The sequence below is a fragment of the Ochotona curzoniae genome, unplaced genomic scaffold (genome assembly GCF_017591425.1).
Source record: "Ochotona curzoniae isolate NIBS_2020 unplaced genomic scaffold, NIBS_Ocur_1.0 contig_1274, whole genome shotgun sequence".
In the NCBI taxonomy this organism is placed as follows: Eukaryota; Metazoa; Chordata; class Mammalia; order Lagomorpha; family Ochotonidae; genus Ochotona; species Ochotona curzoniae.
Genome location: NW_024465023.1, coordinates 760,687 through 813,826, shown reverse-complemented (window position 1 = coordinate 813,826; position 53,140 = coordinate 760,687). Strand labels below are relative to the sequence as shown.

General features: G+C 45.2%; 1 protein-coding gene across 4 annotated transcripts; it reads right to left on the bottom strand.

Moving 5' to 3' along the window:
• Positions 1-10,480: 10,480 nt before the first annotated feature.
• CA5B (carbonic anhydrase 5B) lies at positions 10,481-46,958 on the bottom strand. 4 transcript variants are annotated; one of them, XM_040997460.1, is made up of 9 exons: positions 45,621-45,710; positions 45,244-45,375; positions 32,621-32,806; positions 22,518-22,715; positions 19,310-19,428; positions 18,071-18,166; positions 16,583-16,645; positions 15,493-15,648; positions 10,481-11,015 (listed from the first exon to the last, which is right to left on the bottom strand). In XM_040997460.1, the coding sequence occupies exons 3-9, from the start codon at positions 32,760-32,762 to the stop codon at positions 10,833-10,835; spliced, it is 957 nt and encodes a 318-aa protein (XP_040853394.1). In that variant the 5' UTR covers positions 32,763-32,806; positions 45,244-45,375; positions 45,621-45,710; the 3' UTR covers positions 10,481-10,832. The 4 variants fall into 4 exon arrangements, with proteins under 4 accessions (XP_040853394.1, XP_040853412.1, XP_040853403.1 ...); XM_040997478.1 differs by lacking the exons at positions 45,244-45,375; positions 45,621-45,710 and adding an exon at positions 46,816-46,958; XM_040997469.1 differs by lacking the exon at positions 45,244-45,375 and having other exon boundaries at positions 45,621-45,706.
• Between the last annotated feature and the right edge of the window lie 6,182 nt (positions 46,959-53,140).

Below are 53,140 nucleotides of genomic sequence, written 5' to 3'. Positions count from 1 at the left end.
CAGATCAGACAAAAAGCAAAGGCACTGGGTGGTAAAATTCAGATAAGCTGACAATAGCAAGTTTTTTGTTTTTTTTTTTTTTAACCAGGTTGAATTCACTTTATTTTTCTTGTGTAAAAATCCCGGTTATAGCCAACGCTGCAGCCTGGGTCCTATTCACACACACTCAATTCCTGCTAGGAAGACTTACTGAATTCTCTCTTTCCAGAGGCCAGGGGTCAGATAACTGTAGGTCTTGGAGATGGCATAGATGGTGGCCTTGGGAGCCCAGCACAGTAGCCTAGTGGCTAAAGTCCTTACCTTGCATGCACAAGGATCCCATATGGATGCCAGTTCATATCCTGGCTGCTCCACTTCCCATCCAGCTCCCTGCCTGTGGTCTGGGAAAGCAGTCGAGAATGGCCCAAAGCCCTGGGACCCTGCACCCATGTGGAAGACCCAGAGGAAGCTGCTGGCTCCTGGCTTCAGATCAGTTGAATTCCAGCTGTTGTGGTCATTTGGGGAGTCAATGGAAGATCTTTCTGTATCTCCTCCTCTCTGTAAATCTGCCTTTCCAACTAAAATAAATAAATCTTACCAACAACAACAAAAAAAGGTGGCCTTGAAAAAAAGTTATCCAGTGTGGCAGTACGGGGCTGAGGTGTAGTGGTCATCAATAGCAACAGAAACAATTTCTGACAATGAATCCAATATAAAAATGCAAATACTGACTATCAGGAAATAAGTCAGTAGAGCTAGTTTGGGGCGAGGTGTGGAGGAGAGGCTGGTGTGCCACCCTGCAGCATTTAGGCTTGTTTTGTGTGTGGTGAATCCTGGATCCTTTCAAGTAGTGCCCTGTTGTGACCCCATTGTGTTTTGGGTAAATCACTGTGGTTTATAATGTAAAGGATTAAAAGATAAAGGTGCAATACACTATGACAACAATCAAAGTGCAGGGCGGTAACTAATTGTAACAGTGAGAGTGGGGCCTGAGAAAGTGAAATCAGCCCTGCTGTAATCGGACTGTGATGTTGACATACAAAGCCATGTGTAAGGCCAAGAAAAATGTTTCTCTCAAGGACACATTACAGCTACAAAATGACTATCAGCTCCCTTCTTTCAAGTGATTAAGTAACTTCCTTGGCTTAACTTTGTTCCCCTCTCCTTCAAATTGAAATTGTTGCGATACCTAATTACTAACTGCCTCAATGAATGCTCCCCCTATTTCCTCTTCTTGAAACATTTAGAGTAATACACGTTCTCCTTCATCTTCAGGTTGAATTTGTCCTGCTCAGTGTGTCAGTAATATTATAGAGATAAGTGTTCCTGTAGAATGCGTTGGGAATTGAGTATGCAGGATCGTAAGTCTAGTCCTTAAATCTACTTGTCAGTTTTCTCATCTGTAAAAATGAAGATAGTAGGCAGTTCCCATCTTTTGTTTCTTTTCATTTGATGTGAAAGGCAGAGAGAGACGATGGGGAGGGAGGAGACAAAGCTAAGTCTTAGATCTGCTGGTTTACTTCCCAAATGCCCACAAAGCTAGGGGTGTGGAACTCCAGCTGGGTCTCCTAAATAGGTAGCAGGGGCATCTTCTGTCTGCCAGGGTGCTTTAGGAGGGAGCTGCATCAGAAGCAGAGCAGCTGGGACTCCAACTGGGCACTCTGATATGGAGTACGGTCCCAGGCTGTGTCTTAGCCACTGCACCAAATGCCTGTCACCAGTTTCACATCTTGTGAGGCTTTTGTAGTGAAGACTGAATAACATGACTCATGCTATATGTTGACATAGTGGGTATTTCCACAACTGCCTGTTAACAGCGTTATCAGCATCACTGTGAAAACTTTCTTTATGTACTCCTACTATTTGCTTTTTAAATTTATTTGAAACAGTTATATAGAAAGAGGTCTTCTACCCATTGTGTCCCTCCCCAATGACCTCAATAACCAGGATTGGCCAGGTTGAAGTCACAAGCCAGGGACTTCATCTGGGTCTCCCAGGAGGGCGCAGGAGTCCATGTTCTGGGACAGTCATCCGCTGCTTTCCCAGGTGCATGAACAGGGATCTAGGTCAAAGATGGAGTAGCTGGGGCTCAAACCAGCACCCATATGTAGTGCTAGCATCACAGACAGCAGTTCAAGGTGCTGTGCCAAGCACCAGCCCCAATCATTTCATTTTTATAGTATCTACCACAATGTATTGCTCTATCTTGCCTTCTTTTGCTTACTTCTTGCACCAAATCTGAAATAATTTGAAGGTGGAAATTTGGTAATTGCATTCCCAAACTAGATAATGCTGTGGTGGCATGGAATTTTGGCGTCATCAATTTTGCTGGGGGTTTTTTTGGTTTTTTGTTTGTTTGTTTGTTTGTTTGTTTTGCTGACAACTGCTGCCATTCTGAATGTATCAGTATTTCATTTGCTGTTTCATTTCTTACAAATTTTGCCAGACTTTCATTTAAAAACAGTGAGTAAGAGTATCTTCTGAGAAGGCACTCTTAATTATAAAATGATACAGATGTAGATTTGTTATGATTTATAAATAAATGTAAATCTCTTTTAACAGTTAACCGTTGAGTTCATTTTTATGAACAAGATTGAATTGCTCAAGTTAATTTCATTACAGAAGCAATGCTTAAAACCAATTCCATTTTCAAATGATAATTACCATCATTTGAGTTCAATAGGAAAAGATATCTTCCTATATTTACTTGAGTGGATGCCTGCTTTCAAAATAGGTGCATGACAGTCAGCTGCAGCCTTACAGTAGCCCGGTTCTCCTCCCCTTTTTTCCTTGCACTCCTCAAGCATAACTAGGGGCTGGCATCGTGCTACAGCAGATAAAGCTGCCACACCAATCGGTGCTGCTTTAAATCTTGGCTGCTACAGTTCTTTTTTTTTTTTTTTTTAAGATTTATTTTTATTGGAAAGTCAAATATACAAAGAGGAGGAGAGACAGAAAGGAAGATCTTCCATCCAAAGATTCACTCCCCACGTGGCCGCAACAGCTGGAACTGAGCCAGTCCGAAGCCAGGAGCCAGGAATCTCTGGGTCTCCCACGCGGGTCCAGGGTCCCAAGGCCTTTGGCTATCCTCAACTGCTTTCCCAGGCCACAAGCAGGGAGCTGGAAGGAAAGCAGGGCCCCTGGGACATGAACCAGCATCCATATATGATCCTGATGCGTGCAAGGCAAGAACCCCAGTCACTAGGCTATTGCTCCAGGCCCAGCTGCTACAGTTCTAATCCAACTCCCTGCTAGTAGCCTGGGAAAGCAGTGAAAGATGGTCCAACTGCTGGGCCCAGTGCTAGGGACATGGGTAACTTGGATGAAGCTTCTGGCTCCTGGCTTCAGCCTGGCTTAGTCCTGGCCATTGCTGTCACTCGTGCGTACACACATGGGTTGGGGAGCTAACCAGTAGGTAGAAGATCTCCCTCTGTAGATCTAACTTTCACATCAGTAATCTTTAAAAAAAAAAACTGTGCAGTGCATGGGGACTGAACACTATCTGCAGACTAGGGAAAACGCCTGGAAGAGCCAGGGCTTTGTCCCCGCTGCTCCTGGGGAAGAGAACATTCTCGAATTAGGGAGGAACTGGCCAGCTGAAGCTTTCCCATTTGGGAAGCAGTGGGGATTCTGTAGCAATTCCTCCAACCAGTTTTGGGGTGTTCTACATCAAAACAAATGAAGAATTGTAAGAACCTCCCAAATTATGCAGAAAGCCAATTGCTTATATCAGGGAGGTAGAGAAAAGGCCTTTATTGCAAAGCTCAGAGCAAGAAGCCAGGCAGCTGTCGCTTAATTCTCAAGCTCACTGAGGGGTTACAGGTCGGAGTTCTTATAAGTTGGGGCAGAGAGGCGTATAGTCAGCTCCTGTCCAGGTTCCTGGTCTGCAGTACTTGTGGCCCTCCTTTGATGGGTCAGCAATATTGTGTCCTTTAGGGAATTTTGATGATGGCAGAGTGAGCTCTAGTCAGTATGGGGGCTTTGTGCAGGTGGTAGTTACTGCGGTTCTTGGAAAAGAGAGTCCTCCAGACCACACTGAGCATCAGGACCTTGTCCATAGGGAAGATAAATGACCTCCTGAGCCTGATGATCAGGGACCTTGTAGGGTAGCAACTACCACGCCCTCCACGAGCCAGCTGATTTTTATAAGAAGTTGATTCAGAGTCATAAAAGTGTTACTAGAGACTGTTAGGTTAGAGGTCCTTTTCTTCCCAAAAGAAAAGAATTTCAGCTGTGAGACAGAGCTAGCCAACTTTAATGCAGTAGTATGTCCAATGGGCCGTTTGAGCAGTTCTTCAGATTAGTCTGAGATTGCCCAGTCTCCATTGAGATTGGAGTCTATACAGGGTCTGCTGTCTCCTACCATTTCTTCTTCTTCTCGATACAGGGCTTCCTGGGTGAGAAATTTTTCCCAAGGTTTCATTACCCAACATTACCAGACCAAGAAGCTCCAGAGACACCAGGCCAGGAAGATTCTGCTGGATCATTAAGAAGTGGATCTGGGACCATCTGCAAAATTTTCTGGGCAAGACTGGGATGTGTAAATGCTACACTTTTCCCAAGGCATTCTAAGTCATCTACGTTCCTTCATTCCTTCCATAAGAACATTTTTTTAAAAATTCTTTTATTTTGGTAATCTTTACATAGTTGAATAGGGCACAAAGGGTCAAGGGCTACAGGAAAGTAGGTAAGACCATAGTTTCCACATTAATATGATTTTTTTTTTTCTGTATCTGGGGTAAGGGAAGAAATAAAGGGAAAAAACCCACCTAGCCTCCCACCCATCCCAGGTCCCTGACGTGGGGCATGCTCTGAGGGTCCTGCTCAACAGGTCTAATTTGCTGCCAATCTCGCCATTCCAAGCATGATGAAATCTATTCCGAATCCACTGGCTGACATAGTCTCTTCATGGTTGGGGTTCTGAGATCAGCAGTTCAGTTGGAGAGATCCCCAGAGAAACCTCGTCTGAGGTGATCCCAGACCTGATTCTTGTGTGTGTTTGCCAGTACAGGGTCCGGCACAGTCCATCACCCCAATCAGCTCATGCACATGCTGGTCGTTGCAATTGCTGGGTCAGTTCTGTTTCCAGGCCTGTCTTCCACGCGAACTAATGGCTATTGCAGTCCAGCCTGATCCTGCCCATTTCATACTTGGCCCTCAAGCAAACCAGTGGGAACTGCAGCCTAGTTGGGGCGACTCCGCATAACTCCCACCAGGCCTGCCCCCTACCCTGGTTCCCATGCTTGCAAGTATGTTCCACAGACTTGTTCCGTCTGTCCCGCATCCCATGGACATTGAAGCCTAGTTCAACCCAACCTGCTCTATTATCCAGCCCATACTCATACTGAAAGATGCTGTTCTGTCCAGCCACCCCTGCACAATCCTGGCCTTCATGCTCTCCAGTGGGAGTGGTAACCCAAGAGGGAGGTGCCCACGATTTCTCTCCTAGTCCACTCCCACTCCCAGATTATGCAGTCTCCAGATGGTTCTGTGGTTTAACTTGACAGAATTAGCCCCCAGTACCAGCCTGTGCCAGCTGATGCTGCAGCAAAGCCCAACCAACCCTCACCCACTCTAACTTATGCTTATGCTAGTAGGAACAATCAGCCAAGCCTGGCTTTTCCCTGATCTAGCTCTCATGAGGCCCACAGGTATTGTAACTCTGCCTGGTCTGGTCTACCCCCATCCCAACTCACGCTCTCCAGTGAGAGTGGCTGTCCAGCAGGGGAGCCCACATTCCCCCTGCTGGCTTTGCCCCTTTCCTCCCTGGCTTGCATGTGTGCTGGTTGGATGCTGTGGCCCAGTCTGGTATAGCCCACCTCACCTTGGCATTTCCCAGTGGGTGTTGTAGCCTGGCCCGGCCCATCCCACCCCCAATTCCAGCTGACGCTGGTGAGGGTTATAGCCTAAACCAGCCCAGCCCAGCAGGCATCCAATCCCAGCCATAATGTTCACTGGTATGTGCTGCAACCGAGCCTGGCCCGACCCATGCTCTGTTCTGGTGCTCAGATTCCCCAGCAGTTGATATGAACTAGTTCAGCCTGGTCTACCCCCAACCAATGCCAAATGTAGGCTAGTGGGTATATCTCCCTGGTCTTGTCTGGGGTGCTCTCTATCGTGGTTCTTGCATTCACCTGCAGGGACTGTGTCCTGCCAGAGGAGTTGCCCAGGCTTCTCCATTAGAACCTCTCCCAATGCCAGATCTCATGCATACCGGCGGGCCTGTGAGCCAGTCCTGCTTAGTCCATCTTCTGTCCTAGCAGGAACAGTGGCCTGGCCTTCAACCCATTCCGGTTCTTACTGTTGGATGTTTCAGCCCAGCCAAAGCTCGTTCATACCCAGACATGGCTCATTCATGGCTCAGTAGGGCAGAGACCTAGCTTAGTCCATCCTACGTCTACCCTGGTTCTCCAGAGCACGAGATGGTGCTGAAGTCTAGCCCAGCCTGATGCATCCAATCCCAGTTGACGCTTGTGCCAAGGGAGACTGCAGCCATGTCCAGACCAAAACGCAGTCCCCATTCCAGCTCCCACACTCACCAGTGGGAGCCCCAACCCAGTTAGGGTGTCTTCTAATCTCCCCAATTGGGCCTGTTCCCAACCATAGATCGCATGCATGACAGTGGTTGCTCTGACCCAGCTTGGCATAGCCTCTCACCTGTCTTGGCCTTTGCCTTCGATGCTGTGGCCTAGCATCCCTGGCTCATGCAGACCAGTTGGTGTAAGAGCCTAGCTTGGCATGAACTGTGCTCCATCCTGATTTCTGTTCTTCCTTGTGAGTTAAGGTTTGCTCATCCCTGCCCAGTCCACCCCCTTCCAGTTGCAGCTTGGCCTACTCCACATTCTGTTTTAGGATGCACATTTAGGTGCTGCTGCCTTGACCTGCCCAGACTGTTGTTGGTTCCTTTACCTAGAGGTGATGGCAGTTTCCATGGTCAGACCTAGCTCAGCCCATCACCACCCCAACTCACAAGCTAACCAGTGGGACTTAAATCTCTGCAGTGTTGGGCCCACACTTCCCCCACAGAATCTACTCCCGGATCTGGTTCTCTTGCGTGTTGGTTAGTGTCTTGACCCTGCCAAGTGTGACCTGTCACTGTTCCACCAATCAGTCAGGTACTGGTACCTAGCCTTGCCAGACAGGCACCCATCCATAGCTTTGGTGTGGACTGGTGTGTGGCAGTCAGTGATGCTCTGTGCTAGCAGCCCATCTCAGGATTTTCATGTGGCTTAATGAATTAGTTTGGCCCAAATAGAGCTTATGGACTCTCCCCTCCAAACCCTCAGATCTCAGTCCCCATGCTTGCAAGCAAGTTCCGTGGCCCCATCGCTAGGAATCACATAGAATTCATCTCTCACCTACATTCACACTAGCCTTATCCCTGGATGTCCCTGGGCAGCAATTACATACCCTAAAAACCCTAGAGGTTGCTGCCAGGTGGCCAACAGGCAGAGCCTGGCACCCTATGGATGCACTGGCAGCCCAAGGTTTAGGATTCAGTCACAGTGTGGTGACGGTGCCCATGGGCCAAGTCCTGGGCATTGGGTCCAACCTGGGCCGGGTACTTTCCGCAAGCAGATCACCACCACTGCAGAGGGCCACTGTCACTGGAGCCACCAAGGTCGAACTCCCCATAGGAAATTTTTGTCTTTTTCCCTTCTCCCTTTTGCTAATGTCTACCTTCTTACTAACAAAAGCTGGTTAAGGAAATCTTAAGCTAAGGAAAGGAACCTGTATTCAAAGCAATCTTTGGGGTCCTAGTTTCCCTTTCTGATCTACATGTTAAAAGATATCTTGATAATTTTTCAGATCCCTTCATTTTCAAGACAACAAAAAGGAAAAGATAGTCACCAACCATTAATATTGTAAAGAAATTTATTAATCTAGCATTATCTAATGAAGATGAGCAGCTATGTAAATACAAATTTCTTTCTTCACACCTTTGACAGACTTAAGGCCACTTTCTGCCTTCGAGCAATTGTAAGTTGTTCTAAATCCATTTACAAGGGATAAAGGATGACAGAAGGGGAAGGAGATAGGGGAGTGAACCAGTTGATGGCTACAAATGAAACCAACAACATGATATTTCACATTTGCCAAAACCTTGACTTACACTGCCACAGCCACCACTGTACCCACAGCAGCTGGTTTCCACACACATTTTCCAGACTGTTAGCCCTAGCCAATCCAGAAGTGGTGATGACTTCTATGGCCTGCCTTCTACGCCAAAGCTCTCCCTGCTTTGCCGTATCCCTCTAGCTATAACCAGTGTGGGTTCAATGGAAACAAAATCGGCTTTCCTGACCCCACATTTCAGTCCTAAAAATACTCTTAGCTATGAGTCCAGCAGACTTTTTTTACCAACAGCCATCTAGCCTTGTTGCTTGAAATTGTGGGAATTTTTTCCCAAAATCTAACCCTTTCTCTGGCTAACATGTGTGACAGTTTAGTAAATCCTTTTGAGTATTTCAGAAATCCACCAGTGTCAAGTTCTGGCTTAACACTGCCATTATGACAAGGAAAAGGAAGTTACAGGTTAAGGCACTGCTCGGGGCACCCGCATTCCATATCCAAGTGCCAGTTCAACTCATGGCTACTGCACTTCTACTGATGTATCTTGAGAGGCAAGAAGTGATAGCTAAGTTCTTGGGCCATGACTGCCCATGTGGGAGACCTAGCTGGAGTTTCTGGCTCCTCCCATTTGGGAAGTGAACCAAGCAAGCAGCGTGTCTGTCTGCTTCTGTGTGTCTCTTTCTCTCTCCTCCCTTGCCTCTTCCTCTATCACTCAGCCTTTCAAATATCTGAACTAAAAACATAGAATGTTTCTTGATAAGGGCTATGAGGATTGAGGGGATCTACAGGGCCCCTTGGTGTGACAGAAGGAACCACAACCTCAAGGCACTTTCCGTAACTTCTACAGGGAAGGTGACCACGAGTTCATCATGCAAACTAGGACATGGTTGAGAGTGAAAGTGCTGTTCCAATTAAAGCACAACTCCAGGTATCTGCAAATTACAAGTGTTGTATTAAGATACAGTTACCCCATAATGACTTCCTTTCTATCTGTAAGATAGAAGGGCAAATCGGACATCCAGTATATTGATACTTGTTCTAATTTTGAAGATTCACTTCCAAAGGAACTAGGAGTGTATGAGAGAGTTAGGAGGAACACTCTTATGTATTTACCCTTTTAGTTAACTAATTTTAAACAGATAAACTGCATAAAGGCAACATAAACTTTTTTGTCATACTTATCTTTTTAAGAATTGTATGCATTTCCCAAGGCATACATGGAAGAACCTTTACTCTCCCTATTTTAAAGAAGATATTTCACCCAAATTTGCACACACAGTTCAAGTCCTATCTTTTTTTTTTCTGCTGAATTTTCTATTTAATTGTGGTAAAATATCATCTTAATTCTTTGCAATTCAGCATATTAACCATCTTAAGTGTGTTAAATACATTCATATTAGCAATCTCTAGAACTTTTTTAGTACATAATACTGAAACTGTACCAACTAAACATCATATCCTCATAGGAATGGAATCATACAGTTTATGTCCTTCTGCAATAAGCTTGTTACTTAAAGGACAATGTTTTCAAGGTGTATCCACATTGTACCTTTGATAGGGCTTCCTTTTTAAGGACCACATGATATTCCTATGTGGATATGCATATGTGTGTAGACATTTTTCTTTATCCATTCATTTGCAAATGGACATTGTGGTTACTTATACCTCTTTTAAAAAAACATTTGTTTACTTTATTGGAAAGAGATTTACAGAGAGAAGGAGAGACAGAAGGATCTTCCATCTGCTGGTTCACTTTCCAAGTGGCCGCAACAGCTGTAGCTGAGCTGATCCAAAGCCAGGAGCCAGGAGCTTCTTCCAGGTCTCCCACGCAGGTACAGGGTCCCAAGGCTTTGGCCATGGTCTACTGGTTTCCCAGGTCATAAGCAGGGAGCTGGATGGGAAGTGGAGCAGCTAGGATATGTACCAGCGGTCATATGGGATCCTGGTGCATGCAAGGTAAGGACTTTAGCCACTAGACTACTATGCTGGGCCCACTTCTACCTCTTAACTGTATAAATAATTCTGCTATGATCATAGGCATACAAGTATTTCTTCAAGTTCTTGCTTTGAATTGTTTTGGATATATACCTAAAAGTGGGATTGCTGAATCAAATGGTAATTCAACTTTTACTTTTTTATGGAACCTCTATTTTGTTTGCATCATGTTCACACCATTTTACATTCACACCCTGAAGTGCAGAAGAGTTTCAATTTCTCTGTTTCACTTGGTAATTTTTGTTCTTCTGATGGTGCATCATGATGATATCATACTGTGGTTTTGATTTGCCTTTTCATAACAATTATTATTATCAAGGAACTTTTCATTTGTCCCTTGTACATCTTCTTTGAAGAAATGTTTAACAGCTGCCTTGCGCATTGCTTTGGACTAAGCTCTGGACTAGGTCCCAGGAGACCAGGCGAAAAACAAAATGGAGTAACATACACTAAAGTGCTTCACCAAGCTGAGAGTAAGTTATTCATCTGTTCTTCAGAGAAGTTAAGATTTAGAGAGATAACAGCGAAAGGTTCCAATGGGCATGATAATGAACTTCCCCTTGTCTTAAGCTTTTCACCTCCCACAAAAAAGCAACCTAAAGGTAATCTGATGTAAACCAGTCAGTCTTCTATTGTTCTGTCTTCTGTCTCCCTTACCTAAAATCAGATGGAAAATAACTTTGAAATGGCAAAAAAAGTATTTCTGGAAATACTAAATGCAGGCATTTAAAATGGTCTCCTTGGGGAGTTTTTAAAAGCTAGTATGTCCTAAAGCCAAATGCTGCCTACATATGAACATCGGAGGGGGTCTCTCGGCTTGCTCTTGCCTTTCTGTTCAGCACATAATCATGACGGAAGGATGAGCGAACAGTACGATTCATTAGAGGCTGAAGGGGGCGGAAGTTGTCCACCATTCGTTTCTCTTTTTCCCCCTCAGAGGTGAAAAGCAGGGTCCGAAATTGCTCAAGCTAGAAACAGGAAGAGAAAGCATTAATAATTTCGGTAGAAAACCAGTTCATGAACAAGCTGCTTTCAGTTTTACAATTCTGAAATGCACATCTCAAATTGAATGCAGACGATTCAGTTCTAAGTAGACAAGGCAGTATCATAGTGTTACCAATTTTTCACATGTTGCTAAGCCATTTCTTACGCCTGTGTCCCATTCCTGGAGTGCTGCTTCTAGCTCTGACGCAGCCTCCTGCTACTGCGCCTGAGAAGGCAGCACAAGATGGCCCCGGACTTGGCCTTGCCACCGGCAGCAAGGATAGGGTGGAATTCTGGGCTCCTAGTTTCACTCTTGTCCAACGTTGGCCACTGTGGCCATTTGTGGTATGAACCAGCAATTGAAGGTCTCTTTCTCTCTCCCTCTCTGTCACTACACCTTCATCTGTTTAAATTTCTGGACTTTTATTTTTAAATGAACAAAATAGCCAGGTTAGAGTATAATAAAGGAATGACACGATGGACACAGTAACCATGCAAACAATTTTAACTAATGAATTCATTAACATAGTAAATGTATCATCTTAAAATCTATTTTTATTTATTTTAAAGAGCGACTGACACAAGACCTTCCATTTGCTGCTTCCCCTCCCAGATTGCCACACCAGCCAAGCTACACCAGGCCAATGCACAGAACCTGGAACTCGGCCTGAGCTTCCGGTGTGGGTTATGTGGGGAACAGGAGCACTTGACCATCACCTGCTGCCTCCCAGGGAGCTCGTAGCCGGAAGCCGGAAGCCGGAAGCCGGAAGCCGGAGTGGGGCTGGAACCACGCACTAAGTGGGGGAAGCAGGTGTCCCAGGCAGTGTCAAGGACTGCAAGGAAATGCTCACCTCTGTTACTTTTTAATAAGTTCTTGACCGCAGAACCTTTTGCACTTTTGTTCGTGTATTTTTATTTATCTGAAGTAAGTTGAAATAAAAAGAAAAAGATCTTTGATTCACTGGTTCACTCCACAAATAATCCAACAGCTAGGCCAAACAAAAGCCAGGAATTTGGAACTGTGGATAACAAGAAATTACTGTATTTACTTTTAAACTGAGGTCAATCCCTCAATGTTAAAGAAACAACCACCTCGGGCCCGGCACGGTAACGTAGTGGTTAAAGTCCTTGCCTTGCACTCGCTGGGATCCCATATGGGCGCTGGTTCTAATCCCGGTTGCCCCACTTCCCATCCAGCTCCCTGCTTGTGGCCTGGGAAAACAGTCAAGGAAAGCCCAAAACCTTGGGACCCTGCACCCACGTGGGAGACCCAGAAGAGCTCCAGGCCCCTGGCTTCAGATTGGCTCAGCCCCAGCTGTTGTGTTGTGGCCACTTGGGGAGTGAATCATCGGATAGAAAATCTTCCTCTCTGTCTCTCCTCCTCTCTAATATATCTGCCTTTACAGTAAAAATAAATAAAATAAAATTTAGAAAAAAAGAAATCTCCCTTTTATTAAGCATTGGTTAAATGTCTGAATGATGAATTTTAAAGTTTTAAGAATCTGTAGAGGGCCTAGCGCAGTAGCCTAGCTATAGGTCTGAAAAACACAAAAGCACAAAAGTGCTACAAAATTAGAAAAAAATGGGAGTATAACCCCACACACTGCATTAAGCAGCAATTATCAAATCAAGAATGGCTCATTATTAAAAATGACAGTAGTGTACTGTGTCAGTCTAAACACAGAAATGATATTTCCTTTTCCACAGATACTTTTTTTTTTATTGGAAAGTCATATATACAGAGAGGAAGAGAGACAGGAAGATCTTCTGTCCACTGATTCACTCCCCAAGTGGCCACAACAGCCAGAGCTGAGCCAATCCAAAGCCAGGAGCCAGGAGCCTCTTCCGGGTCTTCCACACAGGTGCAGAGTCCCTAGACTTTGGGCCATCCTCGACTGCTTTCCCAGGCCACAAGCAGGGAGCTGGATGGGAAGTGGAGCTGCCAGGATTAGATCCCGCACCTATAGGTGATCTTGATGTGTGCAAGGCAAGGACTTTAGCCGTTGGGCTACCACGCTGGGCCCTCCCTGAAGGGTTTCAAACAATTCTCTTTGTTCTTTGCCTTTTAAAAGGGTCTGGTATATGTGAGTCTAAGCTGACCGTTTCCCATCTAGTTCTAAGCTTTCCTTTTTGGTCTCTGTCTATCTGATCTAATTTTTGGGATCGGTGGCTCCAGCGTGACCCTGATGGTCATTGCAAGAAAAGGTGGGGATCCAAAGTTGGAACTAAGTAAGGACCCGAGAAAGCTCCCCTCCCGAGTCCTGAAGGAAGATTACTGTTCTTCTGTTTCTGAGGACGACTCAGGGCTCCTGGCTGTTGTTCCGATGACATTAGATCCTGTGAGGAAGGATCTGGGCTTCTTCCATCCCGTATGGGAGATCTGACAGGGAATGGATGACCTCAGAGTTCTCAGCCTACGAGGGTACTCCAATTCCCCGTGGTCTCCTTGGCAATTGGGATGTAGTCCTTGGTGCCCACACTGATAGTCCTAGGTGAGGATCCGGGAGTCTCCAGGGTTGGGATACAAGTCTCCTACTGTCCTCCTGCTCCACTCTGGGGTTCCCCCCCGCCCCGCTCTGTGCACATGACCTCCTGTGAAGAGGCTGTCAGGATTGCTCTTGGATCCCACTGTATGTCTTTACAGTTTTGCTAATGTCTAATGCTGATTTGAGTCTGTTGTCTATAAGTTACCTGTTATATTGTGGATGGATTATACTTAACATCTTCCTCACACATTCTAAGAAGGTGGAAGATTTCTCTGCTCTCCCAACCCGTTACAGAAAAACATAGGGCATTAAAAGTATATTAGCTTTGTCAGTTCTTTGATGTAGATCACAAGCAGTCTGCCATACATTGCTTGTTGGTTCATTCGTTACATCACAGTACTTATTGCATGTGATACAGTTCCCCCTCCTAAAACTGCTCTGTGCCTCAGTTGTTAACATATGCCTTGGTAAGGAGTTATAAGCCGGTTTGGACTATCCTAAAATTCGCCAAGTTGAGTAAAAATATGATTCAATACTATAAACGGCTAAATGTAAAAATGAAAATAGACATAGGACAGCCAAATAGTACACTATAACCATTTTAAGGTTTATAGCAAATGATTGTGTATAAACTAAATTGAAATGTCAATGAAGTAGTCACAGGATGTGGTTAAGAACTTGCATTTTCTAACATATTGGTCACTCAATACCATGTCAATTAACTCCATAATGTTATAAATTGTTGTTGATGTTATGTTGTAGCTTTTTGTTGAACGGTATGATATTCTGCCAGCTCTACTTTCAGACCAGGGATGGTCTCCCCAAGAAACTGTTGAATTTATCTGGACAATAGATGCTGGACTCTATGCATGGTACATGCTTGCAATGCAGGAATCATGACTGGACATGAACTATAATACTGCAACAATGTGGAGGAATCCACCACGGGGGGAGGGCTTTTTGGAGGGTTGGAGGAATCCCAGAGCCTATGAAACTGTGTCATAAAATGAAATAAAATAAATTTTTAAAAATCTGGATTTTATATAGAAATCCATAGCTATAAATAAAATACATAGATTAAATATATGCAACTGACAGATACAGAAGTAAAAAAGTTATGATCTATGTTTTTAACCACTTTCTAATTTGAAGAATTCCAAAATTTATGCGCAAACTTAGATGTGATGTCAGCACATTGTTTTTTCATATTTTATTTTGCTTTGTAATATACTTCCATAGGTTCTACAGTTGCCCATGCCCTTCCCCAAGGCCCAATATTGGTTTCCTCCCTATTTTTTTATTATTATCATTTTATGATACAGTTCCATAGGCCCTGGGATTTCCCTTACCCATTTGCCAATCCCCCCCACCACTGAGTTCCCCTATATCGTTACTAAAGTGTAGTTCTTCATACACAGTCACATGTCCATCATTGCAGGCATGGACAATGGCAGAGAGTCCAGCATCCTATTGTCAAGATAGAGTAAATAGCTTCGTTGGGAGTCCATCTTATTCTGGAAGTAGAGATGCATATTGCATTGTATCCTCACATCTGGATATGACAGTCTCCATTACACAGTTACTATATACCTCCCCCAAGTGAAAAGCCACAAAACAAAATCACCAACAGCAAAAAAAAAAAAAATTACAACACCATGAAGTTAAATAACATGCTACTGAATGACTAATGTATTGCTGAAGAAATGAAAAAGAAAATCAAGAGCCTTCTTGAAAAAAATGGTGCTACTATGCGATCTATGAACAGTGAAGAACTTAAAATGAGAAAAGTAAAGTGTTTTGAAGAGATGAAACCCATAAAAAAAAATCAAAATCCATGAGATACAGTTTCCACTGATCTTTTTGGTGAGATAGGTCTCCTGTGGGGAACAAAGCTGAACTAGAGGCCGGAGGGTGAACCTTGCCTTGTTTTACTGGGCGCAAGGCTGCCCCCAGCTGGAACATTTGTAGAACATACCTGACTGCGATCAACCTCCACTGGCTGCTTCTTAATGATCCAGATGACAGACTCAGAGAGGGGTGGTGTGGTCAGAGACCCAGAGTAGGTCCAGTAATCTGGGCAGCTGGGCATCAGGCAGGTAGGGTCAAACGAGCCAAATTCCAGCAGGGTGTCCTAGCCAACAGAACAGGTCACAGAGCCTTAGAGGAGAGAACCACTCCGGAACCAGGTGACAAGGCAGCCATCATACCAAGGGCTGACAAGGCCTGGTGCTCAGGGCTGGAGAGGCCTGGAGGACCAGGGCTCTCTGGAGACCGGGCCTGGGGGCGCTCCAGGGACCCCAGGCAGCCTGCTGGACAATCTCTGACCAGGCCTCATTTCAACAGCTGGCTGCATCTTTCTCATACCCTCAGGAGGAACATGGTCAACACCAGCCGCCTCCAAGCCTAGTGAGTTTCCAGCAGGTGGGCGTGAGTGCTGTGGGTGGCTCAGGGAGTGGCCGGTGCAGAAACAGGCGGCTGCTTCTCTTGTTCCCAAGAGGCCGCCTGCCTGAGGAGTCTCCTTTCTGAAACGCCCTGCACATTAGCAGGAGCCAGGATGCTGGGCCGAGGAGGGTGCGGGGAAGGAGGGAGGAGGGGAAGAGAGAGAAGGAGGCAGGAGGTGGGACGCAGAGAAGGCGAGGGAGAATACGTGGCCTGCCAGAGAGCAGCCCCTGAGGGATGCTGAATCTTGAAGGGCTCATCCCCGGGCCTGCCCGGAGGTTCCACCCCAAGGCCACTGGGAACTATTCACAGCAGAACTATGGGAAGGGGCCAGAGAAGAGAGGAGCGCCCCGAGTGTCTGCACGAGGCCTCAGGAGCTGGCACAGGGTCCAGTGGGCTCCTGAGAGCCTGGGGCCCCTGCAGCACACCCAGCTCTGGACCAGTGACCCAGGGCCGGGGCTCTCTGAATCACAAGCACCGGGAGCGAGACAACGCTCCTTTAACGCCACGTTCCAGGGGCACCTGGACACTCGCAGGCCACTACACTTCCCCAAAGTGCCTGGCTGGTGTCTCCGCTCCGGGATGGGCACATGAACTGTATGCAAGGGACTTAGGGGGAAAATTACCTTATGCTTAATGGATGGAAAAGTCTCCACCAATTTCTGTAGCTCCTTATGATGCTTGCCTACCTGAAGAACAAATGTGAAAATATTAACAATGGGCATCTCACTGTAGAAAGTGAAACAGGATGTGAATTAAAATTAACCACCTGACTTGGTCAACCTGTAGACTTGGAAAGATTTTCTCAGTCCTGGGGCAACAAAGCTGATGACTTCTCGGAACTATCAAAACCACCCAAGTAGCATGCGCAGAACAAGCTTCCTGTAAGGTTTCAATGGACAGTCTCCCATCCCTGGGGTAGTTTGACATAAGAAGTCCCCTCCCCTTCTCTCTCTACAGACACAGGAGAAAAGAAAATTGAAGCATTTGTACCACCCACCTTCCTCCATGCCTCCTCCCCACCCTGGTCTGAGAGTCAGAGGGGCATACATCCATCTCAACCGTGTAAACAATGTTATAAATAAAATTACATTTTAAAAAAATGTAACCACCTGGTGATTACATAAAATCAAAGTATGGGACTGAAACTGCATTGTAGCCAGTAACTGGGAATGTGACAAATTCTCCCTGAGCTCAGTCTGAGTTCAGTTCAACTGGAGGATTGTTGCTGACAGTGTCAGCATGCCTGGAGAGAAAGGTGCTCTCTGCTCCTTGGAAGTGTGTCCTCCCCTGGAAATGTGAGTCATACTAACATGTATCTGCATCTCTACTAGACACATTTCCTTTTTTCTTTAGATTTATTTATTTATTGGAAAGGCATATGTACAGAGAGGAGGACAGACAGAGAGGATGATCTTCCATCTGATGATTCACTCCCTAAGTGGCCGCAACGGCCAGTGCTGCGCTGATCTGAAGCCAGGAGCCAGGAACTTCTTCCAGGTCTCCCACGCGGGTGCAGGGTCCCAAAGCTTTGGGCCATCATCAACTGCTTTCCCAGGCCACAGGCAGGGAGCTGGATGGGAAGTGGAGCTGCCGGGATTAGAACCAGCGCCCATATGGGATCCCACGTGTGCAAGCCGAGGACTTTAACCATTACGCTACCGCTCTGGGCCCTAGACACATTTCAAGAGCTCAATTGCTATAGGTGGCTTATGACTACCATTTGAAATATTTTTTTTATTAAAACCCAGAGCCAGAGTGAGGTATTTTCATCCCCAAATACCTACAATAGCCAGGACTAAAACCAGGAGTCCCGAACTCAGTGTGGGTCTCCCACGTGGGTGGGAGGGACCCAAGAAACCAAGCCCTGAGCTGTGGTCTCCCAGCACGCACAGCAGCAGGCCGCTGAGTTGGCAGAGGGCACACAGAGGTGCAGAGGTGCCTGTCCCAGGTGAATACCTGCGATGCTGTGCCACAGGGCTTCCCCGGCAGTGCTGATGTCCATCGGTGCATTGGTCCCCATATCAGTAAAGCAAAAGCACTGTTGTCGTACTCTAGCTTTATTCTAGAATGCAGCACATTTAAAGTTGGTGAGATTCTTTTTTTTTTTTTACCTTTAGAAAGACTCCAACCACAGCCAAACCATTTTCTTCCACTGCTGCATCCTCAAAGCTTTCAAATTTGACTGCATTCCAATGCACCAAGTGCAGCTGAAACACAATCATAAGAGGGTTTGTCACGCGACTCTACAGGATCGCTTCCAAGCCACATGACAGCTTCATTCATCTATGGTAAGCATGCTTCCTCACTCAAAAGGAAATCACTTGGAAAAGCAGAAGACAAATAGGAAAGCCTGGGTCACTTCAGCAACAGCAGTTGCTGTTACTTTGGAATAGACTGACATGGGGAGGAAAGCGAAGAAGTCATACAGCAACATTTCTCCCCTCACAGGTGATTTGCATGAAATAGTAATATCCAAAATTCATTTGCATCTAAAGGAGAGAATGTGATTCCCCCATGGAAATTAGGCATTCAAGACAAATTTCCTCTTGTGGGGACAACCATTTAAAATATTTAATTTTTAAAATAACACTTAAAATAAATTAGGGGGAAGTTGTAAAAAGAAATTCTATTTCCTTAGGCTCATCCTGTATTTCCTGCCACATCATTCCTCATCCATCATTCATGAATGCATAAAAATATGGCCTCTAAAATGAGACACATCAGGGTCATGGTTAACTTGAGCTTCACCTCTCCTGAAGGGGACCCACCTCAAAATCCTGTTACTTGTCTCTCAGAAATGCTTGGCAAAGCTCGCTCCTCTGTGTCTGCTGGCACAGTGATCACTTGGGCTCCTGTCCTCCGCTCAGAGTAAGGCCACCCTGGGCTCGGCCCTCCTGCCTGCCTTGTTCCTGTCTAGCAGCAGGAACCTTTGGTCTGCCAAAGGCCATCTGTGTATTGCATCATTCACAGGCCATGCAAAATTATCAATGTCAAAATTAGCCTGCTATACATTTATTCAATTTCATGTCCTGCCTGTGGTTGCCTTCGCAGGGCAAACTAAATGATTTTGCACGCTGTATACAGCCCCCAGAGCAGGCACTCCCTACCGCTGCTGGGCTGTCATTTGAGCTTAGCTTCAGAATCTGGAAGAATTCAGTTTCGTGACATTAAGGTTCATTTCAGTGATGTTGTTAGAGAAGCAGGCTGTGAATAATCACATATGCTACTCAGCGAGCTTTTCTTTTTTTTTTGCAATTTATGAGAATCACCCAGTTCTTCTGATAACTTCACAGTGTCCCCCCCCCCCCACTTCTCCCCAGCTGGGGCAGATGCCAAGTTTGCCAACGTACCTCTGCAGGGTAGCACTTGCTGTCCACCGTGTGCTCAGATCCCCAGTCATCGATGGCCCCCCAGTGGAAATGGAACTGCTTCAGACGGTAGCTGTGCTCCAGGGGTCCTCCCTCGATTACTGAAAGGCACAGCCGGCAGTGCAGGGGACAGTCATTTAGGCTGGGGAGGAACGCTGGAGAGCTGTTGAATCTAAAGGTCTATTCTCTTTGTATCTCAACTGTCCTAAGTAGAGTACACTAGAGCATGAAAGACTTATGAATTTAATTGCCATGAATTATAAGGGCAAGCTACATACAATTGTTAATGGCTAATTCTTGACCGACTTTTATATTTACCTTGTCCAGTTTTCTTTTGTGTGCAATACAATGCAAATTTCAGCAACTTTTGAAAAAGATTTACTCATTTTTATTTGAAAGGCAGATTTACAGAGAGAAGGAAATACAGAGAGTTGAGCCATCCTCTGATTTTTTCCCAGGCCATAAGCAAGGAGCTGGGCCGGAAGTGGAGCAGCCAGGACACACGTGACTCCATAAGGGATATCAGTGCTACAGATTAAGGCTTAGCCTGCTATGCCACCATGCTGGCCCCTCAACAACTTTATCCAACTTAATCTTAGAAAACTGAAATATGGGGATGAAAATACTCTTTTTAATGCACTGACACTTTGCTTTCCAATTTTTGAAGATCTTAGTGATTCTTTCCCTTTCATTGCAATAGATTGGGAAATGTGCAAGTCCGAACTTAACACTTGGAAGAGGTTGGTCAAAGGGGACAAAGTTTCAGTTGGACAAAGGAATACATTTTTTAAGATCTATGGCAAGTAAATTGACCTTGGTTACTGATAAAATATGGAGGCAGACATTTGATCCAACTGTTGGAACACTACTGGGAATATCCCATATGCAGGTTTCTGTATTCAAGTCCAGGTTTGCTCCCAGTTTCAACTTCCTGTTAACTTTTACCCTGGGAGGCAGAAATAGCTCGAAAGGCAGAAATACTCTGCAGCCGTCAGGGAGGCCAGGTGGAGCTCCCAGCTCCTGGCTTCAGCCTGGCCCAGCCTGTACTGTTGTATGCAGTTGCGGAGTGAACAATGAAGATTCCTGTCTGCCTTTCAAATAAAAGCTATTGTAAAAAAAAAAATGTAGATTCTTAAGTTTCTAGAAGAGCAGATCTTAAATGTTTGGGCTATAAAAAGATCCCGCAGAAATGGGAAGAAGAACTAGAGAGTTTGGAAGCAATGATCACACCCACTTCTCCCTAACCCTAGCTCTTTCCCACCCTTAGCGACTATGTAAACATTACCTGAAATAATTAAAAAATTAAAAAGATATGTGAGGTGTTAGGTGTTAATTAGGTGTCCATGTAGCTACATGCATAGCTATGTGTATATGTATATATATTGTATATATATGATTATTGCTGATTTTAAGCCCCCGATTCTCCCCATCTTCTCTTCCTTTGCACAGAGTGGAGAAGGTGGGCCTTTCACTGGCCTCTCCTTTGGATAACAAATACCTTTGGTTTTTGGACCTACTGAAATCAATACCTCATAGGCAAAATATGCAGGCAAGACAAATTTTGAAAGTCGTCCTTTCTCAGGCTTTGTGTTGTGCTGATTTTTTTCTTGAATTTTCTAATATACACTAATTCCTTATTTCATCCACCTGATCAGACCCCATGAGGCCTGCACATGATAAAACCAATACAACAACATTACAGCCACCTAACTCATTCATCTTAATGATCTTCAGGCTTCGTGCATCTTTAGTTGACTTTTTGCTACACAAATGATCAACCACAGCAATCTCCTTCAGGAGAAAAACTAAGAAACTCACCTATCCCTCTGTTCGACGCTCCTGGACATTGCCAAAAAAGGAATTTCACGTGACTGTTCCTAGGGATCATGCCAGTCCAGGGTTAACTGCGGCTCCTCATCCACAGTACTTAGACTCACATGCACTCATTAAAACCCTTGACCATGCCTGACTCAGGGGAACCAATAAAAAAACGAGAACCAGCAGAAGATGGCAGTGAGAGGTGCCATATGCCTCCTTTTACAGTCCCCACCAGCTCTGCAAGAGGTCACATGGTTTTTCATCCTAGATATTAGTATTTTCAGTCTTCCCTTTTTTTCTTGATCCACCTAACTAAATATTTGTCAACTTCGTCGAGCTTTCCAAAAACCAATTTGATTTAATTGATTTCTGTTGTATTCTTTCCTGCCTCCTGTCAGTTCGCTGTAGGTTTAGTTAGTTCTCCCCTCGCTAGTTTTGCTCTGCTTCTGTTTATTCCTGAGCAGTACAAGGCTGACTGCAGCAGCATTTCAGAGGATTTTTCTTATATTTTGAAACAAATAGCAATGGCATCTATTAGGCCCTTACATTTCTAGAATTGCTTCTCGCCTTTCATTGTTTCTAGTAATTCTTTCCTTTCTTTCACTTTTTTCTTTATGTTAATTAACTCTTTTTTCTCTCAGAATGCTATGAATTATGGTGCAGAAACAGCAGGGAAAAGAGGCAGGCACTGAAAGGTGGAAAAGAGACACAGGAAAAGTTAGGTACTTATTAAAGATTCATAGTATCCTTTTTAAAAGAACATTCTTTTTTCTTGATTTTTAAAAAACATTTAGTTATTTATTTAGAAGGCAAAATTAAAGAGAGAGGGAGAGACAGAGTGAGAGAGACAGATCTTCATCTGATGATTGAGTCCCCAAATGGCATCGGAGCTGGGGGACACTAAAAGCCAGCAGCTGGGAGCATCTGCCAGCTCCCCCACATGAGTGGAAGGAGCCCTCTGCTTTCCCAGGAGCACTGCCAGGTAGTTGAATTAGAAGTGGAACAGTCAGGACTCAAAATGGTACCCATATGGGATGCTAGCACTTCAGACAGCTAGTTAACCCACTGTGCCAACATGCTTGCCCCTTTTGTTGCTTTTAAATGTTTATTGCTCCTGGTTTCATCTTGGCTGAGCCCTTGTCATCTGATGGAGAGATCTCTCTTCTTTCTCCCTCAATCTCTGTAAATCACTTTCAAACAAATAAATAAAAAAAAAAAACAAAAAACAAAGGAAATTCTTTTAAAGACATCCAGTATGTTCCACATTCTTGCTGACAAAGCTCAGTCAGCACGGCCAGAGGGAGTCTGGTGCTTCCTCTATGGAGAGGCACTATTCTCTAACTCCAGACAAAACCACCAGACCGTGTCTCACCTGACTTATCCGTAGAGTCTTCAAATTCCACAAGGAAAGAGTATCCGTTATTCCAGATGTGGAGGCAGGTAGCCGGATCATAAGAGATGGCCAGCGGTGTTAAGCCAGGGTCGTAGACACTGTCCCTCCAGCGGATGTTGATGGGTGACTGCCGGTCGCCCCCAGGCACGAGGTCCAGGCTTTCCCAGAGTGGATGCACTAGGAGCGAGCGATGCAGAGTGCGCCCATCAGCAAGACCCCATGCTCCCGTGCTCCCGTGCTCCCGAGCACCACACTCGAGGCACTCCCACCTCCCACCTCCCACCTCCCACCTCCCACCGAGGGCAAGCTGCCCAGAAACAGCAGCTCAAGCCTTACAAGTTAGCCAGAGGAGGGCCTCCAGCAGCTGCCTGGAGTAGGACAACGGCAGGCCAGAGGGCACGGTGCAGAGCCCCAGCACTCTGCCAGACGGCCTGTGGGGCCAGCAGCACCTCCCAGGCTGCTGACCAAAGGCACCGAGACCCAGAGCCCTCAGACTGGGGCAATGGCCACGTGCATGCAGAGCTGCGCACCCCCGAAATGCGAGGGCTCCCAAGGGAGTTCTCTCTGCACCGGTGCTTTCCTGCACCCCGGCTGCCCCTATCAAGCTCTGCAAAGTCTGCTGCAGGTACTGATCATGAGCAGACTACTGCCAGCACAGGCGATGCAGGCAGAGCCTTGGGCAAGCGGACCCTCAGCCAAGCACTGCTGCTGTGTGGTTGGTTGTTCTGGAGAAGCCGAGGCTGCCACGGGCCTTCTGCAGCACGCTGCCCCCACCTCAGCGTGCACACTGGGTGCCCGAGCGCTGCGGTCACCTCTGACATGAGGGCTAGCAAACCCTGCCGACCCTGAGTCCATGTGCACCCTGCTCGCGTCTGCGCAGTCCGCAGTCTGCCGCCAGCCCTGGACGCATCTTGAGAGCAGGATGCGGACAACTCATCCCACACACGAGCTGCTGGTGCTCGGCTGATTCTCTTCCACAAATACCACGTCCCCATCGCAAGTCCCCGAACAATGCCAGCTGCCGTCCTGACAAGCCACACAGGCCTGCAGAGACCTCTGGGCATGGTGAGCACAACGCAGGACGCACCACAGGTGCTCAGGATCCAGACCAATGGGAAAACCAGGACCAGCATCAAGGGGCAGAAAACACCATCAACCCTCTGCCTCTCTCCACACTGCTAAGATGAGGCTGCGGGGTTTAAATGGTAGCTAGTTGGTCACCCAACCAAATTGCCTGTCGATCATTCCCCCATTTCCAGAGAAACAAAACAAAGCACAGGCCAGGAATCCACATCTAGTCTACTTACAGAAAAGACATCCCTCTTCTGTCAAAAGTTGCTCCAAACTGAAAGTTAAGATCTTAGTCTTGAAACTCTCTGAAGGCGTCTGGATGGAGGGAGCAGGGCAGCCATGCTAGGGAAAGCCAGCAATGTGTGCTGGCGATTTTTTTTTTTTTTTTTTTTTTTTTTTTGTGGCCAAACTGAGGGAGAGTATTCCTGACATCTAGTGGACAGAAGCCAGCACTACAGCTTAAGCCCTGCATGCCCAGCATGGACAGCTCCTACAAGAATTGTGCTGCCCCAAATGTGGATAGTGTCAAGTTGAGAAATTCTGGGTTAGAACTAAAAGCTATGTGTCAGCTCACTGATCCACGCCTCGCAACAGCACTACTCTCATCTGCGGAGAGGTCTGAACCTCTAAGGCTTCCCCCCTTCAGTGCACAAGGACAGGAATTTACTTCATAGAACTTTGTTTCAGAACTCTGAAATGGAAAATGCATATAAACTGGCACAGTGCCATCATATTGCAATCTGCTGAGAATGTAAATTCTTGCGGAGAAGAGCCACATCTTCCTCCGACTTGCTGCCCTGCAATGCCTTAGTAAATATGTGTTCTTTGAGTATTGATTATCTAACACAATTATATTAATTTTTAAACTTCTAGAAAACCCTAGAACAGCCTAGTTTCCCTCTGAGATCATCACACTATGGCTAATTGGTGTCTTATGTGACTTAGAAGAGATGGAACAATGAGCAGGTCCTGCAGACAATGCCTTTGCTTACCCCTATTTTCTGCTTCGTTCAGAAAATTGAATGTATCAAGTCTCACAACCATGCAAATGAGTCGCCAAGAAAATCAGACTCATTCATTCAATTGCTGTTTTATGATCATAATGCTTCTACCAATTACCAGTTTTGCTTCCAGAATTTGCCCTTTCCTCCTACCCGTTTCTCCTCTATTAACCCAGACCATCCTCCCACTATAGGCACAGCCTTGGTCACTGTCCCCTGAAGAAAGCCACAGCCTTGTTTTGTTGGAAGTAAACTCACATTTTTGTTCTTTTTGGCCCTCCTCTTTCTCTGGTTAAACAAAAAGCAGATTGAATAATTTCCTGGTGAGTTACTCATATTTCCTGTCAAAATAGGAAGATGATTAAGTGTTCTTGTAGAGGTTTCACTTTCAGGTTTTTTCTTTTAAACCTTTTGAGAATTTATTTTCCCTTTTTGAAAGCCAGACAAGCAGAGAGTTTGTCCATCCCCTCGTACACTTGCCAAACACTGGGGTTGTGGCCAAGGCAGCAGGGAGCCTGAATTCTTTCTAGTCTGCCCGTGGGTGACAGGCGCCAGCACATGGCACTCTCTGTTGTCTCCCAGGGTACGCCTGAGCAAGAAGCTCCGTGGCAGCACAGGTCCTGGTCCTCGAACCAGGCACTCTTAATGTGGGCTCGAGTGTTGCGAATGGCACCTTCCCTGTGCCCAACACCCTTCGTGCAGGCTTTTGTTGTATAGGGAAAGTAAGATAAAGAGATTGTGACACGTCAGCTGTGGTTGGCAGGAACACAGTCATGGTGCTGTCAAGAAACTGTCAGTGACCCGTAGCTGATCAATACACTTTCAGGTTGAAGATGCGCTTGCTTTTAGTTCTTACGTATTTGACGGCGCCCAGCTTTGACTGATGCTGTACTTCAGCACTGTCTTATAGCTAAATGCCTTATATACTAGAGAAATGTCCTGCCCACTCTCCTGGAGCCTGCAAACTGCCTAATCAGGACATCAGCAGGTTCTGTGTCGGGCAGGGAATTGCATTCTGGTGTACAGACAACAGCTGTCTTCTCTTGGTCGAAGGGACAAGGGAGCCCTCATAACCTAATCACCCCAAAGGCTCCATGTCTTAATAGCTTCACCTGGGGGTAAGGAGTTCAACATGTGAATTTTACGAGGACATACTTATCGAGTCCATTGCCGTCACCTCTTTCTCCAGGCTCACTGTCATTTGGTTTCAGAAGGAAGATAAAACTAGCCCATGTGTGGGGAAAGGGCCCTACCTAACACTTCTTCTAAGCCTTGAACTATGGAGGGCTCACCCTGCCTTTGCCCTGTCGGCCCACCTCCTGCTCCACGGAAATCAGTTTCCCCTCACTCAGCACAGGGCTGGCACGTACTATCTGTCCACCTCTTCAGCATCATTTTCTCTAACTACCCTCTTATAACACGATCCCCCATATGTTATTTTGAATCCTATCACTCCGTGTCCTTCCCAACATGTATTACATGGGTAGAGTTATGGTTACATGCACAGGTGTGTAAATATCTGCCTTCCCCTGCTCTGCAAGCCACCTGGCTTTCCGTCAGTAATTGTAGATGGAATAAGTAGAATGAAGAGCATCGGGGGAAGGTCTGCTGGCTCTGTGTATGTGTGTCCCTCCAAAATACACATCCTGAAACCTAACCTACAAGGTGATGGTATTGAGAGGTATGCACTTCGGGTATTGATTGGGTCATGGAGGCAGAACCTTCATAAATGAGGTTAGTGCCCTGCCAAAAGAGACCTCAGGGGACTTCCTGGCCGCTTCTGCCGCGAGAGGACACAGCAAGAAGTGGCTATCTTGAAAGCAGAGAACAAGCTCTCACCCAACACTTAATCAGTTGCTGCTTTCTCCATGGGCTGCCCAGCCCCCAGAGCTGTGAGCAATGATGGGTGTTGTTGGAAAATTACCCAGAGCATTTTGTTGCAGCATCCCCAATGTTCTAAATCAGTTTAATTCTCCTGTTTGCTGCATTTCCTATAACTCTACTGATCACATTACTACTTCTTTTTATAAGATTTAATTATTTTATTGGAAACACAGCTATACAAAGAGGAGGAGAGGCAGAGAGGAAGATCTTCCCTCTGCTGATTCACTCTCCAAGTGGCTACAACGGCCAGAGCTGAACCAATCTGAAGCCAGGAGCCAGGAGCTTGTTCCGAGTCTCCCACACTGGTGCAGGGTCCCAAGGCTTTGGACCGTCCTTGACTGCTCTCCCAGGCCACAAGCAGGAGCTGGATGGGAAGTGGAGCAGCCAGGATACAAATTGGTGCCCATATGGGATCCTAGCGCATGCAAGTTGAGAGCTTTAGCCACTAGGCTACCATGCTGGGCCCACATTTCTACTTCTTATCAACCTATTAAATTTAACTCATCCTTGCCTTGCCCATGACTAACAACCTAGTCGAGGCAATGTGATCCCAGAGTTCACAGAAAGCCTTGGGCGGCTTCTTCTCCTCTTATGTTCTCTTCTCTAAGTATTCTGTCACTTGGCAGTTTCTCTAGCTTACCTACCTTCACATTTCACCTGTCTGTCCAGCAAGTTGTAACTTCTGCATCCAAGTGCCTAACTCTTCCTCTTTAAACCCATCTCGCTTAGCTGGTCCCGTTTTACTCCCTTCTTCCCAAATGTTGGCTTCCCATGCTACTTTTCTGGTCATGCATCTCTCTTTGGCTTGTTATTGCCTTATCATGATACCGCACCTGTCATGCTGTTCTCACAACTACCCACCTATACAGACGTACCTCCACTCGTACTGTGCTGAAATACCCTTCATCCTCCTCACCGTCACTACAAGTGTCTTCTAGTTCAAGGCTTATCTTCATATTGATATTTTCTCCAATCTCTCTGATGTTTCTTTTCCCACAATCCTACTGTAAGCCTTCTCACTTCATTCAACACTCAGCCATTCCTTATGCAATATGTATTTGCTTTATCTGCCCAAAGGATGTGTGTGCTGCACCTTTTCTGTGGCCGCCAGGGCTGAAGTTAGCTGCTCAAAGAAAGCAAGCCAAACCAGCCTCCCTACCCTTAGCTCACTCCCATTGGCTGCTTGATTCCAGATGCAACCTAGGTTCCTCATCATACCTGCCATTTTTTTTCATTCTTCCAGGCGTTCAGAGCTTGTTCAAGCCGCTTCCCTGACACTCCTCCCTGTATAAGCATCCCTTCATCCGCTCGCAGTCCTCTGCAGTCATTCTCTCTAGATCTGAGCTTTCCGAACGGCAGACACTCGCCCTGTGTGGCCTGTCTAAGCTGGATGTGCTATCCGTGTAGGACCGAGCGACTCTGTAGGCATGGTACAACATAAGGAATGTGACATTCATTTCCAGGGGCTGATGCTGTGACGTATCAGGTAAAGTCATGGCCTGTGCTGCCAATCCTCTGGCCTACTGCCCACTCACACTGGGTACTTTTCTCTGTGTGGGGCAACCTATGCCCTCAAGTGGAGGTGGGGTTTTATGCCTGCTTGCTCATCTTTTGAAAAGATTTACGTATTCTTATCTGTGCATAAGAGTGTAGAATTAAAAAAAAAATACCCCACCCACATCGATATTTTAGATGAATTTGGATAAATAAGACATATTAATAAGATTAATTATGCCTGCTTATTTGTACTTCTTTTTTAAAAGATTTTTGTACCTTTATTGAGAAGGCAGATTTACAGAGAGGAGAGACAGAAAGAGCTTCAATCCACTGGTTCACTCCCCAAGTGATCACAACGACCAGAGATGAACCAATCTGAAGCCAGGAGCCTGGAGCTTCTTCCAGGTCTCCCACGTGGGTGCAGGGTCCCAAGAGTTTGGGCCATCCTCTGCTGCTCTCCCAGGCCACAAGCAGGGAGCTGGATGGGAAGAGGAGCAGGAAAGATATGAACCTGCACCCACATGGGATCCCAGCACATGCAAGGTGAGGACTTTAGCCACTAGGCTACTGTGCCAGGCCCAATTTTACTTCTAAAAGTATGGTCATTAGAAAATACAGAATATGGGTCCCGTTTGATGGTTCAGTGGTTGAATACTCGCCTTGCAAGCACAGGTATCCCATATGGGTGCTGGTTTGTGTCCCATGTGCTTCATTTCACACCCAGCTCCCTGCTTGTGACCTGGAAAGCAGCTGATGATGGCCCAAAGCCTTGTGATCCTGCACCTATGTGGGAAACATGGAGCAAGCTCCTGGCTCCTGGAATCGGAAAAGTTCAGCTCTGGCCATTGGGGCCACTTGGGCAGTGAGTCTGTGGATGGATCTTTCTCTCTGTCTCTCCTTCTCTCTACAAATCTACCTTTCAAAAAAATATTTTTTAAAAGAAAATACAGAATTAATTACATGGCTGATATGTGTAGCTATGTTATCTACTGGATAGCATTGCCCTATAGCTTTATTTGCTTTTTATTCTGTGCCTTGCCATGCACTGTCCTTTTTCTTGCGACGTGCTATTTCCTCACATAATTGAAGGCCTTTTTGCAGTGTCACCACACACAGGATCCTCCACAGGACCTGGGTAAAGATGTCACAGAATCACAAATTGCCTTGTGCAAGTATCAGGGCCAGAAAAACACTTTGCTGACTGGGGAGTTGGTTAGCAGCTCCCAGCACAGCAGATTAAACGCCACATTCCTGATCAGGCCCAGGCTCTGGCTCAGCGCTGGGCAGCTGAAGATAACCCTGGGCCACTGGGCATCCCGCATGGTTCTCTATGGACTCATTGTTTATTGAGCCTGTTTGAAAGTTACTAAAAAAATGTGGGGCATCTTGAGCCCCTAAGATCTTAAGGCTTATCAGAGTGATTCGTGAAAACACCACAAAACAAGTTTTTAATATTATTACTCTGTAGGCTTATTATATCAACTAGAGAAATAATAGAGGTGCTTTCTACCAATTTCACTCATAATACAGATCAGTGATGTCAAACAGAACTCTGTCTGATGATGGAAATGTCCTATGTGGTAAGTGCTAGGTAAATGTGATTGGACATTGTTTAAAGAAATTTACCATACATGTACACACTGACATGGGACTAGTGGCTACATTTGGTACAGTGCCTTTCTAGTCCAAGTTATGCTAAAATGTTTCTTTTCCTTTTCAATATAGGATATCATGAACATTAAGAATCTTGGAATAATAATCAGTCTTGTATTTTGTATTCTAGATGATATTCTTTGATATTTCATTAAGTCAAGAAGCATTAAATTATTAAATTTATTTTCCTAGAGCTATGACCTCATGCCTAAATTCTTTTAAGTGACGAACAGGCTAAATTACATTAGATGATACCCTGAGTGAAACTGATTTTATTTCTGTCCTGATGGAGTGGTACATGGTCTACTAGTCCCCCAGATTAAACCAGTCCAGAGTTCCTGAGTACGCTGTGAGAAAACAGTGAGCAGCCAGTGAATCCCACCTGAGGGAGATGGAAAAGCAGAGACACAAGCCCAGAGTACAAGATTGTCTAGAAATGTTGCTTTATCAATTTGCTGCAATATCTGATTTCACTGACTCCTCCTTTTGCTTCATTTCATCTTAAATGACCATATTTCAGCATCAGGCTTTGAGCCAATGAAGGTGAGAATGATGGTGGTGGTGCTAGTGGTGGCCACAGCACCTGAAATGGCTGGCATGACTGAGTTTCTAACCTTTAACAAACTCGGGTCATTGCTGCGCACACATGTACATTAGTAACAGTGAGCTCTGTCTTACAGATGTTCGCACGCAGCTCCAGATTATAAGCATGCTCAGTGGCCCTGGGCGGCAAGGACTCTAAGATCTCCTGGGTAAAAATAAGTCAAGACAATGTGATATGCCAAAAGCAAAATCAAAGCGGGACTGTACCCTGGTTTCCCCAGTAATCTACAAACAAAATCCTGTTTTTGATGTGGGAAATTAAGTGAAGCTGCCACCCCACACAAAACCACCATTGTTTGGATTCTGTCAGCTCTAAAAGGAGTAAACTATCTTAAAAACTTAATACAGGCATTGAGACATTTGGGTTCATCTTGCTGTTAAAATTTTTTAAATAGCGAAACTTTACCAACTAGACAAATATGACTAATCTGTTCCATTTGCAGCCTTAGACCACAAAATGCCACTGTTTAGAATGAGCCAGTGTGGGTAGGGTGTGGCCATGCCAACAGGAAGCCACACCCAGCAACTAGAAATTTATTATGACTCTGGCCAGTTTATATGAATAATGAAAACACAGTCAAGGTTAAAAGAAGCTAACCAAACTTAGAAAAATATTTCTTTATGAAGTTGTCTCAAGATTTGGATTTAGCTAGATAAACATTAGTAATTCACAAACCTTGCATTCTTATCCATGCTTTTCATTTTATACATATGGTGATCAAAGAGAATAAAAGTCAGTAAGGACGCATTTTGAGCTACCTTTTGAAAACTCAGGAAATTGTTTTTCAATAATGGAAAACATGAAAAAAATCTGCTTTAATAATATACTTAACCACTTCATCTCTCTATAATCTCAAACTCACTATCTTTCTGCATCATTGTAATGCATCTTTAAAAAAAGAGATTTATTTATTTTTGTTGGGAAGGCAGATTTACAGAGAGAAGGAGAGACAGAGACAAAGATCTTCCATCTATTGAATCACTCCCTAATTGGTTGCAATGGCTGAAACTGAGCTGATCTGTAGCTAGGAGCCAGGAGCTTGTTCCAGGTCTCCCACATGAATGCAGGTCCCAAGGCTCTGGGCCATGCTTAACTGCTTTCCCAGGCCACAAGCAGGGAGCTGGATGTGAAATGAAGCAGCCAGGACATAAGCCGGTGCACATATGGGATCCCAGGGCTTGCAAGGCAAGGATTTAGGCACTGAGCCAACAGACTGAGTCCATCATAATGCTTCTTCTTCTTTTAAAAAAAGATTTATTTGCTTCTTTTTGTTGGAGGGTCAGATATACAGAGAGGAGGAGAGACAGAGAGGAAGATCTTCTATCCATTGATTCACTCCCCAAGTGACCACAACTGCCAGAACTGAGCTGATCTGAAGCCAGGAGCCCTGAACCAGAAGCCTCTTCCAGGTCTCCCACATGAATGCAAGGATCCCAAGTCCTTGGGCCATCCTACACTGCCTTCCTGGGCCACAAGCAGGGAGCTGAATGTGAAGCAGGCCACCAGGATTAGAACCAATGCCCATATGTGATCCTGATGTGTGCAAGGCGAGGACTTTAGCTGCTAGGCTACTGTGCCGGGCCCCATTATAATGCTTCTTAACTAGGGGCCAATTTTGTGCCTCAAGCTTGTTTGGCAATGTTTATAGAGACTTTTGATTATTACAAGTGTGTGTGTGGGGGGGGGGCGCTACTGGCATCTTACTGTGTAGAGGCAATTGATGCCATTAGCAGCTTACAGGCTAGTCCCTAAGAGCACAATCAATGAGCCACTGCCAAGGTGAGTGAGCAGTGGAGGAGGACGCCTGCCCCGTGCAGAGGCGGACAGTGCATTTTCTTCCCAGGAGGGGAACCAAATGCAGGAGGTCTGAGGGACAGCCGTGTGTGCCTTACTTGGTATTTTCAGCACAGTACACACTTGCAAGCTGCTCAGCTAGAATGAACTCTGTGCCTCCTAACTCGGGATGGAATATTCTGGAATGTGAAGTTAGTGAACTGTTTGCAGGCATTAATATGTAACTTTCAGAAACTTATGGTACACAGAAGGAGTTTGTAGTGAGTAGAATTAAACTGAATAAAAAAGCATTTGCTAACGTGAAACAGTAAATAACAGATTCCAAAACATGTGGACTTGGGCCAGCCTCCTTGCCCAGTTTCTATAGGATATTATGTTAACATGCTCAAATTGGCCAAGTAAGAACTTTCAACACTTTACTTTGATAGATCAAAGGAGAAATAGTTATTCTCACAGTTCTTGAGGTCTAGAATTGCACACTGCAATGGCAATGATATCATAACCGCCGATGCTTAATCCCCATGATTATGATGAAACCAGCATGCCTTTATGGCTCTTTAAGAAAGAGGAGTACTCACAGGTTCGGTTCCGGGACTTGTATGTGCATGTGTAAAGGCTGCATGGCCTCACCAGCAGTGACTCGGCTATCTGGAACCTTCTCCGCAACAGTTTGCATGGAGTCGCTTGGAGAATGACCCGCAGGCTACTCAGTACCATCATCTTTAGCTTGAAACGTCAATCGGTCCCAAATAATTTGCAGAAACCTAATAACATAGAGGGAAGAGGGCAGAAGAGAAAAAGTGTAAACACCACAGATTGCAACTCCCAAGAAGGACAATGTTCAGAGGGGAGGACACACCCTAAGGTGGGGGAAGGGCAGGCAAGTCATCAGTTTATTCACTCTTGTTCAAACTCACAGGGCTTTTCAGCAGAAGGCAGGGTCAGGACAACTGACTCATGCGCGTAGCAATTCCCCTGGGGTTGTCAAATATTAGCGGTCCAGAGAAAAGATTCTCATGACTCACATGGATGAAAAGACTGTGTACAGAACAAAATTAAAAAGGAAATGTACTCCTTGCAATTGCAACATCCAACATGGTTGTTTATAAATATATATATGTACATATATATTTATATATTTACAAATATAGTTGAAAGGTAGAGAGAATGGAGAAACAGAGATCTTTCATCTGTTGATTCATTCCTCAAATCCCCACAACAGCCAGAGATGGGGCTGGAATTCAATTCAGGTGTCTCATACGTGTGGCAGTGGCCCAGCTACTTGCAACATCATCAGCCACTACGTGTCCCAGGATGAGCAGCAACAGGGAGCTGGAATTGAGAGTAGACTTAGGACTTGAGCCTCTGCACCTGGATGTGGGGTATACACGCCCCACGTAGCATCTCAGCTGCTACGCCAAGCATCTGTCCCAGCTGGGCTTCTGCAGGTAGAAAGGATGCAAACATGAAAGCTCATCCCAGGTAGCCTGAACAAAAACAATCACCCACATTTGGACTGCTAAGAAAAATCCGAGCTACATTCCGCCAAAATAGCCATGGGCAGTTTTGAAATCTGAGTTAAAATACAATCCGTGACTCAGCTGTAACCTGATGGCCCTCAAAGATGGGCAAAATGAACACAATTACTTCTGAACTTTCCCTCTCTACTGCTCATAGGGCGTCTCAGAAGGCACGCCTTTCCAATGTATCCGCTGCTGGTGTTCCAAAAGCATGGGCATACCAACGTTGAACACATATTTTGACCCCAATCTAATGAGGCTTGATCCACTTTTCTTGACAACTCCTATTTTGGTACCAACTGACAAGTTTTGAAATTAAAAACAGAAATAAAATATTTTTTTCTTGATTACAAATTTGTTCCACTGTAGACTTTGAAACATTGAGTGTGACTACTTGAGATGCGTTTAGACAGCTGTTTGGGATACTGTGCAGCTGCAGGGCCAGGTGTCCTCACCCTATTGATTTCACTTCACAATCTCCTGTCCATGTGTGCACCTGCCTGTGTCCCAGCCACGTGGGCTTTCAATCTTCCAACTCACATCACTGCCTGCAGCCTGTGCTGAGGCCAGCCTTCCTCCCCCAGGGCCAGGCTCATTCTGACCTACCTCTTGGGGGCTCCCTCCAGTGTGGTTGCTCAGAGCCTCTCGGCCCATGAGCTCACCAGCTTAGGCCAACATCCTCTTCCTGGGCATGTGCATGGGCTTTCTCTCAGGTGATAAACTTGATGAAGAAGCTGCAGACTTGACTGGAAGTGGACTTATATGACTCCACCCCTGATAACATCTCAGTCCCATATTGGAAAGGACTGTGTCTGTTGCAGTCACAGCTATGTCCTAGGGACACGGCACCTGGTACAGAGTGAGTGGACCTGGCACACTACTTAAAATGACCCAAGTGACTTCCTTGGTGATAGAGAGGATGTTGATGTCCATTTCAAGAACCAGGACCTGTGATGTGGCTGCCAGCATGATGTGGACTAGTATTAGTCTTTTTATTTTCCTGTATGCCACCATCACACATTTGTAGCAAATTTTGTACATTTAAAGCACCTTTTTTTGGTTTTAATTATATATTTTCAAAGGATTCATGGGAAATGAAGTTAAAAGGTGAATTTATTTTGCTTCATTTTGATGTCCATGCATATTCTGTTTATAATACATGTTTTCTTTTCTTTTTTTTACATATTATTATTGCTATCATTTTATGATACAGTTCCATATTCCCTTATCCCCTCCCCAATTCCCTCCACCCCCACCTAGTTCCTTTATATCATTACTAATGTTGGGAGCTTGGCTGCTCAGGCCTAAGATGATGCCTCGGCTGTATGCCAGGGTCATGAGGAAGAGGCCTAGCAAAATCCGGAACTTTATCCAGATTGGCCCCTGGTGTATGCTCACCGCGTGCAGGGTTAGTACTCTGCGTTATGATTGGTGTGCTTTACGCGTGCTGTATTGACCTTAATGTTGATTGGATGGTGAAGTGTATATATTGTGAAGTTTGTGTAGAACAGGGAGGGAGGAAATGGAGGATAATAAAGAAGCACCAGGGTGTGTGTGAGAGTTTTTCTCTGCGGGTCAGAGAGCTCTCCACAACTAACATTTAGTTCTTCATACACAGTCATATGTCCATCACTGTGGGCATGGACAATGGCAGAGAGTCCAGAATCCTATTGTCAAGATATAGTAAACAGTTTCATTGTAAGTCCATCTTTGTCTGGAAGTAGAAGTGCATACTATACTGCATCCTCACATCTGGACGTTAGTCTCCATTTCACAGCTACTGTACATCCCCTTAAATGAAAAGTCATGATACAAAATCAACAATAGAAAGAAAAATAGAAATTTACAAATATAGAATTTACAAAATAGAAATTTAAAGCACTTTTAATAGCTGCCCTTTAAGAGGAAAGGCTCACATGCTACCTGATAGCATCTGAAAAACCCCCACGGCTGCCTGGTCCGAGAGGAACCTGCTTGACAATGAACTTAATCTAGTCTCACAGGGAAGGAATTTGGCCAGGAAGCATGCTCATTTCAACACTTTTGTTTTTTCCTTGGTACTGTGTTGAATCCTAGGATGCAAAGATTACCCAGATCATAGAAAAAAATGAAGTCCTAGTATATGTCATAGCACATAGGAACCATGAAAATGTGGTGCTAAGCGTAAGAAGCCATGTAAAAAATCATGTATGAATCTCGGGTCTCAAGACCACTACTGACTAAACAAGAAAAAGAACATGCTACCATCTGTTTTTGTTGCATAAAAAAAGTTGTAGTAAAGGGCTAGCCTACCTACAACCACCTACAAGCCAGTATTCCATATGGGCACTGGTTTGTGTGCCAGCTACTGCAGTTCTAGTCCAGCTCCCTGCTTCTGACCCAGGAAAAGTAGCACAGGATATCCCAAGTGCTTGGTCGTCTGCTACACATGAAGACCCAGAGAAAGCTTCATCCTGCCCAGCCATTGTGGCCATCTGGGTAATGACCAGTGGGAAGAAGATTCTCTCTCTGTCACGCCCTCTGTAACTGTGACTTTTAAATAAATAAATCTACCCCACTTCTGGGAATATATCCAAAGGAAATGAAATCTGCATATGATAAAGGGATCTGTAATCCTATATTTACAGCAGCACAATCCACAATAGCAAAGACATGGAAATAACCCAGATGCCCATCCAAAGGGGAGTGGTTAAAGAAATTATAGTACATCTACTCCATGGAATACTACTCAGCCACTAAAAAAAAAAAAAAAAAAGAAAGAAAGAAAGAAAGAAATTTTACCATTGCAACAAAATTGCTCAGTGAAATAAGCCAATCCCAAAAGGACAAATATCATATGTTCTGTCTGATATAAAGCAACCTTCCTGCAAGATACAAGCTCAATGGTTACATAGGTAAGCACGTATATACAATATATAGCTAGAGGATCTGTATAATGAAGGGGAGCATCCCATGAAGTGGAAACACAATGCAGCATGCATCTCTACTTCTGAATAAAAGATGGATTCCCAATGAAACTGTTAAATATATCTTGACACGAGAATTCTGGACTTGATATCATTCTTTACACCTACAATGTCAGCACACACTTAAGTAGCAGAATGATGGGCTTGTGATTGTCGCTGAGGGACTAAACTGTTGTTACAAAAACAACGAGGGACAGGAAGTGGGAGAGGGTAGAAAGGGAAATTCCTGAGCCTAAAAAAATCCATCGTGAAAAATAATGAAGAAAATCTTTAATGCAGTAAAAACAAAATCTGCTTTTAAAAAAATGGTAAGGAGATTTATATGTTTACCTAGATGGGACATTAAAATGTATAAGTATATCAAAACATCGTGTGGTATCCCATAAACATGTAGTTTCTACAGTTTTATTAAAATTGTTAACAAACATATATTAATTAAAAGAAACACCGTTGTCTCCCCTTTTATGTCAAAGGAAATCGATGATGAAATGCTAAGTTAAATGGAAGACGTTTGGACTTGTGAACTCAAGTGCAGTGAAGATTTTCTTATTGAGTCTGAGTGCTTTGAAGATCAAAAAATCTTGCTCAGCATGAGTGACTATCAGAAAGCAATTAAAAGCCACCTTACAGGTCACAACTGACAAATTTTGGCAGGGGGGTCATTGGTTGTAAAGTAAAATGTGCTATTTTGGGAAAAAATAAAATATATTAAATTCTCAGAATAGGGAAATCAACAGGGCAAAAAGTAGCTGGGTGGCTACTAGAGGCTGAAGGGCAGTGGAAGTGAGAGTGGCTTAGTGGGTGTGGGGTTTCTGTTTGGAGTGACAAAAATGCTTTGGAGCTAAATAGCATTGGAAGTTGCACAATATATGCCACTGAATAGTACACTAAAAGGATTAATTTCAAGTCATGAATTTTACTTCATCAATGTTTATGTTAAGGAAAGAGAGAGAGAGAGAAATGGCATGGAACTAGCACTGGTATAGTAGGCTAAGCTTATACCGTTGGCACTGGGATCCTGTATGGGTGCAATTCGTGTCCAGGCTGCTCCATTTCCCATCCAGCTTGTGGCCTGGGAAAGCAGTCACAGACGGTTTGGGACCCTGCACCCGCATGGGAGACCTGGGAGAAGCTCCTGCCTCCTGGCTCCTGGAATCAAATAAGCTCAGCTGCGGCCATTGCAGCTATTTGGGGAGTGAACCAGCAGATGGAAGATCTTTTTCTCTGTCCTTTTCTTTGTAAATCTGCCTTTCCAATAAATAAATAAATAAATAAATAAATAAATACATGTTTAAACCAAAAAGAAAAATATGTTTAAAAAGTAAAAGGGCACAGGTCACAACACAGTCCCAGTCCTCCCCCAGATTCTGCCTTCTACTCTCCAAAGGAGAACTTTCAGCACTGGGGCCTTAAATGGGTATGGGGAGGATGAGGAAACAAAGGCTCAAAAAGAGCAACTGAAGGGGCAGTAAAAACATCTTTGACTTGCACATGTGATCTTTATTTCTTCAAAGCCACTTTCCAGTAAACAGTATGAGTCACAAAAAAGAATCATGGTCCCCAGAGATGCAGAGCAAGGAAGCAAACTGTGGTTTTTCTCCTCTGCTCTTCATGCACATGCTTCCTATGAACTGGCTCTTCCCTGTGCTGCTGTCCTTGACCTTGCTCCATCAGAGCCAGAGGAGACCAGGCTCCATCCAAGTAAAGTGAGGAATAATCACACCTGGCAAGCAGTGTGTATATGGAAGCAGGAAGCAGAGCTGCTTCCTGTCACTACCCTCCGTTGAGGGCTCCCTGCAGAATTCTGGCTACCAGCAAGCCGGCTGCCTAGAGCAGCACTGTGCAAGCCTTTGGACCTGATGTTCTGTACTTACCGTGAACATCAGGTTGCTGGTATACACTTGGCCTCTTGGCAAGGCAAAGCTGCATAGCCATCACCTGCAAGGAGACTGGTAGGAAGTCCATGAATCCCAATGGAGTTGTCCCATGAAGGAGGCACATGTGCCACAATGTGCCTTATTTCACATATGCAAAGGACCTACACACCTGGCAAATGAGAGCTGACATCTCAGGTGGGTGCCTGTTCAAGCTCCGGTTGCTCCACTTCCAATCTGGCTCTCTGCTAATGGCTTGGGAAAGCAGCAGAAGATGGCTCTAGCCTTTATGTTCCTGAACCCATGTGGGAGACCCAAAAGAAGCTGCTGGCTCCTGGCTTTGGCCTGGCCCACCTCCAGACAGTTGTGGCCATTTTGGCAGTGACTAAAGGATGGAATATCTCTCTTTCTCTCTCCATTTTCCTCCTCCCCTCCTTCCTTCCCTATATCACAATCTTTCAAGCAAATGAAAGACATATATATTTGTAAAGATATGCAAAAGTTTGACTCATGATTTCTTTTTTTTAAAGATTTACTTATTTTTATTACAAAATCAGATATACAGAGAGGAGGATCTTCCGCCCGATGGTTCACTCCCCAAGTGAGCGCAACGACCGAAGCCAGGATCCAGGAACCTCCTTCGGGTATCAACACTTCTTTCATGTTATTTCCATCACAGGCTAAACCTCTAGCTGCAGCATCCCATATGGGTGCTGGTTCTACTCCCAGCTACTCCACTTCCCATCCAGCTCTCTGCTCACACCCTGGGAATGCAGTGGAGAATGGCTCCTTGCATCTGTGTGGGAGACCTGGAGGAAGCTCTGAGTTCCTGGCTTGAGATCACCTCAACTCCAGCCTTTGTAGCCATTTGTGGAGTGGACTAGTGAATGGAAGATTCTCTCTCTCTCTTTTCCTCCTTATCTCTCTGTAAATCTGCCTTTCAAATAATAAATAGATAAATCTTAAAAACGGCAGTATTCTCTTTCTAATGCACTCCACTCCTTAAACAAAAGCAATAGTGCACCAATATGAAAATTAAAGTCATTCTCTTTTCTACAGCTTGCAAATTTATGAGGCAAAGCTATTTAAACAGATACTTTGCTTTGTAAAATATGTGGTAAGATAAACATTGTATTTATCATTTTAACTAATTTTAAGTGTGTAAAATCAATGGTATTAAAAATACTCACAATATTGTATAATCATGACCATCCTATATACCCGAACGTCTTTTGTCATCACCGAAATACACAAGTTCCTGCCCCTCCCCAGCCCTGGTGACCTCTATTCCTCTGTATGTCTCTATATATTTGCATATTCCAATATTTCACCTAAATGAAATCTTAAAATATGTATTCTTTGGTAGCCAACTCATTTTACTGAGCAAAAGTAAACAGATATTTCTTAATCCCAGCTGGGAGGGGATGACAGTCTTGGTGTCCTGCAGCAAGAATACAGGGGCAGGGGGCTCTTCACTTTCAGGAGGGGGTGGCATCTGAAGCATGTGTCATAGGAAAGGGACAATTTCAACAGGAACTGCCAAGGCAGAGGAATGGACAGGGCAAATTTCAGGGGTAATGAGAACTTCCACAGTGGGAGGAGGTATTTTGGTCCCATAGTCAGAGGGCTCAGCTGTGATTGAAATAAGCAGAGCTTTAGATTATCCCAGTGTCACAGGAGTAGCTGCAAGCAAGTGTTAAAGGAGTCCTAAGTTTGCTTACACTCCAGCTGGAAAGAGATTTAGTAATATGAGGGATGATAATGCCAGCTGGATGTACACGCCCCCAAAGGACGCGCTATCTCTACCTTCAAAGGAAGTTTGTGATAACACAAGGCCTCCAGCGTGCTGGCTAGCCACAAGAATTGTATAAACAGATAAAAGGCCAAGGCACAGGATCCTGTGCAAGACGCTGTAAGAAGGTGTTAGCATGGCACCCAGAGAAGGCTGGGTGACACTTGGCCTTACTCCATAGGTAGCCATGAGGGAAAGCACCAGTGAGGCTGAGCTGGCATGGCAGGGCTGGACTCACAGGTGAGCCACCTGAGACACCTGCACAACTCCAAGTTCCAGAGGGCCTGCTGTCACCATGCCCTGCCACTTTGGGTCACAATACAATAGCCCTCTACAAAGCCCGCCAGGCGGAGAGGACTGCCTGCAGCGGTCCACAACTGTCAACTTCTGCTTGTCCCCCAGATGACTGCAGATCTCACTACAGGCAACCCTGGCTCTTGAGACTTCTTTTTGTGTCTTTTAGACAAAACAAAGACCAAAAATATTTTTGAAACAGAGTCAAAACCATTTGCCATCCTTCCAAATGTGCTATTCGTATTCATCAAGACACTGGCCAAGCAGATGATGTGGTGCAAAGTGGGGCTAGATGGGAAGGTGTGATTAATGTGGGGAATGGGAGTTTCCAAAAAAATGAAAGGCTCTAAGATACTGTCCCACATGCAGAGGGCAGGGGAGAAGCACCACAGGATGGCTGGGGGCAGGCGAAGAGCGGAACCAGGAGAGTCAAGCAAGGGATAGTCCCCTTAACCAGCATTCAGCCAGTGCTTTTACTCAGTTTCCACGCTCATTGGGGAAATCAAGCACAGAGCCTATCCTGGTGGGGCTTCCATTCCAGCAGGAGGATATGTGAAATAATCAGTAAATGTAACAAGCAAGTGACTAGGGCCACACAGACTACATTATGATACAGGGAAAGAGCAGTTTGTGTCCCACTGAGGATGGGCTTTCCATTTCAAAACAAACTGTTCAGGAGAGGCCTCGCTGAGAAGTGGAAACTGAAGCACTGTTTGGAGTGTTAGGTAGGAAGTTGACAAGCAGCCTGCGCATGTGCAAGCATCAACAGAGGCTCTGACGGGAAGCAGAGCCCCGGGATGCAGAATCCTGCCCAGATCCTGTTAGCTTTGCAGGTGGTCTCAGCCTTTCCTCCAAGGAAAGCTCCCTAGAATCTTCTCAGTTCTGTACCAAACTGGTTACCCAGCCTGGGAACACTGGGCAATAAAACTGGGGAAGTTCTTCTGCCTGGAGCCCCGTGGGCTGCCCAGTCTGAGGGCACTGAGTGCTGAAACCTTGGGAGGCATTTGACCTGATTCACACTGAGTAAGTCATTCACACTCAGCAAACCCTCTGCCCAGGAGAAGGTGGGGGGGGAGGGGAGAAACAGCAGAAGAACTGGCTCCATTCCCTAAAAGCCTCAGTGTGAGTATAGGCTGCCTGCTCAACTCCCAACTCCCTCCCGAGCTGCCCACCTGGCCTGCAGGCGCATTCTCTCCACTAAACCATATCACCGTGCTTTCCCCTGGCTGAATGAGTGGGCACTCAGATTCTGTCTAAAGAGCTGCCCATCCATGCCGTTGGATGTCCCAGCCCATTAAACCTAGCTACCTTGGTTACCACTCCTCTCTGTCTCACGCCTGAATTTATTCTAGTGTGAAAACACAAACCTGGTTTACTCATTTCTGTTAATGAAACGACTTAAGGAGGTGGAGAGTTGGTTACTTGGGTATCTAAGCGGGAAGGACTGGCTGTGCAAAGACCTTGAAGCAGGAGAATATTTAGCACATTCAATGGGAAGAGGTCAAAATGGCAGAGATGTAGCAAACCAGAAGGAAGGCAGGAGGAAGTGAGGTTCAGAGATAATGGGCCCCAGATGAATCAGACTTGCAAGCCATTACAAGGCTTCTAGAAGTTACAGTTTCTCAGATTTGACACTGTAGACATTTTTGATCACACCACTCTTGGTTGTAGGGGCTGTCCTGTGCATTGTAGGCTCTTGGCAGCACCTCAACTGGCCAGCACTAACAGATGCCTGCAGTATCTGGTATGAGAGGTGTGAAAACAAAAAATATTTTCAGACATTGCCACAGTCCTCTGGTTGCCCCAGGTTAAGAACCACTGCTCCAAGTGAAATGGGGATATATAGAGATTTTTTTTTTTTACAAAAAATCAACAATCTGATTTACACTTTTTAAAAATTATTCTGTCTGCTCTTATTAAAAATTGTCTTGGGGTGGAAGACAGGGATGGGGAAGACTATTTAGAACATTCCAAAGATCTATACTGGGGGTGTCACAGTAGAGGTGGTAGAAACAGTTGGGTTTTGTATACATCATGTAAAATGTAAACGAAAAGAGTTAAACATCAGTGGAAGATTCTTGACCTTAACAACTGGAAGGACAGAGCGGCTATGATGAGGTAAGGAAAACAGTAGTAGAACAGAAATTGGTGTCTCAGACTACTGGACATGCAGAGTGTGGAATGCAATTCCAGTAATTCAGCTTGATATAACAAAGTGCTCACCCAGGCACTGATGGGAGAGATGAACAAGATACTTTATGTTCAACAGACAGTTATATTGATTTTTTGAAAAAAAAGTTAAAGGGGAGTAGAAGGTATGTCTATGATTTTTATGGCTGGAGTGATGTTGGCGTCACTGCAACAGTGAAGGCAGAACCTGGCATGAGGAACAGGGAAGGGAAAGATGGTCGCATGGGATTTGCCAATGGGGCAGTTGAGAGTAAGGCCCAAGTGGGACTTGGCAATGCAGTACTCAACCGCAGTTAGAGACAGAAGGAAAAACCTCTCCCGCAAGGAGTACAGGTGTATTGAGGGAGACCGACAAAAAGGGACAAGTAAGAATGCCAGCAGACTGAGAAAGAATGAAAGGCAATCAAGGAAGAAAGAGAGCGTGCAAGGTCAGAAGCGATCTGAAACTGGGACTCAAATGAGCTCATGCTAGACTACAATATCCATAGCAATACACAATGCTTGGTGGTATTTTAAAAAATATATTTTTATACCAGCATATTAATTATTTTCATTTTTTTAAAGAAAGGGAGAGGGATGGAGAGAAGGAGGGAGGGGGAAGGGAAGAGAGAGAGCTCTGTCCACTGGTTCACGCCCCAGATGCCTGCAATGGTGAGGTCTGAGCCAGGGTGAAACCAGGAACCTTCAACTGCATGGGGTCTTCCATGTGAATGGCAGAGACTAAAGGACTGGAGCGCCGCCTGCTGCCTACCAGGGCGCACACGAGTCGCCGGCTGGAATCAGAAGCAGCAGCAGAACTTGAACATAGGTACAACAGGACACAGGAATGCAGCAGCCTCAAGTGGCATCGTCACCGTTGTCCCCCACATGTTTTATGTTTATGCCTAAGGCCGACTCCCTGTTCAATTAGAACCAATAATTTATTGAGAGTTAATTATTTAAACTTACTTGACTCACTCAACTTTTTCATGGAAAAAAAAAGAGTATCTGTATTTAATTTTGTCCACAAAGACAGCCTGTGGAGCAACGGGGAGATAATTTGCTGTTCTTCATTCCTTTTGAATCACATTATTTATACACATCCATAAATTTTACTAACATTCTCCTTATCTGCGACGTCATGGACTTCAAATATGTGGGAAGACTCTGAAAGCCCTTAGAGCTCCACTGCTAGCATCTCCTATCAGAGTGCTTGGGATCAAGTCCTACCTGCACTTCCTAAGGAGCCTCTGGGGGGCCGCAGCTGATGGGGGTCCTGGCCGTGGCTGACCCATTCCTGGCTGTGGCTCTTGCTGTCCCCCTGTCTATCTCTCTTTCCCTGCTTCCCTTCCAAATAAATAAAACTTTACATTGTATTTTTAAACAAGTAGTTTTGCCTACTAAAGCCATTTATATTATTACAAAAAAGATCACGAGAAAGTACTGTGATCAAAGGTTATAATTACATTAAAAACAATCCTCTGGTTCTCAACACATTGATCCTCTTTCTCCCCCTCCCGATTTCAAAAGCAAGCAAGCTTTTTGCAATTCCTTGAAATCTAAATTAGAGATTATGTTGCCATATCTTGGCTGACAAAGTTCAGCCTCCTCCTCTCACCCACTTCTTCCCTGGGAGCAGGATCCACATCCCAAATGGTCAAATGTTTCCAATTCCATGTGGAAGCATTAGTCTGTAGGGTAGACAAAGCGGCCAGGCTGCCACAAGATGAAATGCATTGGCCTTTTGTTCAGGTTTCTGAACTACCCCTGCTCACTGACTCACGATTCCCTCACTCTTGACTCCAGCACAGCCTTGAACAGTGACAATCCTCTGCCTGGCTGCAGGTAGCCCAGGCAGCTGTGGCAGGTGCACAGAGCGATGGCCCGGTTGCTTTTGGCTTTCCAGTGAATTTTGGCCATATTACTGTTTGGAAAGTATATGAGTAAAGGAGGAAAGTTGTAACAAGTGGAAAGGTTTTCCATTTCCAACAAACCCAAGAGCAGTGGGCACTCTGGGGGATGGCCAGGGAGAGGATGAGTTTGGTACACTTTCACTGGAGACACAGGACAGCTGCTCTTCACATTCCAGGCCAGATGATTTGGTAAAGGAAGAAGGGGAAGCAGACAACAATGTGATTTTCAGAGGCTGAGAGCGAGTTCTATCTAAACGAAGCTGTACACATTAACTGCACACTTAGCAAAGTTTCCCAGTGATAAAACGCGGGAGGAGAGGACATTGATACTCATTAACAAGTCTCCGGCAGCCCCGGGGCAGAAACATTTAAGAACAAACTCCACAAAGAATGCCAGCCACCCAAAGTGCGTGGGTTTGGGAGGTTCCTGTTGTCTAGCTCTAGGGCGGGGCACAAAGCAGAAGGCAGTGCCCAGCGGGGTGGGCTCAGATTTTTCCCCAGGGCATCGCTGCAAAGCTTCTCCGCTGGCCCGGGGGTGGCTGGGTATCTGCTCACAGACCCCAGCAAGGAGTCCGGGCGAGGATAAGCAAGAAAGCCAGTGCAGGTGGGGGTGCGTCCCGGAGAATGGCGCTTTAGTTACTGGAACTGCAGCCTCTTGACTCAGAGCCCTTACCACATTTGCAGCTATTGCACAGCTCGCTCCACTTCGTGCAGTTAATAAGATCAGCATCTCTTTCAAGCAACCGGCCTCCTGCCCCCCACAAATTCTTGAGGCCAGCCCTTCTTTCACCAAACGCAAAGAACCCTAAAGAAAGTGTGATCAAGTGGTGAGTCCCACAATGGAAAGAGTGCTGGGGCGGGGCGCCGGCCCATTAGGACCCACCACCCCTTCAAGAACTCCTGCAGAACATCCAGCCAGCGCTCTCGGGACGAACAGCTGTCCCAGCTCCCGGACCTGGCGCGGCACAACAGGGCGTCCTGAGGAGGGGTCAGGGCTGAGTTGGCCCGCCCCCGCTGACGCCCTCTCTCCACCGGGTCTCAGGTCCTTACCTGACAGTTTCCCAAGATCACGAAAGTCGACGCTCTTTCTCCCCTAGGACCCGTGGCACGAGAACCCTGCCACCAAAGCCACGCCCTACAGCTTGGGCCACGCCCTTTCCCTGGAGACCACGCCCCTCCAGGCGGATCCTCGCTGGTACTTCCCCAAGAACGGCTCTGGCCACGCCCCCACCAAGCCGCAGGAACCTGCGCCCTACGCGGTGGCCACACCCCCATATGACCACGGCCCGCGACGTGTGCTAGCCACGCCCCCGAGACTCACCCGGGTCTGTCTGCAGCGCCGGATCACGCCTGCAAGTTCTTCCCTGACCCCGTCCATCTTCCCGCCTCCGTGGCAGCCCCCTGGCCCACCGCTGGCCAGGTTTGCAGGGTGAAATTAGGCTGCGGGCCAAACCGCCTTGTCCAGGAAGTGACTTCCCTCAGTTTGCATGGCTTGATGAAGACTCAAACAGGGCAACAAACAGCAGGTACTGTTCTTATCCACTAGTTTTCATGTCCAATTTATTTTTGAGTTCCTAACAGGCCGTTCTCACATCCTCTGAACTCAAACTTAATCTGTGTGCCTTCTAGCCAGTTTCCATATCCTCTAAGCCAGAGCAGGGAAATCGTGTTCCTTTAGGTTCCTGAAACCCACCCCTCCCCGCTTCACCCCTTCCTGAAGTCTCCTCAAGATGACCCGTACTAGGTTCCAAGCCCCTCCCGCTGTGCAGATCAACGCCCTGAGATTCCAACTCCGGCCCAGCCCTGAGCTCTGAACTGCCCTGCCTTCCTGGACCCCCACTTACAGCTCTGGGTGCACAAGAATAACAGCCAACATCATAGCCAGTTTATTCCTCTGTAGTCAAACCTTGGGCTCCTTCATTCCAATTACATTTGCCAGTACCTCCACCCCTGAGAGAGAGAGAGAGGGAGGGAGAGAGAGAGAGAGAGAGAGACTTCTCAGAAAGCTCCCCTCTGAAGCTTAGATGCCACAAGAAATGAGGAGCTTGGGGAAGATGTGGCAAGAGGCTGATACAAAAGAACTTGGCAATCAGGGTTTCTTGATCCCAATTCTAGGAATATTTGGGATAGCAAACCATAGGAAGGCATTTTGATAGTACTGGTACATTTCTCTACAAAGTAAATTCTCAGTAAATCTTCATTGAGCATCTATCCTTTCCGTGTATATAGAAACATACAGTTTTACCTTGGTAGTAGTAGGAGTCCCTACTTCTATTTCTTCGCGTGCTCAGGTAATGTTCTTATGATCACACATCAGTTCCTTTTTCTCTTCCCATCCTCCATTCTGATTCTGGTTTGAAGCAGTTGAGCATATTCAACACATTGCATACAAGAAACAGAGAAATTAGTAAGCTTTCTTTTTTCTAATTTTATTTATTTATTGGAAAGTCAGACTTTACAGAGAGGAGGAGAAACAGAGAAAGACCTTCCATCTGCTGGTTCACTCCCCAAGTGAGTGCAATGGCCAGAGCTAAGCTGATCCAAAACCAGGAGCCAGGAGCCTCTTCCGGGTCCCCCCGCGGGTGCAGGGTCCCAAGGCTTTGGCTGTCTTCAACTGCTTTCCCAGATCACAAGCAGGGAGCTGGAAGGGATGCAGAGCAGCCAGAACAAGAACCAGCGGCCATACGGGATCCCAGTATGCAATGCAAGAACTTTAGCCAATAGGCTACCGCACCCGACCCAATACAACAGTTTTCTTAAGCTCACTCTGACCCTGAATCATTTTTGACTTGAAAAATCAACTCACAGAAATTGGTTCACATTAGAGGTGAGTTGTACACAAGTAATTCTACCTGATCTTATTCCACACATAATTTGAAGCATCTTGTGAAAATAACAGACATCATTAGATGAAAGAAACAGTTGAAGTACTAGGGAAAGAAGACTCTAACAAAAGGGAAATAACGCAGTCAGTGATATTTTGTTGTTCCAATATGCATTCCATTGGCCCCAGAATGCTCATCAAAGGCAGGGCAGAAACTGGAGTCCAAGGTAGTCACTGACCACAGAAAGAAGGAAATAGCTATCATTTCAGGATTTCCATTGTCCATACACAAGAATCAATCAAGTATGTGGTTACAGAAGCAAAGCTTTGATTTTAGTATTCAGAAAAACACATTTTCCTCTTAAATATGATGTAGTGAGCTAAGTGGGAACTCGGTGTCATAGGGAGTTTAGCCCAGAGCTCCTCCCCCTACCCCAGGAAACTGTGCATCAAATCAGTTCTGTAACGCATCAAAACCTCTTTATTCACTTGATTGCACTGTCCTTCAATGGTCTTGCTAAAGTCGAGGTAGGTAGTATGTATATCATCTTTCCCTGTGACAAACAGGTTTCAAGTCACATGTGAACTTGAAACTCTGTGTAGTCTCAGGCTGAATAATTATGGCAGTAATGGCTTTGCCTAGGCTCACAGAGACGAAGTTCTCTGGATCAACTGGCAGTGTGGTGGGTGCAGGAAGGCGAAGCACCTGCATGAAAAGCATCTCTGGTCCCCTGCCCTGAGTGCACGACTTTCATGCAGTCACTGCAAAACAACACTGTCCACTGGAGTGCTTTTGTGAAGTACCACACAGTGCAGGGTGCCGGATCTGTTTCACTGTGCCATTCATCCTTGTCTTCCCTGATTCTGTTCTGTCACACATCCTCCTTTGTCAGTCCCCTTGCTTTGACCACTGCTTCTTCTTATCTTGGCATGGCTCAGTTTTTCCACATTGAACCTCAAAGTAAAGTAACAATTCCATCTCCATGCCCTGCTTCAGTTTCCTCATAGTATTTCTCACAGTTTGAAGTGCTCTATCTCAGTGTAGTTTCTTTGCTAATGAGTTGTTTACTGCAAGGTAAATTTCCCAGGAGCAAGGACTTCCATCAGTTTGGCTAACTTTGTTACCCTATAAGAACAGTTTGATGTTTACTTATGAAAAGGACATTTAAAGGTGATCAATTTGATGAGATTTCTATTAAAACTTAAAGCTAGAACTTTTCCCACAAGCCCTAAACAGAAAAAATGTTTTTAACTTATGCTTCCTCCTTAGCCATCCTAAATTTATTAAGTTCAAGTCCTGGCTGCTGTGCTTCCAATTCAGTGGAAGATGGTTACTCAGGTACCTTAGCAGGACGGTGGGTCAAAAGCAGAACTGCTGGGACTTCAACCAGCACTCAAAAATATAGGATGCTGGTATCACAGGTGACAGCTTAATTCACTGATCACAGCACCAGGCTCAACATATGTTGATATATGGGGAATGGCTTAAAGAGAATACTGTTGGTCCCAGTGTAATGGCTCAGTGGCTAAGTCATCGCCTTGCAACTGCTGGGATCCCATGTGGGCACTGATTTGTGTCCTGGCTGCTCCACTGCCCATCCAGCTCCCTGCTTGTGGCCTGGGAAAATAGTGGTGGATGGCCCAAGTCCTTAGGACTCTGCACCTGAGTGGGAGACCCGGAGAAGGCTCCTGGCTCCTGGCTTCAGATCAGCTCAGCTCCGGCCATTGTAGCCAGTTGAGGAGTGAATCAGCAGACAGAGGATCTTTGTCTCTCCTTCTCTCTGTACATCTGCCTTTCCAATGAATGAATGGATAGCTAGCTAGCTAGAATGCCATTGCCAGGTTACCTTTTAGTTATTAAAAAATTATTGGGCTAATTACATATTGAGTATATATCTCTATCTATCTATCTATCTATTAGGTAAGCATATAAATTTCATTTCAATTAAACTGTGAAAGATCACATTTGATTAAAATTCTCCAAATCCTAGCAAATTATGAGTGGTACTAAATAACTTAGGTACCAGTTTGAGAAGCGCAAAATTTCTGATCTTGAAGAAGATTCCAATAAGTAAATGCTTTTGACTTAATGTGTCAAATTCATACACATCTTCCTAAATTCAATTAAAATTTACAAAGTACTGTCATATCTGAAATGTTTCATGGTTTCTAGTACCAGTTTTAGGTGCTATAGGTTTACTAAATTCCCATTTATGACAAAGGAACCAAAAACAGGGGTATTGATCTTCCCTATCTCTTGCCTTACTGCAGGTTAATGGAGCTTACACATGCCCATGGGATTTTATGATTCCCTTAAACTTTATTATTCTTCTTAAAAACTTGAGAGACAGAGAAACACAGACACAGAAAGAAATCTCCCATTTACTGGTTTGCTCTCCAAATGTCTGCAACAGTAGATGGTGAGCCAGTTCCAAGCCAGCAGCCAAGAACTCTAGTCAAGTCTGCCATTTGGGATGCAGGGACTCAACCACTCCAGTTATTACTTGCTGCATTCCAGGATGTGCATCAGCAGGAAGCCGGAATCAGAGCAGAGATCTGAACCCAAGCACTCCAATATGGAATGAAACGTGTCCCAAATGGAGTTGTAACTGTCAGGACATGGGCTTGCTCTGATGAACCTGATAAGGCACCTTGCATGAATCAGAAGTACACCACACAGGTTGTATTGCTGTGCACGTGATGGCACAGCTTATTTTTCATCCAGAACAGTGCAGCAATATGTGTGTGCCTAGACACTGCTGCTTGGTACCATTGTGGAGGATAAAACACATGGAGAAGAAATCTATCTCAAGAGAATTGAGTCCCTTTTGTATTGCCTATGGCAACAGTTGCTGGAAATTTGAATTTATATCCTTTAAACTCTGAGTATTTTGATGTAAAAGGTAACAGAATCAGAATGATTGCAACTGCTCTGTTTGACATCATTATTGCCATAACTTAATAAGTCATTAACTGCCTTTTGTGAAATCGCTGGAATGAGCATCATTTGAAAGCAAATTACACAGATAAGAATCCTCTGGAATTTCATATTTTGAATCTATACATCAAAACAAATGCTGGGTTTGTCTGTTTGTTTACGGTGCAGCAGTTCACATCTTTCTTGAGAAACTCACATCTCATACTGGAGTGCTTAAATTCAAGTTCCAGCCCTCTCCATTGGTAGGTCTTAATTACTGTTGTGTGGCTGCACGGAGCAATGAAGCTAGGAGCTCCTTGTCCCTACTTATACCGTATTGGTGTGAAACAAAAGAAGTCAGTTTCTCAACTGCACTAGGTCCACCTCAGGTGCTCAGGGCTGCCATGTTGCATAGCACAGGAGGGCGCAGAGCCTTCGTCATCACAGAATGTTCCGCCGGGCACCACTGCTCTGTATCATTAACTGATTTTACACAACTGCCAGACCATGGGGCTGAAGGAGAGCAGCTCCTTTGTTTGCAGTGGCAGCTCTGCCCGGATGTTTACCTGCAAGGTGAGAGTCAGGTGCGGCCATTCTCAGAAGGACATCCTTTGTTCTGCAGAGACAGAAAGGAGTGAGGTTTGCTTCTCAGATTCAGATAGATTATCAGTGCTGGAGTTTAGCACAATAGGTAAGACACCAAGCTCTGACATTCCATATGGATGTCAGTTCAAGTCCCGGCTGTCCCACTTCCCGGGAATCCAGCTCCTTGCCTATGACTTGGGGAAAACAGGGGAGGATGACCCAACTCCTGTGATCCCGCACCCACATGGGAGATCCAGAGGAGGATCCAAGCTTCAGATAGGCTCAGCTCTGGCCATTGCGGCCACTTGGGAATGGACTAGTAGAGGAAGATCTCTCCTTCTCTCTCTCCTTTTCTCTGTAACTCTGCCTCTCGAGTAAATATAACTATTTTTTTTTTTAAAAGACACTGCTTGGACTCAAAGCAGAGTATGTGGTTCCAATGCTGATTCTGCTTCTGATCGCAGGTTCCTGCTGATTGCACACAAGGTGGCAGCAGGTGCACTCAAGGAACTGGATCTTGGGCACCCTTGAGCGAAACCTGGATTGGATTCCTGCCTCCTGGTTTCAGCTTGGCTCAGCACCAACCTTGGCAGGCATTTGGGGGAGTGAACCAGCCAATGGAAGCTCTGTTTACTCCCCGTTTCTTCTTCTAAATAATAAGTAGTCTACGATATTTTAGCCATGAAAAGGTAGAAAATTGTACCATGGAAGCCCCCAGAGAAGGCTCAATTCTTTCACAGGGCACTGAACCAGACAAACACAAACCGCCTGGGCAGGACTCTGTGCTTGTCAGCACAAGGACACATTTCTGTGAGGTATTGGACACATTTCTGTGAGGTATTTTGGGAAAATAACCAATCTATGGGTTTCTGTAAATAACAAAAGATGGGCTGCTTCAATGAAAGGATTACTCCAAAGATGGACGTTAGTTATTAAACCGCTTTGGTGGCGATAAACACTCATATCTGTGATATTCTAAGCCAGGTCACAGAATGGCTAAGGCAGCTTTGCCTGGAAGGGGAATTGTTCTATTTTTTTTTTTTTGTCTGCTTGTTTGTTTGCTTTGCATTTTCCACTCTGAAAGAATGTTGTAGCGTCTTTTTTGGGCGACTGCTATTCATGTTGAACTCTGTCAACCAGGTATGTGGTGATGACATTTTCAAATAGAGTGACAAGTTTCTGTTGTTACAACACAACTCTTTGGCTAAAGGACTTATTTCTCTAAATCTGTGGACGTGCTCCAGCTTGAAATTTGAGTCTGTGATTGTTTTAAGAGTCTGGAAAGGAAATATTAAGCCATCTAACATGACTAGGGCAAACTTTCAGGAAGACTCGGGGTCATTCATTGTAGATCCATTTTTTGTACATTTCAGTTGCTATAAATATTAAGTTTTCTGGGTTACATTTGCCATATTTTGTCATCTTCTACTGCTCTTTCGAATGGTCAAGAGCCACCTCTGTCTAGTGGTGTCATATTGGACAGTACAGAGATGGAAAATCTACATCATGACAGAAGGTTCTGTGGGACAACATTGCTTTGCATCATAAACTTTGATTTAATAGAAGTACTAAACTAGATCTGAACAAAACAAATCCATTTCCAGGCAGATCCTTTTAAAGTGAAACTAAGTATCAAACCAGCTCGAGGAAATAAAGCAGTATCTCCATGTGTGCTCATCCAAAAATTAATATTCTAGTGACACTAAGTTTTATTAATGGCTCTTCCACATAATTATCTTAAGCTTGAATACATTATTCTTAAGGTCATCGCTTCTCGGCCTTTTGGCTAAGATCAAGTATATTCTTAAGGTCTTCAGTCAGGTGTGCTATGAAAGTAATACATTTAAAAGGAAATTGTTTAATAATTTTTATGTGTCACTTGGCCTATGAAGCCACAGGTGGGATCCAAATATGCACACAGTTCAACTTTGCATTAATTCAGCACCTATTATGTGTTGGGTATATGAATGGCAGGCAATTAAGCAGCCTCATTTTTGCACATACGTTTTCCATGTTTTAGTTTTTAGAGGTGTGGAGGGGTATTTACCCAGGAGTAAAATTGCTGAGTCACGAGATACACACATACTTAATTTTAATAGCTCTTACTCTCTCATAAGTTGTTTACTTTCTCACTAGTACGTATCCCTGTTCTTTTTATGCATCTGAAACCCTTTGAATGGCCTACTAGAAATATTCTAGGTATAATTACAAGCTTTCAACTCTTTCAAAACCGCTAGCTTGGCC

What these genes read in the sequence shown, in the direction of transcription:
- CA5B (XM_040997478.1), bottom strand. Translation starts at nt 32,762, where the DNA reads ATGATGGTACTGAGTAGCCTGCGGGTCATTCTCCAAGCGACTCCATGC. An exon ending in TGGTTGGAGTCTTTCTAAAG is followed by an intron (nt 16,646 to 18,070) that starts GTAAAAAAAAAA and finishes TTTGTTCTTCAG; the next exon opens with GTAGGCAAGCATCATAAGGA. An exon ending in TTCCATCCATTAAGCATAAG is followed by an intron (nt 15,649 to 16,582) that starts GTAATTTTCCCC and finishes TCTGTTGGCTAG; the next exon opens with GACACCCTGCTGGAATTTGG.